General features: G+C 45.0%; 1 protein-coding gene across 12 annotated transcripts; it reads left to right on the top strand.

Annotated features, from left to right (window-relative positions):
* Positions 1 to 14621: 14621 nt before the first annotated feature.
* Positions 14622 to 65986, top strand: LOC105499587 (dehydrogenase/reductase SDR family member 2, mitochondrial). Of its 12 annotated transcripts, XR_011625997.1 has the most exons (11): positions 28847 to 31506; positions 31681 to 31870; positions 32320 to 32421; positions 35703 to 35770; positions 36651 to 36702; positions 36949 to 37083; positions 53835 to 53942; positions 55470 to 55661; positions 56195 to 56470; positions 57361 to 58722; positions 59355 to 65986. XR_011625997.1 is itself a non-coding variant. In XM_011772228.2 (8 exons), the coding sequence occupies exons 2-8, from the start codon at positions 31367 to 31369 to the stop codon at positions 54042 to 54044; spliced, it is 897 nt and encodes a 298-aa protein (XP_011770530.2). In that variant the 5' UTR covers positions 14622 to 14757; positions 31329 to 31366; the 3' UTR covers positions 54045 to 54239. The 12 variants fall into 12 exon arrangements, 10 of the variants coding, with proteins under 10 accessions (XP_011770530.2, XP_070956522.1, XP_070956519.1 ...); XR_011625998.1 differs by lacking the exons at positions 53835 to 53942; positions 55470 to 55661 and having other exon boundaries at positions 28848 to 31506; XM_011772228.2 differs by lacking the exons at positions 55470 to 55661; positions 56195 to 56470; positions 57361 to 58722; positions 59355 to 65986 and adding an exon at positions 14622 to 14757 and having other exon boundaries at positions 31329 to 31506; positions 53835 to 54239.
* The last annotated feature ends 3194 nt before the right edge of the window (positions 65987 to 69180 follow it).

Below are 69180 nucleotides of genomic sequence, written 5' to 3'. Positions count from 1 at the left end.
CTTTGTGTGGGTGTCTCCAGCTAATGTAATACAATAACTTATCCTGGACTTCTCCCAGTTCTGGCATGGGGTGGCCAGAAGTATTTGGGGCTAGGCATGTAATACATGGGAAAGGGAAAGGGAAAGGGCCAGCTACGGTGGCTCATGACCGTAATCCCAGAACTTTGAGAGGCTGAGGTGGGTGGATCACATGAGGTCAGGAGTTCGAGACCAGCCTGGCCAACATGGTGAAACCCCATCTCCACTAAAAATAAAAAATTAGCTGGGTGTGGTGGCAGATGCCTGTAATCCCAGCTACTCAGGAGGCTGAGACAGGAGAATCGCTTAAACCTGGGAAGCGGAGGTCGCAGTGAGCCGAGATTGTGCCACTGCACTCCAGCCTGGGCAACAGAGCAAAACTCCGTCTGAGGAAAAAAAAAAAAAAAAGAGAGAGAGAGAGTTACCATCCTATCACTGCTTGCTATGTTCCAGGTATGCTGCTAGGTGCTTCACAGGTATAAACCACTGCAACTCATTGGAAGAATCAGGCAGTTGTCAAGTTCATAATGGCAGATACAAATTTTTTACAATTCTAATTTTTGCTGGAAAGTTCAAATTTTATCAATGGCAGCAAATATTGTCAGCTAATTTTCTTGAAGTGAGAGTCTCTTTGCATTTCTACGAAAGTGCCTGCAAAATACTCAGACCTGAATAATCATAGTTTGTCATTCTTTCCAGTAAAAATTGTGTTTCATAAAAAATGTAGACAGTTCAGCTATCTCACATGATTGCACAAGTACTGTTTCTTGAGATATCATTGTTCTTTAGTATGCAACAGAAACTTTTAATGTATACTCCCCATTTCTTCACAAAGATTGTTGAAAAGACATGTTCTCATGAATCAAGATTTAAGAAAATAACCTGAAGTGAAGCTAGCTTTTCCCCCTCATTGCAAGTGTGTGGCATTAAGGAACAGAATGACTACTGGGACAGTTTGGTGCCACTGCTTTGATTTGTGCTAAATGCCAGCAGTTTTACCCACCATTGCTTTTGTGTCATCAAAAAAAATATCAAAACTGTTCTTCTAGAAAAAAACATGAAATTAAAAAAAGCACTGAAAATTTTACCACCCTTTGTGTTTTTTCACGGCCAGTTTGAAAAGCTAACAAGTTTTGGATTTTAAAGAGCTCACCATATCTACATTTAAAATGCTTAATTCGTTTTTCTCTAAACTCTGAATGATTGGTCTCAAAATGATGCTGCAACTAACTATTTATAGTAAACAATTAAGTTTAGTAATAGTATTGCTAAAATACTCTTCAAAATATTCTGTTGAATAAGACATAATAAGTTGAACTATTACTATACACATAGGTGAGGAAAATATAGATTTCATTATATTTTTGGTTTTTATTTAGTTTTTCACAATTTCTTTGGCATATATCCCTCCCTTCAGGTAGTCAGAGAACCCTCTGATATGCCGATTTCATCTTTAAAAAAATTTATTATTTATTTATTTTATTTTTAAATTAAATTGATACAAAAAATAAATAGAGGTGGGGTCTTGCTGTGTTGCCCAGGCTGGTCTTGAACACATGGCCTCAAGCAATCCTCCCACCTTGGCCTCCCAAAGTGCTGGGATTACAGGTATAAGCAACTCCACCTGACCTAATTTCATTTTTTTTTCAGTATTTTTACACTGGGATGGTGCACCTGGGGGTTGAGAAAGCAAATCTAATCAATCCATCTTATGCCAATGATAAATCCTTTACTATAAGAATAAATATATTGTAAAGGAATGGTCTAATAACAATTTTGGTTAAAATTACACAATTCATTAGGGTTTAAAAACATTTTAAAATGTTATTACAAAACAAGACAAAGTGTATTACTTCTTGTGTTTTCAGATAGATGTAAGAAAAATTTCAGAATTTTAAAATAAAAATTTAGTAGACAATAGTATTGCAATTATAACAGGTGTAACTGAAGATAGCTAGGAAGAACACAGTGAGAACACGAGAAGAAACTGAGTTATCTCCAAACAAGCGTATATTTATACCCTAAATCTACTTCTTTAGAAAAATTTGGAAAACAATGTATACATACACATTTCATTAGCTGTCAGAGCAGTGGTGTTACCACTTGCCAAGTAGCCTCTGGAAAACTCCACTGTACGTTTGTGAGAGAGTGAGGGTATAAAAGGCAAATAATGTCCTACTTCTATTATGAAAATAATTTGACCTCTTGGAACCCTACAAAGGGTTCCCCAAGGGGTTCCCTAACTATGTTTTGATAACTGTTAAACAAGGGTAATATTTTTTCTGTGGAATGTTATGCAGTTTTACAAAGCAATGAGATAGATATATGTTGCCATGCAAAAAGTTGTACAACAATGCAAGTGTTTACAATATGATACACACGCACACACAGAACAAGCCTACATATTCTATACTTATATATATATATTCAAATGCATAGAAAAGCTCTAGAAGAACACACTATTAACTGTGTTTCCTTTTCAGAAGAGTACAGGGATCTGGTGGCTTACTGTTGGAGAACTTTTGCTTTATCTGTATTTTTTAAATGGTTACAAGGAGAATGTACTCATTATTACTGGTGTCATTTAAATCTATTTATAAAGGATATTTTGTCTTCACTTTTCTTCTGGATGATGTACAAAATTTATACAATTTAGATTTTTTTTCAGATCAATTAATTGTTACTGTTCTCTGGAGAATCTTTACTAGGGCAAAGGAGTATAATTGCTAGATAAAATACAGAATACCTAGTTAAGTTGGAATTGCAAATAAAACACAAATCAGGGTTTTTTTTTTAAATGTATGTATGTCCTATGCAATATTTGAGACATACTTATACTAAAAGATTATTTGTTGTATACACGAAATTCAAATTTAACCTGGCATCCTGTATTTTGATTTGCAAGTCTGGCAACCTCATAAAGGAGGCATGGGGGGTGGCCTTTAGTGCCAAGATGTGGAGTAGAACCCAGATCCATTGGCAACTTACTGATGTTAACCGAAGTGTATGGCATGCCACCTTTGACAGTCAGAGCTCACTAGAGGATAAGGAAGCTCTGACAGGAGGATAAGGAAGAATAAGGAAGGAGGATAAAGAGGATAAGGAAGCTCTGATAGGCAGATAAGAAAGCTCTGACACGAGGATACTGGGGGCAAAGTCATGCAGGCAAGCCAACTTTTCTCCTGATAAATGCCTCTGTGGCTGGTCAAGTTAGTGAGCTATTATGATAATGGGAGTGAGGATTAAGTTGGAGGGAAGTTGTAAAATGTTACAACTGGCATTTGGGCTTTGTGTTTAAACACATACAACTCTTGCACAAAATGTAGCCCTTGGAGTTGCGCTTGCATAACTCTCCTGTAGCCACCATAAGGTTGGTAATATTTCCTGTGTTTCTGGACTCTAGTAAGGCCCCTATCTTTCTACATTACCCAGTGGCTATCAAAGGCTGTGGCTACTACGGGGGATTTCCTTGAGATGGTAAAAGGTTATTGCAAGAACTTTCTTTTCCACTTTATTTTCTTCCCCTCAGGGAGATGTACATATACCATTTCCCCCAAAAGTGTTTTTCCACATTTTTTTGTCTTCTGAAATTTCACCATAGTAAATACTTCCTCAAATGTATAAACCCTTAGTATTTTTCCTTAGGGTTTTTTCTTCTTTTCTCAGTTTTTTACCTCTTTTCTCTCTTCCAGATTTTGCCATAGAGAAATCTCTTGCTTTTTAATCTTTCCAATATGTGAACCAACCAACCAGTCTACCAACCAGCCAACCAACCAACTACTCCACCAGTCAACTAACTCCTCCCACAGACAAAGATTGGAGAATGCTTCAATCTGGTACAGAGACCAAAGCAAAGTAATACTGTATCATGTACAGATCTCAACTCTGTGAAGACAGTCCCTCATGCTGTAGGAAGTCAGCCTTGAATATCTAGGCTTAGGGGAGGCTGAGGAAGGTCACCACAGGAGAAGTAAGTGGTTGGGGGCAGATCAGGATGCAGGGCTCTCATTTCTCATGGAGAGATTTTGCTTTTTTAAAACGTCAGACCTACTGGTGTTTGCTCTCAGTTTTCTTTCTTACAAAAATCAACTCTATTGAAGTGTACTGCCCAATCAAGATATAGAACATTTTCATCACCCTAGAAAACTTCCTTGTGCCCCAAATCCCATCACTGATGTGATTTCTATCACTATAGCTGAGTTTTGTCTATCCTAGAACTTTACATAAATTGTCCTTTTCTTTTGACTTTGTTTATGTAGTTTTTTTCTCATGTGGAAGAAAAATAATTATTGCAGTTTTATGGTTTTTAAAAAATATTCAAATCGGATTCATCTGACATTTATTTTGGTGTAGTGTGTGAAAGGCACAGATCTAATCTCATTTGTTTTCTCCCAGAGAGCTACCTGGTTGTTTCAACGTCATTTATTGATAAATGTATCTTTTATCTCACTAGTTTAAATGCCACCTTTATCATATATTAAATTCCCAAGTGTGCTCGGGTATATTTCTGGACCCTCCTTTCTTTTCCTTTGATGTGTTTATTCATGTCTCAATACAATACTCTTTTAGTTATGGTTGGTTTATTTTTAAAATGTCTCATGGTTTAGAATTTTCTGCTCTATCTCTTCAATGGGTTACCTCTCACCAAGGTTCCCATATTAGTTATCTATTGCTGCGTAACAAATTATCCTAAAACTTAGCAGCTCGAAAATGTGTTATCTCACACTTTCAGAGAGTCAGGAATCTGAGAGCACTGTAGCTGGGTAGTTCTGGCTTAGGATCTCTCATGAGGTTGTGGCTATGCTGTCAGCACGGCTGCAGTTGTCTCAAGACTTGATTGGGGCTGAGAGATTCGCTTCCAGGCTCACTCACATGATTGAGCGAACAAGCCTTAGTTCCTCACTGGTCTCAGTTCCTCGCTGGCTGTTGGCTGGAGGACTCAGGTCTTTGCCACATGGGTTTGCAATAGGGATGCTCCCAATATGGCAGTCAGAGTGCTGAGAGAGAGAGAGAGAGAGAGAGAGCGAGCAAGCCTAAGACAGAACACTTGGTTTTTTACATCCTAACCTCGGAAGTGATGGACCATTACCTCTGGCAACTCTGGTGTGGTGTGAGGAGCTTACATGCATGTGAGTACCAGTGGGCAGGGATCATAGTGGCCATCTGGAGGCTGGCTCCCACAGTTCCAGTCCTGGCTCTCTTCTCTTTTCACTTTATTCATGCTCCTGGGAGCTCTCTTCCACTTAATGAGGCTGCTTCTACCTATGACCAATAATCCCCAAATAATTCTCCTTATCGCTAACTCAGTCTTGAACTCCGCAACTATTTATCCAATTGTAGGGATACCGCCTCTGAAATATCCCATAGTGATCTCCATGCCTTTTATTATGCTTTCCTTGGGTATCCTCTGAACCTTAGACCTTCTTCTATTTTGACATGTATCCCTGCGTTGCATTTATTTGATCCTCCATTAGACTATAAGCTGATATTTATTTATTTATTTATTTCTGTAAGCTTATTGAGGGCAGGGACTATGTTTTCATTATTTTTTGTGTTTGCAGTACTTGGTGCCTAGCACGAAGTGGGGTCTGGAGCCTGCTTGAGTTTGGGGCTGTGGACTCGTGGGTTCATCTGTTTCCATCATGCGACAGCATCTTTGGGGACAGCCAGACTGCCAAGAATGGGCCCTCAAACTGTGCTTTGTACTTTTTTTCTTCTTTTCCTTTCCCTCTTCCTCCTCCCAGTCTCAAGATATAACTTTGAGACAAACTGCATATGTGTTACCTTTCATCTCGAAATACAATCTCAGAATGTGCTGTGAACCTCCACTCCCTTTCTCATGCTATGCCCCCATGCCTTATGCACATTTATTTACCTAAATACTTGTTAAGCACAAACCATGCTCTCTTATCTGCAATATATTTCCTTAGAAGCTTTGCTGCAGTAGGTAGTCAGGCAGACATGAGCAGGGCAGGAGAGGGCTCCCCACCCCACACCAGGAATACAGGTGGTTACGCTGTTTCTCTAAAATAGTAATTGGCCACAGATGGTGCCAGGGAAAGGCCATCTCCCAATATATAGAAACACCTGAAGCTGGTGATCAGCCGCTTCCAGCTAAGATCTCAGGAGGTGGGTGAGTGGGCTCAAGCATGCACATCAAGAGGTAAAATGGCTGAGTTTAACTGGTATATGACCTTCTTCTAGGAACACTCAACTGGTAAGGGAAGAATGCTTCAAGTGGGCGTGCGTACAACTCCAGTATACACACTGCACATGAAGCCCCTCCCAGGTGCTGGCAGGCCATTGCACATGCAGAATGCCAATATATAAGAACCCAAGTCCAAGGTCAAACCTGGCACTCGATCTCTCAAGTTGCTTGCTTGGCCCTCTTTCTAGCATACTTTACTTCCTTTCATTCCTGCTCTAAAGCTTTTTAATAATCTTTCACACCTGCTCTAACACTTGCCTTGGTCTCTCACTCTGCCTTATGTCCCTCAGTTGAATTTTTTCTCCTGAGGAGGCAAGAATTGAGGTTGCTGCAGACCTGTATGGATTCACTGCTGCTAACATGCTTTGGTGCCATGTGGCTCAGATACGTTCCCTAGTGGTAAGAGATCTCTACATCTCACCTTCTTCAGCTGGAGGTGTTCAACTCCCATACGCAGTTTCCTTCTCTCTTTTCACTCTCCTGCCTACTAACTAGCCCTCAGAATGATTCCTCTCAGCCACAGAGGCTCCGCTACCCATGGCTGATCTCTCAGTTCACCCTAACAGGTGGCTTGAGGGGGTGGGAAGGACCTTGGAGTCTGCATCGAGTAGCTCTGAGGCAGTAATGGCTCTCCTGGAGAGGAAGCTCACAAGAGTAGCAGGGCTAAAGCCTAAAACCATGCAATACCAGGGGTTTCCCTGCTTTTTCAACTAAAATCCACTCTTTTCCAAAATCTGCAGTATCTATTCTCCAGTTTTCCTTGTGTGTATTCTGAAATGGCCTTGCACACCCACTGACTGTCCGCCTCAGGGGCAAGTCTGCTGCTTCTCTGGTTTCACTTTGCATGCTGTGTGACTGTTTTCCTGCCTTAAAAGTCGCACTCCCTGTTATTTGTGTGCCCACAGCTCTTGATGCACCTGCTCAGCAGCAAAGACATTGTGCTCCCTTTGTGATTATCTCCTGAGATTTATACTTGTTTTTACTCTACCAGCGCAGATGACCTCCAGCCTTTCCGCTGTCTACTGGCTCATTGCTGGGACAGACATTAATTGGAACTCTGGCTCTGCCAGCTTCTTATGACTCACAATATGCTCTTCACTCCTTTTATACTCCCAGGGCCAAGTTTTCTGGTGGCATTTGAAGCCGTTTGTCTGCCTGCATAGGACCTCACTCTGCTTTTTTTTTTTGAGTTAGCACTCCTTTGGGGAGAGGGAAATTCTTCCTTTGTCGTTTGTGAGTTCTTAAACCCAAGCTCCATGTCCTATGGAGGTTACTCGTTTATGTCAAGAGGGCAAATAAATGTTGCCCTCTCAAATCCAAGGGCTGATATTTTTGTGAGCATAAGAAGGCTTTCCTTGAGTTTTCCTCTTGCTTCCTTCCACTTTCTCCAGTAGCCTCCATTTCTCTAATTACTTCCACACCCTTGTCAATGTGCATCAAGACCTTCAAGGTCATATTCGAAGGGAGGGAAGTCCAGCCCCTTGAAGCAGTTAGCAAAAAAACAGGCTTCTCGTCCGCTTAAAGAACATGGGAAATGGGAATCTGAGAAAAGATATAATCATTTTGTTGCTCTGAGCGAGCGTCACTATAAGGTCATGGAGACAAGGATACAGGCCAACTCAAGGCTGCAGGAGCAAGAGACCCATAGGACAGAACCAAAGGCTGGTCCCAAGCTAACAGATAACCATTAGAACAGAGACCAAAGCAAGGTTAGAGGTACATGGTAAGATCAGTTTCATTCTGGAACCCCAAGGATGAACAGGGGGCCCCCTGCTCACTCCAGTATCTCCTTTGTTATCAAGTGGGTAATTGTGATGAGATGGTACCAAGGTTAAAGGTATACAGTAAGACCAATTCATTCCAGAACGCTAAGGACAAATGGGGGACACCCTATTCAGGATAATAGAAAAGTAAGAAGGGGCACCATCTTTTTCCTTTTTCCTCCTCTGTTCTCTCTTCACAGATGGGTAATTGTGTCTCCAGACCACAAGACATGTCCCTTGGATTCATCCCCCAAAACTGGAAAAAGTTTGATTCCCCTAAACCTTAAAACAAAACAAAACAAAAACCTAGTTTTTCTTTTTTTTTTTTTTTTGAGACGGAGTCTCGCTCTGTCACCCAGGCTGGAGTACAGTGGCCAGATCTCAGCTCACTGCAAGCTCCGCCTCCTGGGTTTACACCATTCTCCTGCCTCAGCCTCCCGAGTAGCTGGGACTACAGGTGCCTGCTACCTTGCCCAGCTAGTTTTTTGTATTTTTTAGTAGAGACGGGGTTTCACCGTGTTAGCCAGGATGGTCTCGATCTCCTGACCTCGTGATCCACCCGTCTCGCCCAAAGTGCTGGGATTACAGGCTTGAGCCACCGCGCCCAGCCTAGTTTTTCTTTATAATATTGTTTGACCTAAAAATAAACTGGGAGAAAATACAAAAGTCAGTCTTAGAACTTAGTGCCTTTATGCAGGAAATCCTCAAATTAGCCTCCTTGGTCTTTTATAATTGAGAGCAGAATAAGGAGGGCAGGGCCAGGGAGAAAGAGAAATGCAGGCACTAGAGGCAGGCTGAACTGGTAACTGCTTTGCAAGCCCACCAGTCCCCTCCAGGTTGCCCTGAGGACATTCCTCCAGGTAAGTGCCATTGGTGCTGAAAGCCAGGTCTCTGGAAGGCAAACTGCCCCAATGAGATAAATGGGAAAAAGGCCCACATGGCTTGCCTGTCTGCCATAAACTTGACCACTGGAGATGGGACTGTCCTGAAGGCTGAAGGGCCCCTAGGACAGAATCCCAGCCTCTGATGGCCCTGAGCTGAAGGGACTCTCCACTCCAGCTGGCTTCCAAATCAGTCATTGTCACCAATAGGACAAAGCCAAGGGCAACTCGGGAAGCGGCAAGCAAAATTTGAAATTTCTCTTTTGGGTTTAAGAGCTGCCTCCTCTGTGCTAATCTCCTTCTCTAAGCAACTCTCCTCCAAATCCTGTTGGGATCCACGCCCCTTTATATTACTTAAGGTACTAATTACCATTCTCTCACCAGTCCCTGGTAATGTCTAGATACCCCACACCTCCTTGGGGCAAAAATATACTTTCCAAGATGGATGTCTACTTAATATTTACCCTATCTTTGAATTCATCTTTCCCTCTGGTAGCCCTATTTCTCCCAGAAAGCTACCTAAATCTTTAACCTAAACATTCCTACCTCAGGGGCTTAGAAATAGCCCACTATTAATCGAACAAGCCCTAGCAAAAAAAAATCTAACTGAGCAATCTCTTGAGAGGGATAACTTCTATAGTATGTAGACAATCTCTTTATCTGCTCCCCCTTCATGGGACTCGTGCAGCAACGTGCAGTACAATGTTTAACTTTCTCACAGAAGGAAAATTACTTTTGTTTAATTCAAAGGTTATAAAGATAAAGAGGTATTTTTGGTGAGGAAGGTTATAAAAAAAAGAGATTTTATATGAGAAAGGTTCTTGTATGATAAATTCTTGTCCTAAAGTAAAATGACTGGTTGTTTAGAAAGAGAGATGTTTAGGACAAATCAGAAAGTCCAAGAATGTTGTAGAATGTGTAAGTCATAAAAAGATTTGTGAAAGGGAATTTATGAAATAAACGTACAATTTTAAAGGTTAGTGGTCTACTAAATGCTTTAAGGTCATAAGCAACTACTATGACTCTAAACTGCACAACTTGCCTGCTTTAAAGCTATTAAATTCTAGGTAAGGTCTTGGGACATACAGAGTTAGTCATGCCCCCTAGCTATGCTGTAAAGTCAAACCTTATCTGCACTTCTGTCTGGTATTCTAGGCTCCAAACCTAGTACATAATTAGAATATCTTACTTACTAGGATTTTCATCAAAAGTAAAAATTGCAAAGAGTTAACAATGTAACTTGTCTGGAAGCAGTTTTACATGCAAGTTGTATAAGGAAAATAGAATGTGTTTTTGGTAAAACATTATAAGAAGGCATGGCAAGGTAGATATTTTTGCCTAGTTTAGAGAGTTAAATAATGGTTTTAAGTTAGAATAAAGCTGAAGATTTGAGCAAGTTGTAGGAAGTCTGTGAAAGACTAATCTTGTAAAAGAAATTCTGTGTGTTTAGCTAAAATTAAAGGGGCATTATTCAGTTTATCCATAAATTGAACACTGGAATAAAAGTACAATATGGTTTTCTTAGAGCTTTGTTCTGTTCTTTAACAGAAAATTGTAAAGGGTTATAAAAGGTTTATAAAAATCTTACCTTATGGTCAAACTGATTAAGATTGGACAGATTTATCTACAAGGTTTTATTAAGAATTGTGTTTAACATCAACAGTATACTAATGCAAAGGTAATATTTGGCCAAAATTGTGTAAAACCCTTGTAATTCTGATATGAGTTAGTATATGTTACCAGTGATAATTGTAATTGTTATGTTAAATTATTGTGTGCTACAAAGATAGCAAATTTCCTTGTCAATTACATCTTTGACTGTGGCTGCTCCAAGACTTTTTGTCATCCACAGATCATTATTGTATTCTTTCAAACCTCTGTAAAAGGTGGTTTTATAATCGCTATAGGACTCTAACGGGTATTCTTAAATCCAGGTTTCTGATAACTTTGGAGATTGTGACATTAGAATAGAAGAAAAAACTTTCAGGACTCTCATGGAGAGCTGAAATGTTCATGAATATCAAGCAGAATAGGAGTTAACTGCATGGACTGAACTAATAGAAGACTGAAATAATCCTTTTGTGACTTTTTGCTGAAAACATTGCTGATTCTTTGTTTTTCAGAGCCAAGAAAACTTTTCTTCTGAGCAGTTTATAGCTTTTAACAATTAAGTAACATATACTCCTGTAAACAAAATTTGGAGCATGTTTGTTTCTTTCTACCTGAATTATTTAGAATTTGGAAACTATTTGTGAGTATTCTTAAGTTATGGCAATATAGTTATTTGCATAAGTGCAATAAGAATCTGTTTCCTTTTGCAACAGGACACAATTGGAGAAACTGATTATTTTACCAAGGTTTTTGACTAGAATGGTGTGCTTTCCTTTAAGGAATCAAATTTGACTTACAGAGCCAATAAAAGCCCCTTGGGAACACTGCCCTCGTAGCTTGTCTACACAGTTCTTGCACAGGGTTCTTGACTTGTGGTAAGTAGGGAATGTCACTTTCTGACAGGTCCAGGAGCCTCAAGTTATCCTGGAACCTCTAGAGGAGGGGAATTTACCCCACTCATACAGGTATTTGATGGCACAAACCAACAGCTTGTCTTAAGGCTTTAAAAAGTCTTATCTGAGATTCCTCATGGAACAAAATTTCATCAAAGCCCATTTTAAAAAGAGACTATATAGCAAATAATTATTTTTACTGTATTTTATGTAAATAATCAGGCTAAGTATAATAAGACTAAAGCTCATTTTGTAAACAAGTCAGTCCTACCATGATTTGTTTTTAGTTTAAAAAAAGGGAGAATAGAGAGAAAAAGTATGTTTCAAGAACTGTGGCACACCTGTTATTAGATTCTAGTTTTATCAGTTGCTTTTGAGTTTTTTTTCCCTGCAATTTAGACTGACCCTGCTTATTCCTGTGAACCAACCAGTGATCTCTGGCTGCAGCTCAGAAGAAACAAGAGGGATGCGCCATCAAGCTCCAGATGATCCTCAATGAGGGATACCATCCTGTCAATATTCAGTAGTCACCCTTCTACAGAGGACCCCTAGACTGCTCATCAGTGGGACACAACAGAGGTGAAATTCTGCCCCTGCCTCCCTTGGACCTGGCTGAATACTGCTTTCACTAACCCATGGAGCCACCCTGCCCTGACAGCTAGCAGGAGGCCAAGACTCACAGAACAACCACCACTGCCCATCTGTCAGCAGGAGGTAGCTACAGAAGACTGATCTTTGTCCATTTTCCCCAAAGAATTGGAAGTCTTGGATGAACTCTTGATGGGGGAAGTGTTTACAGTAGGTAGTCAGGTAGACACGAACAGGATAGGAGAGGCCTCCCACCCATCCAGGAATGTCAGGAGACCATCAGGTGATAGTCAGATAGTTGTTATACTGTCTCTCTAAAATAATAATTGGTCACAGCTGGTGCCAGGGAACGGCTGTCTCCCAATAGATAGAAACACCTGAAGCTGGTGATCAGCAGCTTCTTGATAAGATCTCAGGAGTTGGGTGAGTGGGCTCAAGCATGCACATCAAGAGGCAAAATGTTGGAGTTTAGTATATGACCTTCTTCTAAGAACACTTGACTGGTAAGGGAAGAATGCCTCAAGTGAGCATGTGTACAACTCCAGTAAACACACTGTGCATGCAGCCCCTCCCAAGTGCTGACAGACCACTGTGCATGCAGACAGCCCACCCCAAGGGAAGAATCAGGGGAGAAGTAACACAACCCCGGAAGCATGGCAACATATAAGACACCAAGTCAAAGGTCAAACTGGGCACTTGATTTCTCAAGTCACCTGCTTGGCCCTCTTCTAAGTGCACTTGACTTTCTTTCATTCCTGCACTAGAGCTTTTGAATAAACTTCCACTCCTGTTCAAAAAGTTCCCCCAGTTCCTCACTCTGCCTTATGCCCCTCAGTCGAATTCTTTCTTCTGAGGAGGCAAAAACTGAGGTTGCTGCAGACCCATATTGATATGCTGTTGCTAACATACTTTGGTGCAATGTGACTCATATGTTCCCTAGTGGTAACATCTTCAGGTCTCAGATCCTGATAGGGACCAGAAAGCTCTGGAATTCTCTCCAACAAAAGATTACATCAGGGACAGAACTCACTCCCAGCTGAAGAGTGACTTGATTATTAGGTTGGTGCAAACATAATTGTGGTTTTTGCGTTGTTGAAATTTGCCGTTTGATATTGGAATACGTTCTTAAATAAATATGCTTATGCTATACATCATTTTAATGTGCATTTATTGCTTTGCATTTTTTTTGCTAATAACTTGTTACTTGCTATTTATTTTATACTTAGACTATGGAAATGATGTTAGACAAAAAGCAAATTTGAGCTATTTTCTTGAGTTCAAAATGGGTTGTAAAGCAGTGGAAACAACTCACATCGTTATAAACAACACATTTGGCCCAGGAACTGCTAACAAATATACAGTGTAGTGGTGGTTCAAGAAGTTTTGCAAAGGAGATGAGAGCCTTGAAGATGAGGAGTGTAGTGGCCGGTCATTGGAAGTTGATGACAAATTGAGAGCAATTATTGAAGCTGATCCTCTTACAACTACACTAGAAGTTGCTGACCATTCTACATTCAGCATTTGAAGCAAATTGGAAAGGTGAAAAAGCTCAATAAATGGGTGCCTCATGAGCTGACTGAAAGTCAAAAAATTATTGTTTTAAAGTGTCATCTTCCTCTTATTCTATGCAATAACAATGAACTACTTTCCAGTTGAATCGTGATGTGCAATGAAAAGTGAATTTTATACGTCAACCAGCAATGACTAGCTCAGTGATTGGACTGAGAAGAAACTCCAAAGCACTTCCTAAAGCCAATCTTGCTCCAAAAAAAGGTCATGGTCACTGTTTGGTTGTCTGCTGCTGGTTTGATCCACTACAGCTTTCTGAATCCTGGCAAAGCCATTACTTGTGAGAAGACCGCTCAGCAAATTGATGAGATGCACTGAAAACTGCAACACCTGCAGCAGGCATCGGTCAACAGAAAAGGCCCAGTTCTCCATGACAGCGTCCAACCACTCATTGCACAACCAACATTTCAAAAGTTGAATGAATTGGGCTTTGAAATTTTGCCTCATCTGTCATATTCGCCAGACATCTCACCAACTGACTACTACTTCTTCAAGTATCTCGACAACTTTTTGCAGGGAAAACACTTCCACAACAAGCAGGATGCAGAAAGTGCTTTCCAAGAGTTCACTGAATCCTGAAGGATGGATTTTTATGCTACAGGAATAAATAAACTTATTTCTTATTGGCAAAAATGTGTTGATTGTAATGGTTCCTATTTTATTACTAAAGATGTGTTTGAGCCTAGTTATAATGATTTAAATAATTTGATAATTATTATATTATTATATTATTAATAACATGTAATTAGTCATATTTTGCATTCCAAACCCTTTCTTTGAAAACTCCTATGTTCCCTTCACAAATTGAAGAGTGGAATTGTTTTCTACTCTTCCCCTGCTAGCACGGATAATAAAGACATCTTGCTCCCTCTTATCATAACTACTATTATTTTGACTTCTTTCCACAAGCGGCAAGCAGCTGTACTCTTTTGCTGGTTATGCTTGTTGAGTGGTATGTGCAGCATTCTGCAGAATATTACTCAGACAAGGAGTCCTGCACTTCCCCTAGCTTTCCTCCCAAGGCATGGGTGGGGCCTTTTCAGAAACCCTCCTCCCCCCTTTCTGAATTCTGGGGCTATAAATTCCAGGAATCTTTGAGTTGTTCAGATAGAATCTGCAGTGCCTGAAATCCAGCCTGCTGCTTACTCACATCCTCACACTCAGTTGCAGACTGGCTGACAGAAGGGCTGCCGACCTGCACTCCAGACAGACAGGTGTACAGCAAGGTAAGCCTGGGCCAGCATCACCACTGCCCAGGGCAGGCATGATATGGCTCTGGTTGGGGCTAGTGTGCCTCACTGCCTTGTGTTGGGTCTATAATGACTGGAACCGCACATCTTCACTCCTGTTTACTTTTTATGTTGATGCTTCTTTCTTCCTGGCTCTATGTCTGCAGCTCAGTGTATTTCTTCTTTGATTATCGTTACAAACCTCTTGGGGCTATCAGAGTCCTTTGGACCACCCAAGTCAACCCCTTATTTTACTGTGATATGGATGGAGCAAGAGGGGAACAGACTTGCCCAAGATCACAGAGCTTCTGCTGATATCTCCTTAGTGCTGATGAAAAAGAGTCAAACTGTAAAATATTTGAAGAGATTTATTCTGAGCCAAATGTGAGGACCATGACCCATGACACAGGTCCAGGAGGTCCTGAGAATATATGCCCAAGGTGGTTGGGTTACAGCTTGATTTTATACATCTTAGGAGAACAGAAGCTACAGGCAGAGACACAAGTCAATACATGTAAGGGTTACATTGTTTAGGCCCAGAAAGGCAGGACATCTTGGAGTGGGGGCTTCCAGGTCATAGGTGGATTTAAAGATTTTCTGATTGGCAACTGGTTGAAAGGGTTAAGCTCTGCCCAAAGAGTTGAGGTCAATAGAAAGAAATGTTTGCAGTTAAGATAAGGGGAGTTGTGGAAGCCAAGGTTCTTGTTATGTAGATGAAGCCTCCAGGTAGTAGGCCTGATAGATAATAGATTGTAAATATATTTTATCAGACCCTAAAAGGTGCCAGACTCTTAGTTAAATCTCTCTTGGATCAGGAAAAGTCCTGGAAAGGGAAGGGGATTTTCTATAGGATGTAAATTTTCCTCACGAAAGACAGCTTTGCAAGGCCATTTCAAAAAATGTCAAAGAAATGCATTTTGGTGTAAAATACTTCAGTTTTTTTCAGGACCTGCTATCTGTCATGTGATGCTATACTAGAGTCAGGTTAGAATTTGGTATCTTATTGCTACAAAGTCTGTTTTTTGAGCCATAAGATCTCCATTTTAATGTAATGCTGGTCAGTCATGCCTGAACTCAAAAGGGAGGAGGGTATAATGAGGCATGTCCAACCCCACATTCCCATCATGGCCTGCACTGGTTTTTAAGGTTGACTTTGGAATGCCCTTTGCCAAGTGGAGGAGTGCTTTCAGTTCGTTGGGGAGCTTAGAATTTTATTTTCTGTTTACATTATTCTTTCTTTTCTGATTTTCAATGTTTCTAACTCTTCCATGTTTCTCATTCTTTCTCCTCTAATCTTTGTTTTCTTCCTCCACCCACCCGCCACCCCTTTCCGTTTCCCTTCTCTTCTCTTTGGACCAGTGCTGAAGACCATTCACCTCCAAGATGGGACTGGGTTAAGGGTGTGTCCATTCAGCTTCCCTACCCCCAATTTGGGCATCTGAATTGATCAGCATGGAAAGGGGTATCAGAGTGGGCAGTGCCAAGCTCAGGGACCATTCTAAGCTCCCAGGACCTGTGGTCAATTCTGCTCCAGCTGACCCAGCTGACTGTTTTGGGGAAAGCATGAGTGAGTGGGGAAGGGCGAACTAGAGGCCTTGGAAGCTGCTCACTCTTCCCATCCTCCCAGCCAAAAGAGGGGCTTTACATGGGAAGGGGAAGCAGGGGAGACAGAGGAGGCCTGACTTCATTTCTGCAGGTTGTTTACCTGCAACAGGCCAGACAGAGTTGCCTTTCCTTACAATAGGTCAGCTTTCCTGCAAACCACATTGAGGCAAGTTCAGACAAGCAGGGCTTGGTGAGAACGGTTAGAAGCCAGAAAAGGGACAGCCAGACTTGCTGAGACAGGAACATTTCTCAGAGGTGCTGTTACTCTAGCCTTCCAGCAGGGGGCGTCCTGTCCCGACAAAAGGCGAGTCCTCTTTTTCCTCCTGTCCTCGCAGTCAAGGAGACTGGATTCCCCTCAACCTCAAAAGGGGGTTAATCTATGCTCGCAGCAGAGGGAGAGGAGTTCCCCAGGGGGGCATAACAATGTTCAGAATCTGGTGTCCTGTTTAGAAAGGTAGACCAATCAGGAGCTGAAACCTATTGTCTCCACGAAATGCAAGGCTGTAAATATGACCTTGCAGGAAGGAGAGAGGGCGTGTGAAAGAGAAAGCGAGAGCAACAGCAGGCAGAGTGGAAGCAGTTGGGAGGAAAGAGCGGGGAGGTCTAGGACCTGCAAAGATTGTTTTTGGAAATACAATATCAGAAGAGACATAAATCGGAAACCAAAGCTTCCTTCCCAAAGCAGAGCATTTGGTCGCCTGCATTTTGACACTGAGTACAGACTGATATTTAATAGAAAATTTCTTCACAATTCCTGAGCAGCACCCATTCATTTATAATTTATAGATACAGACCCCTAACTCGAGGGAACTGAGTTATGCAAGGGTTGCTAAGGAACAAGGGGAGATGCAGCAGGTAAGGCAGGGGTTGCTTAGTAACCAGGAGTCCTTTGGTGATGGAGTGGCCAGAGCAGGTCTGGAACTGATGAGGGTCTGTAGGCAGAGTCATCCCATACCAGAGCCTCCTGAAATTTCACATCTGTCGGCCCCTTGGCCCAGAGCTGCCAGAGCCTGCCTCTCTTCACCTTCCTGGCACTGTCCCGTCCCACATGAAAAGCACACTCCCAAGTCCCTGAGTGCCCTGCTAACCCCTTGCTCGAACCACTGCCTCCCTCCCTCTCTCAGCAGGAAGCTGATCAGATTCTTCCATTAGAATAGGGGATGGCAAGCCAATGGGAATCCCACATGGGGGAAGGCAGGAGCCTCTGGGCTAACATGAATGAGGAGCTGGGAAATTAGGGTTTGGGTGAAAGAGGGTCACCTAGAGAAGCAACCCTAGCATTTTCCAGTTCATGGTGAAATATCTTCATACGTGAGTCTCCCATGCCAGATCCTCTCCCTGCCTTCACATCTGCACATAACTAGAGAGGCACACCCTTCCCTTCTGAAGGGCCTCCTGAGGGCACAGGTCTCCACACAGCAGCCTGGCTGGCTGTGGTTGCTTTAATTGGCCCAGCTCCACAGACCTCCCTTCAGAGAGCTTCAATCAGCACCGGCCTGCTGGAGTCATTCAAAACTGCAGTCTGCTTTCTCAGACATGAGCCCTCCATTCTCTGTATTCCAGACACATAGGCATCCCTGCTCTCTCCCAAACACCCTGGACATCCACACCCTCCATTCCTCCTCTCAGCCTGTTCCCCTTAACAGGAGGATCTATTCTGTTGTGTCAAAATCCTCAGTCTTCCAGGTCCTATACCTGCAACTTTCCCAGCCTGATTATCTCACCAACCTTATTGAGCACTCGTGTGTTCCAAGCCCTGGGCCCCATGAGGGAGGAGTGGAGCATTCAAGGAACTCATGTGACACTCATTACTGATCCTCTGCTTCCTGGCTAGGATACTCCATGGAAACCCTCTGTGAACTGAATGTTTAAAATCAGAAAGTTTTGCTTATTTAAAGCAAAGCCCTTTGCATAGAACATCTTTGAGAAAGTATCTGAGATGCTGGCAGATTTTCTTCTGAGAAGGGAATTGGAGGATTTAGTTTTTGAATTAGTTTTAACCTGCTTGAATTTTAAAATTTACCATGAGCAGGTAATCTTTACTTTTAAACTTTTAAATTGTGAATTATAACACATACATAAAAAGCATACACATACATAGGCGATATTATATATCTTCCTGGATGTCACGTAGGCATCATTTGCTTATCAAATACAACATTGTCAGCACCCTAGAAGCTCTTTAATTTGCCCCTTCTTCTTTTTTTTTTTTTTTTTTTTAGACGGAGTCTCCCTCTGTCTCCCAGCATGGAGTGCAGTGGCTTAATCTTGCCTCACTGCAACCTCCAACTCCTGGGTTCAAGCAATTCTCCTGCCTCTGCCTCAGTCTCCCAAGTAGCTGGGACTATAGGCACATGCCACCACACCTGGCTCATTTTTGTATTTTTCATAGAGATGAGGTTTCACCATGTTGGCTAGACTGGTCTCCATCTCCTGACCTCAAGTAATCCACCTGCCTCGGCCTCCAAAGTGCTGGGAATATAGGCATGAACCACCGTGCCTAGCCTATTTGCCCCTTCTTAGTCATAACTGCCTCCCCACAGCTTTACCCAAGAAATACCCACTCTCCTGACTTTTGTGGTGATCACTGCCCTGCATTTCTCTATTTTTGTCACCTGTTTGCCTTCTTAAGCAACATAGATTTGTTTTACCTGTTGCTGCAACTTGTAGATTCACATAACATGTATCCTTTTGTGTCTGACTTCTTTACTCAAAAATATGTATATATATTTTATTTTATTTTTATTTTTTACTTTTTTATTTTTATTATACTTTAAGTTCTAGGGTACATGTGCACGACGTGCAGGTTTGTTACATATGTATACATGTGCCATGTTGGTGTACTGCACCCATCAACTCGTCAGCACCCATCAACTCGTCATTTACATCAGTTATAACTCTCAATGCCATCCCTCCCCCCTCCCCATAATAGGCTCCAGTATGTGATGTTCCCCTTCCCAAGTCCAAGTGATCTCATTGTTCAATTCCCACCTATGAGTGAGAACATGCAGTGTTTGGTTTTCTGTTCTTTTGAAAGTTTGCTGAGAATGATGGTTTCTAACTACACCCACGTCCCTACAAAGGACACGAACTCATCCTTTTTCATAGCTGCATAGTATTCCATGGTGTATATGTGCCACGATTTGCATTTCTCTGATGGCCAGTGAGGGCAAGCATTTTTTCATGTGTCCGTTGGCTGTATGAATGTCTTCTTTTGAGAAATGTCTGTTCATATCCTTTGCCTACTTTTTCATGGGGTTTTTTGTTTTTTTCTTGTAAATTTGTTTGAGTTCTTTGTAGGGTCTAGATATTAGCCCTTTGTCAGATGAGTAGATTGCAAAAATTTTCTCCCATTCTGTAGGTTGCCTGTTCACTCTGATGGTAGTTTCTCTTGCTGTGCAGAAGCTCTGCAGTGTAATTAGATCCCATTTGTCAATTTTAGCTTTTGTTGCCGTTGCTTTTGGTGTTTTAGACATGAAATCCTTACCCATGCCTATGTCCTGAATGGTATTACCTAGGTTTTCTTCTAGGGTTTTTATGGTATTAGGTCTAACATTCAAGTCTCTAATCCATCTTGAATTAATTTTTGTATAAGGAGTAAGGAAAGGATCCAGTTTCAGCTTTCTACTTATGGCTAGCCAATTTTCCCAGCACCATTTATTAAATAGGGAATCCTTTCCCTATTTCTTGGTTTTCTCAGGTTTGTCAAAGATCAGATGGCTGTAGATGCATGGTATTATTTCTGAGGGTTCTATTCTGTTCCATTGGTCTATCTCTCTGTTTTGGTATCATTACCATGCTGTTTTGGTTACTGTAGCCTTGTAGTATAGTTTGAAGTCAGGTAGCGTGATGCCTCCAGCTTTGTTCTTTTGACTTAGGATTGTCTTGGCAGTGCAGGCTCTTTTTTGGTTCCATATGAACTTTAAAGCAGTTTTTTCCAATTCTGTGAAGAAAGTAATTGGTAACTTGATGGGGATGGCATTGAATCTGTAATTTACCTTGGGCAGTATGACCATTTTCACGATATTGATTCTTCTTAGCCATGAGCGTGGTATGTTCTTCCATTTGTTTGTGTCCTCTTTTATTTCACTGAGCAGTGGTTTGTAGTTCTCCCTGAAGAGGTCCTTTACATCCCTTGTGAGTTGTATTTCTAGGTATTTTGTTCTCTTTGAAGCAATCGTGAATGGAAGTTCATTCATGATTTGGCTCTCTGTTTGTCTGTTACTGGTGTATAAGAATGCTTGTGATTTTTGCACATTAATTTTGTATCCTGAGACTTTGCTGAAGTTGCTTATCAGCTTAAGGAGATTTTGGGCCGAGATAATGGGGTTTTCTAAGTATACAATCATGTCATCTGCAAACAGGGACAATTTGATTTCTTCTTTTCCTAATTGAATACCGTTTATTTCTTTCTCTTGCCTGATTGCCCTAGCCAGAACTTCCAACAATATGTTGAATAGGAGTGGTGAGAGAGGTCACCCCTGTCTTGTGCCAGTTTTCAAAGGGAATGCTTCCAGTTTTTGCCCATTCAGTATGATATTGGCTGTGGGTTTGTCATAAATAGCTCTTATGATTTTGAGATACATTCCATCAATACCGAATTTATTGAGAGATTTTAGCATGAAGGGCTGTTGAATTTTGTCAAAGGCCTTTTCTGCATCTATTGAAATAATCATGTGGTGTTTGTCTTTGGTTCTGTTTACATGCTGCATTATGTTTATTGATTTGTGTAAGTTGAACCAGCCTTGCATCCCAGGGATGAAGCCCACTTGATCATGGTGGATAAGTTTTTTGATGTGCTGTTAGATTCGGTTTGCTAGTATTTTATTGAGTATTTTTGCATCGATGTTCATCAGGGATATTGGTCTAAAATTCTCTTTTTTTGTTGTATCTCTGCCAGGCTTTGGTATCAGGATGATGTTGGCCTGATAAAGTGAGTTAGGGAGGATTCTCTCTTTTTCTATTGATTGGAATAGTTTCAGAAGGAATGGTACCAGCTCCTCCTTGTACCTCTGGTAGAATTCGGCTGTGAATCCATCTGGTCCTGGACTTTTTTTGGTTGGTAGGCTATTCATTATTGCCTCAATTTCAGAGCCTGCTATTGGTCTATTCAGGGATTCAACTTCTTCCTGGTTTAGTCTTGGGAGAGTGTAAGTGTCCAGGAAATTATCCATTTCTTCTAGATTTTCTAGTTTATTTGTGTAGAGGTGTTTATAGTATTCTCTGATGGTAGTTTGTATTTTTGTGGGGTCAGTGGTGATATCGCCTTTATCATTTTTTATTGTGTCTATTTGATTCTTCTCTCTTTTCTTCTTTATTAGTCTTGCTAGTGGTCAATCAATTTTGTTGATCTTTTCAAAAAACCAGCTCCTGGATTCATTGATTTTTTGGAGGGTTTTTTGTGTCTCTATCTCCTTCAGTTCTGCTCTGATCTTAGTTATTTCTTGCCTTCTGCTAGCTTTTGAATGTGTTTGCTCTTGCTTCTCTAGTTCTTTTAGTTGTGATGTTCATTTTAGATCTTTCCAGCTTTCTCTTGTGGGCATTTAGTGCTATAAATTTCCCTCTACATGCTGCTTTAAATGTGTCCCAGAGATTCTGGTATATTGTATATTTGTTCTCATTGGTTTCAAAGAACATCTTTATTTCTGCCTTCATTTCGTTATGTGCCCAGTAGTCATTCAGGAACAGGTTGTTCAGTTTCCTTGTAGTTGAGCGGTTTTGATTGAGTTTCTTAGTCCTGAGTTCTAGTTTGATTGCACTGTGGTCTGAGAGACAGTTGGTTATAATTTCTGTTCTTTTACATTTGCTGAGGAGTGTTTTACTTCCAACTATGTGATCAATTTTGGAATAAGTGCAATGTGGTGCTGGGAAGAATGTATATTCTCTTGATTTGGGGTTGAGATTTCTGTAGATGTCTATTAGGTCCGCTTGGTGCAGAGTTGAGTTCAATTCCTGGATATCCTTGTTAACTTTCTGTCTCATTGATCTGTCTAATGTTGACAGTGGAGTGTTGAAGTCTCCCATTATTATTGTATGGGAGTCTAAGTCTCTTTGTAAGTCTCTAAGGGCTTGCTTTACGAATATGGGTGCTCCTGTATTGGGTGCATATGTATTTACGATAGTTAGCTCTTCCTGTTGAATTGATCCCTTTACCATTATGTGATGGCCTTCTTTGTCTCTTTTGATCTTTGATGGTTTAAAGTCTGTTTTTTTTTTTTTTTGAGATGGAGTCTTGCTCTGTTGCCTGGGCTGGAGTGCACTGGTGTGATCTCAGCTCACTGCAAGCTCCGCCTCCCGGGTTCATGCCATTCTCCTGCCTCAGCCTCCCGAGTAGCTGGGACCACAGGCGCCGCCACCTCACCCGGCTAGTTTTTTTTTTTTTTTTGTATTTTTTAGTAGAGATGGGGTTTCACCGTATTAGCCAGGATGGTCTCGATCTCCTGACCTCATGATCCGCCCGTCTCGGCCTCCCAAAGTGCTGGGATTACAGGCTTGAGCCACTGCGCCTGGCCTAAAGTCTGTTTTATCAGAGACTAGGATTGCAACCCCTGCTTTTTTTGCTCTCCATTTGCTTGGTAGATCTTCTTCCATCCCTTTATTTTGAGCCTATGTGTGTCTCTGCATGTGAGATGGGTCTCCTGAATACAGCAAACTGATGGGTCTTGACTCTGTATCCAGTTTGCCAGTCTGTATCTTTTAATTGGACCATTTAGTCCATTTACATTTAAGGTTAATATTGTTATGTGTGAACTTGATCCTGTCATTGTGATATTAGCTGGTTATTTTGCTCATTAGTTGATGCAGTTTCTTCCTAGCATCAGTGGTCTTTACCTTTTGGCATGTTTTTGCAATGGCTCATACTGGTTGTTCCTTTCCATGTTTAGTGCTTCCTTCAGGGTCTCTTGTAGGGCAGGCCTGGTGGTGACAAAATCTCTAAGCATTTGCTTGTCTGTAAAGGATTTTATTTCTCCTTCACTTATGAAACTTAGTTTGGTTGGATATGAAATTCTGGGTTGAAAATTCTTTTCTTTAAGAATGTTGAATATTGGCCCCCACTCTCTTCTGACTTGGAGAATTTCTGTGGAGAGATTTGCTGTTAGTCTGATAGGCTTCCCTTTGTGTGTAACCCAACCTTTCTCTTTGGCTGCCCTTAACATTTTTTCCTTCATTTCAACTTTGGTGAATCTGACAATTATGTGTCTTGGAGTTGCTCTTCTCGAGGAGTATCTTTGTGGTGTTCTCTGTATTTCCTGGATTTGAATGTTGGCCTGCCTTACTAGGTTGGGGAAGTTCTCCTGGATGATATCCTGCCGAGTGTTTTCCAGCTTGGTTCCATTTCCCCCCTCACTTTCAGGCAATCTGACGCAGATTTAGTCTTTTCACATAATCCATATTTCTTGGAGGCTTTGTTTGTTTCTTTTTCCTCTTTTTTCTCTAGACTTCTCTTCTCGCTCTTTTCATTTGTTTGATCTTCAATCATTGATACTCTTTCTTCCAGTTGATCGTGTTGATTACTGAAGTTTGTGCATTTGTCACGTATTTCTCGTGTCATGGTTTTTATCTCTATCAGTTCGTTTATGGCCTTCTCTGCATTGATTATTCTAGTTATCCATTCTTCCATTCTTTTTTCAAGATTTTTTACTTTCTTTGCTCTGGTTACATTGTTCCTCCTTAGCTCTGAGAAGTTTGATCAACTGAAACCTTCTTTCTCGGCTCATCAAAGTCATTCTCTGTCCAGCTTTGATCCGTTGCTGGCGATGAGGTGTGTTCCTTTGGAGGGGGAGATGTGCTCTGATTTTTTGAATTTCCAGCTTTTCTGCCCTGCTTTTTTCCCATCTTTGTGGTTTTATCTGCCGTTGGTCTTTGATGACGGTGACGAACTGATGGGGTTTTGGTGTGGGTGTCCTTTCTGTTTGTCAGTTTTCCTTCTAACAGTCAGGACCCTCAGCTGTAGGTCTGTTGCAGATTGCTTGAGGTCCACTCCAGACCTTGTTTGTCTGGGTATCAGCAACAGGGACTGCAGAAGACAGAATATTGCTGAACAGCGAGTGTTGCTGTCTGATTCTTGCTCTGGAAGCTTTGTCTCAGGGGTGTACCCCACTGAGCGAGGTATGAGGTGTTGGTCTGCACCTACTGGGGGATGTCTCCCACTTAGGCTACTCAGGGGTCAGGGACCCACTTGAGCAGGCAGTCTGTCCATTCTCAGATCTCAAACTCCATGCTGGGAGATCCACTGCTTTCTTCAAAGCTGCCAGACAGGATCCTTTACCTCTGCTGAGGTTTCTGCTGCTTTTTGTTTAGCTATGCCCTGTCCCCAGAGGTGGAGTCTACAGAGACAGGCAGGCCCCCTTGAGCTGCGGTGGGCTCCACCCAGTTCGAGCTTCCTGGCAGCTTTGTTTACCTACTTAAGCCTCAGCAATGGCGGGCACCCCTCCCCCAGCCTCACTGCCACCTTGCAGTTAGATCTCAGACTGCTGTGCTAGCAAGGAGGGAGGCTCTGTGGGCATGGAACCCTCCCATCCAGGTGTGGCATATAATCTCCTGGTGTGCCGTTTGCTAAGACCCTTGGTAAAGTGCAGTATTAGGGAGGGAGTTACCCGATTTTCCAGGTGTTGTGTGTCTCAGTTTCCCTTGGCTAGGAAAAGGGATTCCCTTTCCCCTTGTACTTCCCAGGTGAGGCGATGGCTCGCCCTGCTTCAGCTCTCGCTGGTCAGGCTGTACCAGCTGACCAGCACTGATTGTCCGGCACTCCCCAGTGAGATGAACCCGGTACCTCAGTTGAAAATGCAGAAATCACCCGTCCTCTGTGTTGCTCATGCTGGGAGCTGGAGGCTGGAGCTGCTCTATTCAGCCATCTTGCTCCGGGACCAACAATATATTTTTTTAGATTCCTTTATGTTGTTCAGTGTGACTTCAGTTCATTCATTTTCATTATTGTACAGTATTCCATTATAGAAATGCAACATGATTTGTTTATGCGTTCCACCATTAATAGGCATATAGACTTTGATATGGTTTAGGTATGTGTCCCTGCCCAAATCTCGTGTCGAATTGTAATCTCCATTGTTGGAGGAGGGGGCCTAGTGGAAGGTGATTGGATCATGGGGGTTAGATTTCCCCCTTGCTGTTCTTGTGATAGTCAGTGAGTTCACATGAGATCTGGTTGTTAAAAGCGTGCAGCACCTCCTGCTTTGCTCTGCTCCAGCTGTGTAAGACCTGCCTGCTTCACTTCACCTTCTACCCTAATTGTAAGTTTCCTGAGGCCTTCCAAGCCTTGCTTCCTGTGCAGCCTGTGGAATTGTGAGTCAATTAAACCTTGTTTCTTTATAAATTACCCAGTCTCAGGTAGGGTGTTTTTTTTTTTTTTTTTTTTTTTTTAGCGAGGGTCTTGCCCTGTCTCCCAGGCTGGAGCATGGTGTGCAATCTCAGCTCACTGCAGCCTTGACCTCCTGGGCTCAATCATCCCATCTTAGGCTCCTGAGTAGTTGACTACAGGTGCACACCACCACACTTAGCTAATTTTTGTAGAGACAGGATTTCACCATGTTGCCCAGGCTGGTCTCAAACTCCTGAGCTCAAGGGATATGCCCACCTTGGCCTCTCAGAGTACTGGGATTACAGGTGTGAGCTACCGTGCCTGGCCTCAGGTAGTTCTTTATCGCAGTGTGAAAACAAACTAATACAGACTTGTTTCCAGTTTGGAACATTCTAAGCAGGCTTCTGTGAACGTGTGTGTACAGTGTCTTGGTGCACACATGACCTCCCTTCTGTAGGATGCTAGTTCCCTCTACAGAGTCAGAGATCTATATTTTCAACTTCTCCATATAACGCCAAATCATTTCCTGAAGTGATTATGTGTCCAGAATTGGTGGGTTCTTGGTCTCACTGACTTCAAGAATGAAGCCACGGACCCTTGCGGTGAGTGTTACAGTTCTTAAAGATGGTAGTCCAGAGTCTGTTCCTTTAGATGTCCAGGTGTGTCTGGAGCTTCTTCCTTCTGGTAGGTTCGTGGTCTCTGACAGGAGTGAAGCTGCAGACCTTCATGGTGAGTGTTACAGCTTTTAAAGGTGGTGCGTCTGGAGTTGTTCGTTCCTCCCGGTGGGTGGGTTTGTGGTCTCGCTGGCTTCAGGAGTGAAGCTGCAGACCTTCGTGGTGAGTGTTACAGCTCATAAAGGCAGCATGGATCCAAAGAGTGATCAGCAGCAAGATTTATTGCAAAGAGCAAAAGAACAAAGCTTCCACCAGTGTGGAAGGGGACCCGAGACAGTTGCTGCTGGCTGGCTGGGCAGCCTGCTTTTATTCCCTTATCTGACCCCACCCACATCCTGCTGATTGGTCCATTTTACAGAGAGCTGATTGGTCCGTTTTACAGAGAGCTGATTGGTCCATTTTACAGAAAGCTGACTGGTCCATTTTGTCAGAGTGCTGATTAGTGCATTTACAATCCCTGAGATAGACACAGAGTGCTGACTGGTGCATTTACAATCCTCTAGCTAGACATAAAAGTTCTCCAAGTCTCCACTAGGTTAACTAGATACAGAGTAGTGACTGGTGTATTTACAAACCCTGAACTAGACACAGAGTGCTGGTTGGTGTATTTACAAACCCTGAGCTAGACACAGAGTGCTAGACACAAAAGTTCTCCAAGTCCCCACTAGGTCAACCAGACACAGAGCACTGATTGGTGTATTCACAAACCTTGAGCCAGACGCAGAGTGCTGACTGGTGTATCCACAAACTCTGAGCTAGACACAGAGTGCTGATTGGCACATTCACAACCCCCTAGTTAGACACAAGAGTCCTCCAAGTCCCTACTAGACTCAGGAGCCCAGCTGGCTTCACCTAGTGGATCCTGTGCCAGGGCCACAGGTGGAGCTGCCCACCAGTCCCACACCATGCACCCATACTCCTCAGCCTCTGGGCAGTTGATGAGACCGAGTGCCGTGGAGCAAGGGGCAGGCTGGCACTGCTAGGGGACCCAGTGCACCCACGGCAGCTGCTGGCCCAGCTGCTAAGCCCCTCACTGCCCTGGACCAGCAGTGCCAGCTGGCTGCTCTGAGTGTGGGGCCTGCTGAGCCCGCACCTGCAGGAACTCGCACTGGTCTGTGAGCACTGCATGCAGCCCCAGTTCCTGCCCATGCCTCTCCCTCCACACCTCCCCACAAGCAGAGGGAGCTGGCTCTAGCCTTGGCCAGCCCAGAGAGGGGCTCCCACAGTGCAGTGGTGGGCTAAAGGGTTCCTCAAGTGCTGCCAGAGTGGACACCAAGGCTGAGGAAGCACTGAGAGTGAGGGCTCCTAGTACATTGTTACCTTTCAATTGTACTTACCCTGTATCCAGCAGTGAATGAGAGTTTCTGTTGGTTTTGCTTTTTCAGCTAGAAGTGAAAGGTAACAACGTGCCAGCAGCCGTCACTCACTCTCCACCTCGGTGTTCACTCTGGCCATGTTCAAGGAGCCCTTCAGCCCACTGCTGTGCTGTGGGGTCCCCTCTGGGGCTGGCCAAGGCTGGAGCTGGCTCCTTCTGCTCATGGGGAGGTGTGGAGGGAGAGGTGTGGGCAGGAGCTGGGGCTGCACGTGGCACTCACGGGCCAGTGTGGGTTCCGGGTGGGCATGGGCTCAGCCCTGCACTCACCCAGAACCAGCACAGGCTGGCACCTGCTGGGCTTGATCGGGGGATGAGCTCCCTCTGGGCTGCCGGAATGCCCTGGCTAGGTGCTGCAAAGTCCCATGGAGAGTGCCATTGAGAGGTGAAATTGGCTGGGCTTCTGGGTCAGGTGGGGACCTAGAGAACTTTTCTGTCTAGCTAAAGGTTTGTAAACGCACCAATCAGCACTCTGTGTCTAGCTAAAGGTTTGTAAATGCACCAATCAGCACTCTGTGTCTAGCTAATCTGGTGGGGACTTGGAGAACTTATGTGTCTAGCTAAAGGATTGTAAATGCACCAATCAGCACTCTGTCAAAATGGACCAATCAGCTCTCTGTAAAACAGACCAATCAGCTCTCTGTAAAATGGACCAATCAGGTCTCTATAAAATGGACCCATCAGCAGGATGTGGGTGGGGCCAGATAAGGGAATAAAAGCAGGCCACCTGAGCCAGCAGTGGCAACCCACTCGAGTCCCCTTCCATGCTGTGGAAGCTTTGTTCTTTCGCTCCTCACAATAAATCTTGCTGCTGCTCAGTCTTTGGGTCCGTGCCGCTTTTAAGAGCTGAAACTCTCGGCCGGGCGCGGTGGCTCAAGCCTGTAATCCCAGCACTTTGGGAGGCCGAGACGGGCGGATCACGAGGTCAGGAGATCGAGACCATCCTGACTAACACGGTGAAACCCCGTCTCTACTAAAAAATACAAAAAACTAGCCGGGCGAGGGGGCAGGCGCCTGTAGTCACAGCTACTCGGGAGGCTGAGGCAGGAGAATGGTGTAAACCCAGGAGGTGGAGCTTGCAGTGAGCTGAGATCTGGCCACTGCACTCCAGCCTGGGCGACAGAGTGAGTCCGTCTCAAAAAAAAAAAAAAAAAAAAAAAAAAAGAGCTGAAACTCTCACTGCGAAGGTCTGCAACTTCACTCCTGAGCCCAGCAAGACCACAAACCCACTGGAAGGAATGAACAACTCCAGATGTGCCGCCTTTAAGAGCTGTAACAGTTACTGTGAAGGTCTGCAGCTTCACTCCTGAAGTCAGCAAGACCACAAACCCACTGGGAGGAACAAACAACTCTGGACAGGAGGAACGAACAAGTCCGGACACACCATCTTTGAGAACTGTAACACTCACCTGAGAGTCCACGGCTTCATTCTTGAAGTCAGCAAGACCAAGAACCCACCAATTCCAAACACATTTTGGTGACCACAAAGGGGCTATCACCTATCGCCAAGCGGTGAGATTATCACCAAGTGGTGAGACCATCGCCTATCACCAAGCTGGGAGACTATCACCAAGTGGTGAGTACCATCAGACCCCTTTCACTTCCTGTTCTGTCCTATTTTTCCTTAGAGTTTGGGGGCTAAATACCGGGCACCTGTCGGCCAGTTAAAAGTGACTAGTGCGGCCGCTGGACTAAAGACATGGGTGTCAGGCCTTCTGGGAAAGGGCTCTCTAACAACCCCCAACTCTTCGGAGTTGGGAACGTTGGTTTGCCTGGAAGCAGCTTCTGCTTTTCCTGTACTTCTGGGCTGAGCTGAAGGTCGACAGAGAGGAAAGCCATTCAGCTCTAGGGTCCCAACAAGTTGGTTGACCCTGTGGCCACGAGTGGAATTCTTAAAGGCATGTCGCTCAAGTGAGACTCGCCCATCTGTCCTATCTATCCTGACCCTTGTCCCCTGGGTCCTAATGCCTGCCAGACATACTTCCTCTTGCCTCTCTTCTCCAAGGCTAGTCCCGCTTCTAAAAAACCACTCCCTGGCTCTGGTGCTTTTCTAGTTTCTCCTATAAGAATGATTTCTAGTATAAATTTCAGGACTCTGTTACCTTCTTTAGGCATCTGGGCTCACCAATCAGAAAGATATAATTTTTGCCCAAAGCCCCATGGTAGGGGGGACTATCTGGGATTTTAGGATCCCTCCTCAGACAAGCAGGCCTAACAAAAGCTATTCCTGAAACTAGGATATGGGGAATCTCAGAAATTGTATCCTTCCTTTTCATATAAGTGAGGACAAAAGGTGTCACTCTTCCAACCCTGGAGATCTCTTTCCTCCCTCAGGGTATGGCCCTACAATTCATTTTTGGGGCATAACATGGTTATAGGACATGGGTAAGGTCCCAATACTAACAGGAGAATGCTTAGGACTCTAACAGGTTTTTGAGAATGCATCAATAAGGGCCACTAAATCCAATTTTTCTTGGTCCTCCTTGTGGTCTAGGAGGAGAGGCAAGGGTGCAGCACTCTGTGTCTAGCTAATAGGGTGGGGACTTGGACAACTTTTGTATCTAGCTAGAGGATTGTAAACACACCAATCAGCACTCTGTGTCTAGCTAAAGGTTTGTAAATGCACCAATCAGCATTCTGTCAAAACGGACCAATCAGCTCTCTGTAAAACAGACCAATCAGCTCTCTGTAAAATGGACCAATCAGGTCTCTGTAAAATGGACCGATCAGCAGGATGTGGGTGGGGCCAGATAAGGGAATAAAAGCAGGCCACCTGAGCCAGCAGTGGCAACCCACTGGAGTCCCTTTCCACTCTGTGGAAGTTTTGTTCTTTCCCTCTTTGCAATACATTTTGCTGCTGCTCACTCTTTGGGTCCGCGCTGCCTTTAAGAGCTGTAACACTCAACGCAAAGGTCTGCAACTTCCCTCCTGAGGCCAGCGAGACCATGAACGCACCGGAAGTAATGAACAACTCCAGATGCACCGCCTTTAAGAGCTGTTAACAGTTACTGCGAAGATCTGCAACTTCACTCCTGAAGCCAGCAAGACCACGAACCCACCAGGAGGAATGAACAACTCTGAACACACCATCTTTAAGAACTGTAACATTCACCGCAAGGGTCCGCGGCTTCATTCTTGAAGTCAGCGAGAGCAAGAACCCACCAATTCCAGACACAGAAGCAGTTAATTACTGGCATAATTATTTGTTGGTGCCTGGCATCCTCATTTAACTGGGAAGCTGCATGGGTGGGGTTCAGGGCTGAGTCTGTGGTTTACTAGGGTGTCCCCACCTCTACTGCCCAGTGCCTGACACATTGCCAGTGCTCAATGTTTGCTATGCAATGAATGGAAAAATCACCCTTGTCTACCGAATGTTGAGTCTCACATTTTAATTTGTGAATAATTTCCCCAGTTTTATAGCTTAGGAGTGTTCATGGATTGCTTTCCTGACCTGAGGTTCATGTTTGAAATTTACCCTAACCAGCCTGACTCTCTGCCACTCTCTGTTGCTGGCCTTGTCTGTCTAGAGGAAGGAGGAGGGTAGATTACCTTCATGCTCACTGAGGCATCAGTGATAAGTGAAACCGATTATTTGCCCTAGGCCTGATTCAGCAGGAAGCATCGCAGACACCAACCACCATGCTGCCAGCAGTGGCCCGGGGCCACCGGGGCTGGTTTCATCCCTGTGCTAGGCTTTCTGTGAGGATGAGCAGCACTGGGATAGACCGGAAGGGCATCCTAGCTGAACGGGTAGCTGTGGTCACAGGGTCTACCAGTGGGTGAGTGCTGGATTGCCCATGGGTCCTGACCCCTCACAAGGTCCTTGTGGCTTCCACAAGGACTCAGAGTTTCAAAGCAAGACCCACCTTTATTTGCTGATTTCCAGAACTGGGTAGAGGAAGGACAGTGGGGAGAGGCTGAGGCTGACTTGTGCCCTCCATTTCTGCATCCAGGATCGGCTTTGCCATCGCACGGCGTCTAGCCCAGGACGGGGCCCACGTGGTCATCAGCAGCCGGAAGCAGCAGAACGTGGACCGGGCTGCGGCCCAGCTGCAGAGGGAGGGACTGAGCGTGGCAGGCATTGTGTGCCACGTGGGGAAGGCTGAGGACCGGGAGCGGCTGGTGGCCACAGTGAGGGGGCAGGTGGTGGAAGGACACAGAGAGGGGAAAATGCAGAACCTTTCCTTCACTGCTCAGACCTGGGAGGGGGCCTAGAATATGTCCTGAGACCGTGACTGTGCCCAGGCTGACCTTGCTGCCCAGAAGTTCCCTCGGGAAAGTGGCCTGTTTGTGAGCGGACCCTCACCCCACCCCCAGGCCCTGGGAGAATCATTGTGGAGGAAGAGTCTGAAGGGGTGAGGGAGGTCCCCAGAGTGACCTTCCTCTCTCGGTGCCTGGCCCCAGGAGCCTGCCCTTGGGACACCTAGGTCACTTTCCTTCAGGAGAGTTTGGTTTTTGCAGGAGCCTTGTAACCATTTCTGGCTGAAGCATCTGCTCTGCAAGCTTTGCCTAAAGGCCCTATGATCTGGACTGCCCTGGGAGGGAGAGCCCTCCTTAGGCCATCTCCACACTCACCCAAGTCCTCTCCGCAGGCCCTGGAGCACTGTGGGGGCATCGACTTCCTGGTGTGCTGTGCAGGGGTCAACCCTCTGGTGGGGAGCACTCTGGGGACCAGTGAGCAGATCTGGGACAAGGTGAGAGGCCTGCCCCCGGGAGGCGGCTGAGGTCCCGGTGCCAGCTCTGCACTGGGCTCCAGCATGCCTGTGCCCACCAAGACTCTCTGTTTCCCTCCAGAGGTTATTGGAGAAGCAGGCCCTGGGTGGTAGTCCTGCCTGGCTAGCTGTCTCCCAAAATGTGCCCAGATGCTACTTTCTGGCTTGTTGATTCTTAAATCTGGCCCCTACACTTTCCACTTTCTTTTCTCTTCTCATCCCTTTTGCATTTAATCATTCAGCAGATATTTATTGCTGTGTGCCAGGCACCACCATTCCAGGCTCTAGGGATACAGCTGTGAATGGTTAGTCAGAGTCTCTCTGTAAAAGTCAAGCATTTCTGTGTGTTGCACCCTTTTGTAGAGGAAGATACAGGTCCTGTGTTTTTCTTTGGTGACCTGTGCCTCTTGCGGAGACGCACTCTCTCCTGGAAGGGGGCTCCTCATTGAGTCTACAAGAACTTGCTGTCAGGACCAGATCCAGCCATCAGCATTCCAGGGGATTAGACATCCCAGCCTGCTGCCAGTCCATTTAAGGATTCTGCCACCTGGTCCACAAGGGACTGGGAGAGACCTTGTAAAATGCCTTGAAGCCCATCTTGGGCCTAATTGTTCCCCAATGACTTATGTTCCTTTCACTCTCATGTTTTGTTCCCTGTTCTCTCTGTCAGAATGCATGGTGATGAATCTCATTCTTTCTGCCATTGTGAGCATTCCCCACTCTGCCCTAAGCACTGGGTCAAAGTGTTTCCTGCCTTCTGGCCTTAGTGTGTTCTGCCTTCCTTAGCTCCTGCACTCTCATTTGCCAACATCATCTTCAGGCTGGCCCCTCCCTTCTATCTGCCCTTGGCTGGGTGCCCTTGGCTACATCCTCAGAGATGATCTGAAATTTGAGCTCCCTGCAGCCCCTGCTGAGCTGCTTCCCCAGGCTCTTTAGCTATATTCTTAATGCCTCCAAAGGATCATTTGTGAGTTTATAGCTGGGATTTTATTGCTGACAGTCTCCTAACCCTCCTGAATCATTTTCCTGTTTAGTGTCTCAGTTCACAGGATCATGACTCTTTTTCTCGAAACTGTTTGCAGTCTTCCCTCCTGAAGCTGAGGGCAGATGCCAACGATCTGACCTTAGTTTCTCGGATTCTCCCCTGTTCTCCAATGACTTGGCCTTCAGTGAGCGATTCTGTACCACTGGACAGAAATCATTGATGACTCATCCCTGATCACATCTGCCATCACCTCGGAGGTGAAATTGTCACAAAATGAGTTTAGAATTTACCAGATGCTCTGCTTTCAACTAAATGCAGTTTTCAGTAGGTGTCCTGTAAGGAGAATTCCCTACCATTCATCTTATTTTTGAGCCAGTTTTGAGGCCATCTCCAGGTAGACCCCCCCTTCTCTCTAGCAGGTTTCACCATTAGGGAAACCTCTAATCTTTTAAACCACCAAAACCACATCACCTCCATCCTTCTCCTTACCCAGTGACTCCAGCGTGCACCCTCTTTCAGGCTCATGGGTAGTTCTCTGCTCAGGACTACTTGGCACACAGAGCTACTCTCTCCTACTTTCTAATGGGGCAGTTTTCTTCATCAAGGGAGGGAGTCTCACCTTTTCTTTGGCATGGGTTTTGTTCCTGAGTCTAGGAGGGGCCTTACCTCAGCCCATCACTCAGCCTGATGCACATGGAGTTTTGGACAGATATCCTGTGGGCTGGTTGGGGTCTATTTTGTCCAGAAAACCCTTACAGCTAGCCTAATCCTCAATTTCTTCTTATTAGGGACCTCAGGGAGGTACCCTCTTCTGACATCTGGGCCACTTCTTGCAGTCATGGGGGGTCATCCCCCACACTGGTAACGTGTCGTCAAATGGGTCACAGCAACATTCAGCTTAAGTATTTTCCCCGCCCACATCCAAGGGATTGAGTGGGCATGAGATCAGGGAGTGGAAAAAACATTGAACAGTCCTGGTCAGTTGCAGGTGTGCAGTCTCATTCCCTAGAGACGCAGGATGCAGATGACCTGAATCAGGATAGATCCCTGCAGGAGGGGTTCCTGTTGCCATGTCAGTCCCACCTGGCGCTCTGCCTTAGCTCCCAGGCTCTGCCTCTGCATCTTTCCTTGCCACTTCCTCTCTCACTTCTCCCCTGTTCCCAGACCCACCAGACAGATCCTCCAGAGTGTCAGGACCTGTGTGGCTTAGCCTGGATTCAGACTTTAGTCACAAGCAGGATCAGCATAGACATCTAGCTCCCAGAATGGCAATTCTGTTTTGTCTCCCTGTTTGTATTGGCTGCAGGAAAGCTCAGAGCCAAGTCTGCGACAATCTGGTGTGTGTAGGCCTTCACAGCCTGCGTTTTGGTAACCAAATAATAGAGTAAATGCTCAGTCCTTATCACATGCTGTGAACTGTAGGCACCAACCTCACTCTTGCTTTTTCTTATTTTTCTGCACTGATTTTTCCTTTTCTCCATTTCTTCACACATTGTACCTATTTGATTTGTTTTATGCTGTTGCATTGTGAGTATGCCTTAAATTCTATGGGGACAAGGTGAGAGCACAAGCAAATGAAAGCTCAGAGAGACAAAAAAGACTGTTCCAGAAATCTCCCTTGCTTCTAGCACCTGCTTCCGCTCCATCAGACTGTCTTCAGTCTTTCTCCAGAGGCCTCTGCTTACAGTTTGTTGCTGCTGTTTTTTTTAAGAGACAGGATCTCACTCTGCCACCCAGGCTGGAGTGCAATAGCATGATCATGGCGCACTGCAGCTTCAAACTCCTGGGCTTAAGGGATCCTCCCGCCTCAGCCTCCTGAGTAGCTAGGATTACAGGTGTGCACCACCACACCAGGCCAATTATTTTAAAAATTTCTTGTAGAGACAGGGTCTCACTATGTTGCTCAGGCTGGTCTTGAACTTTTGACCTTGAGTAATCCTCCCACCTTGGTCTCCTAAAGTGCTGAGATTACAGACATGACCCACTGCCCCCAGTCCCCATTTTCTTTGAAAGGCCTGAACATTTCCTTCCTCGTGTCGGTCCTGAACAATTCACATTTTCAGGGCTCTGCTCACAGGCCTGTGACTTAGCCTGCCTGCCTGTGAAACCATTAGCAAATTGGAAATACCTCTTGCACTAGTCAGAAGGGGGATTAGTTTCTCTTACCTGCACACAAATTGGGTCTGCTGCACAAATTACAGGGCTCCAAGCGTCTTATGAGATCAGGACCTGGGTTGACCATGTCTCTGCCCTCATCCATGCTTTGCTCTGATTTCAGATCCTAAATGTGAATGTGAAGTCCCCAGCCTTGCTGCTGAGCCAGTTGCTGCCCTACATGGAGAAGAGGTACTGCAGGGTGGAGGTGGGGACCAGTGGGAGTTGGGGACCTGAGTTGGGCACCAAAGTAGAGTCAGTAGCACAGCCGGTAGTGGGTGGAGGACAGAAGAGGTGTCTCTGGGATCTCCACATCCCTTATCTTGTCCTGCCTCACCTTCTGTGTGGCTGCCATTCCCAATTCCAGTGGCTGCAGGATGAGAGCAGTATTCCAGGGGCCCAGGCATAGTCTCCTTGGCCTTGACATCAGCAGGTTTGGTACAAGGCTATGCTTTAGTTCCTTGACCTTGTTGGCTGGTCATTGTTACCTTACCTGCTCTCTGTTCTTACCAACTTAAAACCAATGACAGGGTTAGCCCCATTCCTCTCCATAGGAAAAAGCCTTCCTCATGCCCGCGCTTGGTCTCCAGGGACCCTGCCTGTGTTCTAGGTCCTGCAGATCTGACTGTACTCCTCACAGACACACCCTTAGGAACTGGCTAGGGGCTGTCTTCAGTAGAAGGAAAGTTCCTGACCGTCACTTCAGGTCTCCCTTACCCCATCTGCTCCTTAGAGGTTGCCCATGGATAGGCACTCACCATCAGCCTTGGGTGCCTGTTCACCAAATCCACCCTGCGCTCTCCTTCAAGCACCCGGCAAAAGAGGAAGCAGAGTATAAGGGTTCTGAGCATGGACATTGTATTTATGAGAAATAGGGATGGAATCCTAGCTCTGCCATGTATTGGCTGGTACTAAACCTCTCTGAGTCTCAGTTTCTTGAACTCTGAGATGGGGATAGTAATAGGACCTGTGTTGCTTCTGTGAGGGTTACATCATTTAGTGACCGCCTGATGGTATCACCATCAGTGGTAAGCTCTTAGCTTCAGCTTCTCTTGTGTTTGTCTCATCTCAGGAAGGGTGCTGTCACCCTGGTCTCTTCCGTTGCAGCTTATTTTCCAAGAATGGTAAGTGCTTGGTCCTTGTGCTCCTCAGTGGTGTAGGGTGAAGGGCAACTTTGTCCTCTTCCTCAGAGCCTTACAGAGAAAATGCCTGAGACAGACCCCCACCATCCTCCTGCTGCCCTGGGCTGAGCTTGTCTCCATGTGGGTGGGATGGCTGCTGCGCCTGTGAGATCCCTGTAGGTGAGAAATCCAACCAATGCTTTCCCCCACTCTCCCATATCCTAATCACTCTCTCAATTCCCCTCCCAGGAGCTGGGTGTCTACAATGTCAGCAAGACAGCGCTGCTGGCTCTCACTAGAACACTGGCATTGGAGCTGGCCCCCAAGGACATCCGGGTAAACTGCCTGGTTCCAGGAGTAATCAAGACTGACTTCAGCAAAGTGGTGAGGATTGGGTGTGTCCTCCATCTCCCAGTCTGGCTAAGTGGGAACCCTGCCCAGTGACTAAGGGATAAAGGGGTGACTGAACCCTTAGGTCAGCATGCTTATGACTGAGGTCTTCATTGTTCTCTGAACTCAGCCATGGTGCAGTCCATCCATCCTGAGAAGATGCTCCTTCTTTTGAGAAGGGCAAACCTGCCCTAGGTGCTCTGCCTGGTGGCCTTCCCGGGGCCCTGCCCATCTCCTTGTTTTAGTAGCACTGACTCTTTCATTTCTTCCGTTTCCCCAGTTACATGGGAATGAATCTCTCCTCAAGTACCTCAGGGAGTATCTTCAGATGCAGAGGCAAGTGGGATTTGGAGATTTGGTGGTCTGTGTGTGGCTGGGCAGGAGCAGTTGAGTCTATTGCAAGAGCAGACCCCTCCCTGTCATCTGACAATTCTTTTTTGCTGAAATCTGGAGTCCACATGGCCCTGGACGGTGCAATTAGCCCTGTTGCGTCCACCTTGTTCCCCATAGAGCCCACTCCCACCTATCGTCCGTGAGCCCCAGAGCAGCAGAATCAGAGTACAAGATGCTTAACACTGTGTCCTCCTTGCATCCAGGATTGGGGAGCCGGAGGACTGTGCAGGAGTCGTGTCCTTCCTGTGCTCTCCAGATGCCAGCTACATCACCGGGGAGAACATCGCAGTGGCAGGCTTCTCCTCTCGGCTCTGAGGGGAGTGGGGGTGGCTGTGCAGCTGCGGTCCCAGGCCCAGGAGCCTGAGGGGGTGTCTAGGTGATTCTTTGGATCTGGAGACAGGGTCTGCCATTCTGCCAGACTAGAAAAAATTTGGGGACTTACTCATGCTAGGCTCGAGGGAGAAGAAAAACCCTTCAGTATTCTCCTTAGGACTTATCTGCATGACTGTTATAGATTTGGCTGATCCAATCAACATGTGGGGTTCTCGGTGTGGGGCTGGGGAGCTGAAGGACTTTATGGAGCTGTTGCTTTGGAGGAACCTTAAGGGAAAGGAGTAGAAGCTCAGGCCTCTGAAGGATCTCAGCTCCTCCTCTCTGTAATTTGTGCTTTAAGCATTTTTTTTCCCCCTAAAATAAACTCAAATTTATCCTCAAGTCTGGAAGCGTCTGTCAAGGGTAGAGCCCAGGGCAGCATGGTGGGAAGAGGCCTCTACTGCCAGCTGCCCTGAGCTTGTTGCAGACACACGGAGGTGGGAGTGAGTGTGCTGCCTTGCAGAAGGCTTTGTGTGTGCTCCATTATCTGATCTGGGCCTACTGGGGGCTCAGCAAGGTGGTGGTGGGTGACGGTGGAAAGATTCTGGGGTTCTCCCAGGGGTCCTCCAGGCTGGTACTTCTTAACATTTTCTGGGCCACACAGGCCTTTGAGAACCTAGAGAAAACAGTTATACCAAATCTTGTACATAGTTCCAGTTAGAAGAGAGAGTCAGAGCTGAAGTTCCTCTTGGGGTGAACACACGACTGTCTTGGAAAGGGCTCTGTGTATTGTCCTGAGTCATATTTGGGGGCACTACCCTCTGTGCATGCATACCCAAGCTCAGCCCAGTGGAGGGGGAACAGTGGTCCTCAGGTTTTCTGTGGCCCTGAACACCCCTCTTGTGACCCATAAGTGTTGTCCTGAACCAGTCCAGAGGGAGGAACTGAGACAAGACTTCCAAGCTGACCCCCAGCATTGGTCTCATGGAAGTCCTTCAACAACGCCTCCTCTCCACGCCACCCGGGGACGGGTCCTTATGGAGTGAATAGTTCAATTACAAAAGCATTTGTGCGTCTTACTACAAGCTATGCATTGTGCCAGGCACCCTGGAGAACACGGACATAAATAAGACCAAACCTCTCTCCAGGTCTTTCAGTGTGGTGGGAAGACAGAAGGCAGAACACTCATCAGAAAGTGAGGCAGAACATGTTTATTCATTTGATGCATTTATTGACTACCACTCTGTGCCAGTCACTGTTCTAGGAGCTTTGTGTGTCCTAGGAGCTTAGGGTATAGCAATGAAGGAAACAAAATTTGCTGCCCTATGAGCTCACATGCTAGTCAGGAGAGACTGTAATAAATAACAAACATATTATATGTAGTGTTAGTAAGTACAGAATAAAAAAGATAAGGAGTAGAACAGAGGAGTTGAGGGTGTGGGGGTGGTGGGCAAGCCAGGGTAGGCACATCATATGCAAAGCATCACAGGACCACAGAGGACCATGGCTTCCAAGGAGGCTGGTGGAGGTGCCATCAGAGCTGAGACCTACTCATTAAACATAAGAACAAATTGGGTTGCAGGAATGCTGTCTTTCAGTGGGAAGACCAGGATCTGAACAGGTGGCACGGTTAATGGTGAAGGGATAAATGCACCTCTGGGATCCTCAAGACATGGGAAGAAATATTATAGTAATGGACAAGACCAGAGTCTGGATGTGTTTTTGGCCCTCCAGATCCACTCCCCACCCTTCTCTGCCTGGCGTGGTGCCGGGCTGACCTCTATACTGCATCATGGAGGCTCCCTTGCTTTCAGGCTTTCACTCAGGGGTAGAACTGGGGAGGTCACATGTTTCCCTGGCCCCCTTCCTGAAGGCAGTGGCTGTGTCCACCAAGGACTATAGCTCCTGTGAGGCCACTGACACCCCCTCAACCACCAACTGGCTCCCCAATTGGGCCCTTCATGCTGGGAATCACTGTTGCTGGTTCCTGGTGCTTCACTACCCTTTGCTGGTCACTTTAATCTTGCCCACTTATTATTCCTTCATTTCATTCTCTTTAATTACTCCTTTGAATGTGGCCTGACAGGGGAGCCACAGCCAGGTCAGAGTGGGGCAACCCTGATAGGTTTAACTATTGAAATCTTTCTAACCACCCCCAGCCAGGCTGCTCTGGCCTCTTCCTTGGGTTCCTCCAGGCATTTCTATGACTCAGCAGCCAAAGGGTGAAGGGGTGACATGGCAGACTTGCCTCCTTTGTGGCCCAGGCCCTGCAGTAGATAAAAGACAAATACAAGAAGATCTCTGGAGGTGCCAGGGACCTGCCTGAGACCCCCCGGGCATCACCTCCCTCCTTCTGGCCTTCTGCAGCCAGGTTCCCACTCCTTTCCAGGAACTCCATGGAAAGGAAGAGGAATACAGTCACTTGGAGGTGAGCAGTCATTTCTCACTGGTTCAGAGACCACTTTTTACAGCTCCTCAATGTCCCTACTTCCAAAACTATTTTGGATGTTGAGCAGGGAGGGTCTTCTGGCTGAACAGTGCCTGGCCCTGCCTACTGCTCCTTCTCTTCCCACTGTCTAAGTTGTTTCCTCCCTCCTTCCTCATGGAATTGGGCCACCTGCAGCTCCTGTGCTGGGCCTCCCTAAAACCAGCTCTCCCTGCCTGGACATCTGTGCTATATCCAGGCTGCCCACCCTGGAAGGTGGGTACTACCATGCGTCAGCCTCAGGTCACCCACCTCCATGGGCTGCTGAAGGAATGCATTCTTATGGAAGCACACCCCTCAGCCTGGGTTCTCCAGAAAGCAGAGCCAGGTGTCAATGCTTCTGTGGCTTCTAGAGGAAGACAGGAAGAGCCAGAATTCAAATGAGGTCTCCATTCTCCAGCCCTCCATGATCCTTGCTGGTGGCATCATCACTGCTTGGAGTAAGTCCCCTGGTGGAGTCGTTGCCCGAAACCTACCCTGACTGGGAAGTAAGATTGGGAGCCTCAGTTTCTGAGAAATAGGGGTCCCCCAAAATCCTTCCTGACTTCAAGGTGTGTGATTCTCATCTAATATTTGGTTCACAGCCCTCTCTCATGCAGCAATTGGGTGTGAATCCCTCCTATGGAAGTGTGTGGTGGGCATCCCAGGGTCCCAGGGGAGATTTGAACCAGTTACTGGGCTAGGTGCAACTTAGAATCAGGGCCAAACAGAAGAGTGTCTGAGTTACCCAGAGCCCCATACAGGTTCTAGTGGGTGAATTTATAGTGGAATCAGGCAACATAGACACAGGGTTTTTCTAGCCAAACTCAGCAACTCTGGAGTGAGGATGAAGGAAAATGGATAACGAGGTCTTCCTGGGTTTGGGACATGTCCAGGCCACAGTTCAGTGCCAGGATGTCACCTGAAGTGGCCCAATGGAGGGATCCCAGTGTGGGGGATGGTGGGGATCCAACTTCTCCAGTGACCCAAAAGCATAAGGTCTCAGCACTGAGGCTTCAGTCAGTGTGGGGAAGGTTCTACGGCCTGGATGAGCTGGGGAGACACAGCAAGGTGTAGTAGGAGATGCAGCAAGGAATGGAAGGCTGAATTCTCCAGGCGAGAAGCCCAGGCCCAGAGAAGTGACTCACTCAAAGGTTCTGTAGCTCTGGAACAGCTAAGGCAGTGAACATGGCCCTGCCACTCTCCCTTCAGCACCGTGACCTTCTCCTTCACCTTCAGGGGCTGAGTGCAGACAAAGTAACCATGTAAGATGGGACAATGTCCTGTAGGCTTGCAGGAGAGACACCGAGAGTGGAGAGATTGGCTGCAGAGAGGCTGGTGGAACTGCAGTTCAAAAGCAGGACAGGGGACTGATCTCTGTCCTCCCTGCAATGAGAGTAGGGAAAGCTTTGACTTCCTAGGTGAGAGCAGAGAGACGTCACCAAGACAGAAAGCCCCATTTCTGTACACAGTGGGGAGAAGAGGACTTTGCACATAGCCGAGCAATGCTCAAAGGGGGTATTTGGAGTCCTGGTGACATGTGTGTTTGTGTGTATGCAAGTGTGTGTGTGTCATGTGTGTGTGATACAGTAGGACTGACCTTAGCAAGGGGAAGGGGTTGGAGAAAGTGTGGGTAAGGATGTGGGAGGTGTGGAGGGGATTTGCCTTTGACTTAGGGCTCTTGCCTCTTCCTCTGTTGAAATACCCATCCTGGGTCCAAGCTGAGCCAAGCCTTGTGGAGTGAGGAGTGGGGAACAGAGAGAAGGGAAGGCCTTTGTGCTCTGACTCAGCTCATCCACCCTGCCATGCTCCTTGGCTGCCTCACAGCCCCCTAAGTGGACAGAGTGCAGTGTCTTGTGGCCTAACTGGGTAGGGTGAGGACAAGGGCTGGGACTGATTGAGTCTCCCATCTCCTTCTCCCATAGTCTTTCTCAGTCCATATTTCCAGCACAGGGGCTACTGGTTGTGGATAACCATGCACATGTGCTTTCTTGAGATAAATCACCTCAGTATTTATTTGGTTTCCAGTAGCCTTGGGTGATACTGAGACTATTACCTGGGCTAATCAATGAGAAACAAAAAACAAAACAACAGCCAGAGGGTTTCTGTTGGCTTGGAAGTGTCTGGGAGCTGGGAAGGAGGAGGAAATGGAACCCTGGAAGTGAAGAAAGGCAGTGAGTGGGACTGAGTTTACAGCTCTTCAGGTGTGGGCAGAGCACCTCAGGATGGGTCAGACTCTGGGGGCTGGAGTTGGAATAGCAGACTCTCCACTTTGGGAGCACTTTGTTGCCTACTTGTACATTTCAGGTTAATTCCCTTATCTCTGATCCCTTAAGAGAAAAGAGAAAAAGTCCTATGGCTATGGGGGAATTCTAGAGTGTGCAGGGATGGCCACAGATAAGCATTCTGGTAAACTAGGGTAATAGCATTCCAGCCCGTGGGTTCTCTGTCTGGTGACTCCCCAGGCAACCCATGCTTGTCTGGATGTTATCCTCACACCCTGGAATAAAAAGTGGTGCAAGCTTCAGCCACTGTTTTTGCTTTTTCCGGACTACTGTGTGGTTGGGGGAGATCCTCTTGTCCACTGTAATGTAGCACTCACCTTGGCACTGCGTATCTCCAGCTGTCCCTGCCAATGTTCTGCTTGTGAGGCTGGGCTTATCCAGCAGGAGGGAGGTCAGGGCAGTGCCAGGGTGAGGAACCCAGTGCTAAATTATAACAGAAGGGGTGGTCCCAGGGTGGCTTGAGACAGTATGGCTGTGCTGAAGAGTAGAACGTGAGGTTTTTATGGAGGCTTGGTTCTGTGGAGTCAGGTGAGGACAGAAATGGGTGCATGCCTGAGGCAGTGTTTATTTACTGTTGACTTCAGCAGCAAACATCCTGGATTAGATTTTGCCAAGAAGAGGAGTTGTCCTTCCAAAGTAAATGGTCCCTTTGGTCAATTGTATAGTGAGGGTAAGCACTGGCTGATTGACAAAGTAAAGGAGTGACAGGAGTAGGATGGAAATGGAAGGACTGGTCACAGGTCAAGGTTCAGAATGAAGGCCACAAGCCACAATATGCCTCATGCCTCCTCATGTGTAGGGCTGGGAGAGTGTCGAGGCAGGTGGAGGAACCTGAAGGAGCAGTGCAGGCCATGACTGTTTTGTGTGCACTGGATGGCTGGACTCAAGTTTAAAGTTTCTGTCCCTTTAGCCCTTGAAGGCTAAAAGATGCTGTCCTCTATACAGGCAGCATTCTTATGAATCCTAGTGAGTGAAATGACTCCCCTTGCTGATCATTTTATCTGTAACTTTTGATGTTTTTTAATTGCTACTCACTCCAGAGAAGTTAATTTGTGGATATACACACACAGCTTGCAAGAGGCAAAGTTGGGATTTGAATCTGAGTCTTTTTCTTAACCGTCCTCCATGACAAAATGATGGCCAAGGCTCTATGAGCCCAGTTCTGGCCTCTGGCTATTCTGTCGTGTTCTGTGTCTCTTGAAAGCAAAGCCCGAGGCTTTCAATTTTTGGACAAGATATGGGAGGGAGCAGGAGTGATGGAGGGAGTGGTGAGAGAGTTAGGGAGGCAGGAAAGTCACTACAGGGGTGCATCATGGAGGGAGCCCCCACATGTCCTTCCCCCTAGGACCTCTTATAAGAGTGTGGAATGCCTCTGGAAGTGTAGGATGGCAGATGGAGCATTCATTCATGGGTTCTTATCTCCCACCTATCAAGGGTTGCCCCGGGGTTGTCAGCTCCTTCACAGTTCCCCCAATCAAAGAGGAAGATGCATCCACAGTGCAATGAGGTGAGACCCACAGGAAATGGTCCACCCCAGCCATATCTGAAATCAGAATAAGGGCAAGAGGGTGTGAGTCAGGGAACTCAATACATCTGCTACAAGGTGTCTAGAAAGTAATAGTCCATGGGTTCAAATATATTTAAAAACAAAACACTTAATCCATTGCTCCTGTGAGACTCCAGGGAGAAACAGAATCTTTCCTATGCACAAAATGACAATTAGTCCACTTCCCCCAAGGGGTAGAGTTTAGAAATTTTCACTGGAGGCTTTCAGGCTGCCCAGTCTCAAATCTCTCATTAATGGTTTGAGCAGTGCCTGTGGCTGTCTCTTGGGGTTACGGAAAGAAACCAGAGAATTAAAAGGAAGGGAAGACAGGAAAGGAGGATCAGAGAGAAAACCCTTAATTAACTAGACACATAAAAAGAGCTTGGGGGGTCTTTCAAAACCAGTGTTCTATTTGTTGCAAAATAGAATTATTTAAATTCAACAGTTAATACTATAAAGCTTACATGCAGATGTTAAAACTCCCTTTACTTTTCCCTAAGTAAATAACAGGACAGTTTTACAATGTGAGGACTTGAGAAGTGGAGGAATACAGGGCCTTCTCTTGTCCCATTTCAGGTAATTTGGTTTCTGGAGACAATTGACAAAGGATGTTCATGCTAATGGTGGGTCCATGGTGACCTGAAGCACCCCAAGTATGGATTTGATGTCTGGAAACCTCAGCAATAACCCCGGTCAGAGCACCAGGCAGTTTGGGTCTCGAATGTTCTGGGTCAGATTTTACCAGAAAAATGAACTGTCCTTCCATCTAAAGCAAATGGTTCCCTGGGCCATTTCAGTAAACTGAACAGCTTACTGAAAGCACAGTCAGCCCATATCTGAAGGGGTTCTTTTTTTTTTTTTAATTATACTTTAAGTTCTAGGGTACATGTGCATAACGTGCAAGTTTGTTACATATGTATACTTGTGCCATGTTGGTGTGCTGCACCCATCAACTCGTCAGCACCCATCAACTTGTCATTTACATCAGGTATAACTCCCAATGCAATCCCTCCCCCGCCTCCCCATGATAGGCCCTGGTGTGTGATGTTCCCCTTCCAGAGTCCAAGTGATCTCATTGTTCAGTTCCTACCTATGAGTGAGAACATGCGATCTTTGGTTTTCTGTTCTTGCGATAGTTTGCTGAGAATGATGGTTTCCAGCTGCATCCATGTCCCTACAAAGGACACAAAATCATCCTTTTTTATGGCTGCACAGTATTCCATGGTATATATGTGCCACATTTTCTTAATCCAGTCTGTCACTGATGAACATTTGCGTTGATTCCAAGTCTTTGCTATTGTGAATAGTGCCGCAATAAACTTAAGTGTGCATGTGTCTTTATAGCAGCATGATTTATAATCCTTTGGGTATATACCCAGTAATGGGATGGCTGGGTCATATGATACTTCTAGTTCTAGATCCTTGAGGAATTGCCATACTGTTTTCCATAATGGTTGAACTAGTTTACAATCCCACCAACAGTGTAAAAGTGTTCCTATTTCTCCACATCCTCTCCAGCACCTGTTGTTTCCTGACTTTTTAATGATTGCCATTCTAACTAGTGTGAGATGGTATCTCATTGTGGTTTTGATTTGCATTTCTCTGATGGCCAGTGATGATGAGCATTTTTTCATGTGTCTGTTGGCTGTATGAATGTCTTCTTTTGAGAAATGTCTGTTCATATCCTTTGCCCACTTTTTGATGGGGTTGTTTGTTTTTTTCTTGTAAATTCGTTTGAGTTCTTTGTAGGGTCTGGATATTAGCCCTTTGTCAGATGAGTAGATTGCAAAAATTTTCTCCCATTCTGTAGGTTGCCTGTTCACTCTGATGGTAGTTTCTTTTGCTGTGCAGAAGCTCTTTAGTTTAATTAGATCCCATTTGTCAATTTTGGCTTTTGTTGCCATTGCTTTTGGTGTTTTAGACATGAAGTCCTTGCCCATGTCTATGTCCTGAATGGTATTACCTAGGTTTTCTTCTAGGGTTTTTATGGTATTAGGTCTAACATTTAAGTCTCTAATCCATCTTGAATTAATTTTCGTATAAGGAGTAAGGAAAGGATCCAGTTTCAGCTTTCTACTTATGGCTAGCCAATTTTCCCAGCACCATTTATTAAATAGGGAATCCTTTCCCCATTTCTTGTTTTTCTCAGGTTTGTCAAAGATCAGATGGTTGTAGATGCATGGTATTATTTCTGAGGGTTCTGTTCTGTTCCATTGGTCTATATCTCTGTTTTGGTACCAGTACCATGCTGTTTTTGGTTACTGTAGCCTTGTAGTATAGTTTGAAGTCAGGTAGCATGATGCCTCCAGCTTTGTTCTTTTGACTTAGGATTGTCTTGGCAATGCAGGCTCTTTTTTGGTTCCATATGAACTTTAAAGCAGTTTTTTCCAATTCTGTGAAGAAACTCATTGGTAGCTTGATGGGATGGCATTGAATGTATAAATTACCTTGGGCAGTATGGCCATTTTCACAATATTGATTCTTCCTATCCATGAGCATGGTATGTTCTTCCATTTGTTTGTGTCCTCTTTTATTGGGTTCTTTTTAACAGGAAAGAGATGAAAGTATGGGAAGCCAAGGAAAAGAAACCATCACTTTCTATCTTAGCCTGTTCTTGTTGCTATCACAAAATACCGCAGACTTGGTAATTTTTTTTTTTTTTTTTTTGCTGCTGTTGTTGCCCAGGCTGGGGTGCAGTGGCATGATCTCAGCTCGCCGCAACCTCTGCCTCCCAGGTTCAAGTGATTCTCCTTCCTCAGCCTCCAGAGTAGCTGGGATTATAGGCATGCGCCACCATGCCCAGCTAATTTTGTATTTTAGTAGAGACGGGCTTTCTCCATGTTGGTCAGACTGGTCTTGACCTCCTGACTTCGGGTGATCTGCCTCCCTTGGCATCCCAAAGTGTTGGGATTACAGGCATGAGCCACCATGCCTGGCTGCAGACTGGGTAATTTATAAAGAGCAGACATTTATTTCTCACAGTTCTGGAGCATGAGAAGTCCAAGATCAACATGCCAGCATTCTGTGTCTGGTGAGGGCTGCTCTCTGCCTCTAAGATGGCACCCCATTGCTGTGCCCTCACATGCTGGAAGAGCAGAAGAGCATGAACCCACTCCCTTATGCCCTTTTATAAGGGCCCTAATCCCACCCATCAGGGCTCTGGACTCATGACTTTGTCATCTCCTAAACATCCCACCTCTTAATACTATCACACTAGCCATTAAGTTTTAGCTATCAATTTTAGGGGCTACATTCAGATCATAGGACCCTCCAACCCCCAACTACAAAACAGTCTACATCAGAGAGAGCCATTTCCAGAATCCTCCTCTAACTCCTTTCTTCTCTTCCCCATTGTCCTGAAGTTTATCAGCTAACTTCCTGCCAAACCTTTGAGGGAGGCTTGGTTCTATTCCTGCCTTGCTTCACTTGTTGGGGTTAAGCATTGACACAGCTGTGGGGAGGTGTAACTGCTTGAGGATTCACCTGATGTAAGCCTGCATGCCTGCCATAAAGGCTGTGTTTTTCCTGCCAAATCTGCTGGTTTTCCTCCAGTGCACCTGGTCTCTAACCTTTTCAAGAAGAGGTTGAAACCTGCCCATCATCTGCCTTGGGAGCAGCCACACCCCAGAGTTAAGGAAGAGAGAACTGGAAAAGATAATATAAAAGTCTAGTTTACCTGCACCTTTCCTCTCCCCTTGCCATTTTATAGACAAGGAAACTGATGGCCACAGAGGGGCCAGGGACTTGACAGTGTGGAGGGCTGGTGGGAGAAATTATCCAGAAATCAGATTCCTTAATTCCCAGTGTGGGCTTGTCCATGAGAAAGCCCCATGCCAGGTTCCCCTGCTTTCTTGGTCTCATGCATTGATGATACTTTAAGAAGTTCTTCCCCCTGCTGCTCCCCCCTCACCTCCCCAGAGCAGGAACTTCTGGATTTGAATAGGAATAGTTCTTGAAGATGGGATGGCCAAGCTGACATTAACCTCTGCCAGCCCACCGATAAGTCCAAATGATTTCACTGTCATACCTATGGGTGGTCGGAGAGCCTGACTGATCCCCACTGCGTCCCAGCCAACAGCAGGCCCATCCTCAAAGCTCCTGCCCACTGGAGTTTTAGAATATCTTCTATTAAAGGACTTTGGTGTCTCAAAAAGTTGCTGAAGTGATCCTTACTTGGTATTCAATCAATAATTTAAAAAAAATCAGGTCAATTTCTGTACCACTCAGGCAGTATAGTAAAAGTAAAGAATTGAATTAACATCTGTACTCCTTTGATTGAAAGGCACTGAAAAAGAGAAAAGCAACCCTGGCAGCCAGGCCTTAGTGTTAATAGGAGCTGGCCTGGCCCTACAGCTAGATGAAGGTGTTCTGTTGAACATAAACAATTTCTGGAAACACCACCTTCAGACCAGGTCACTTTGTTAACTTGATGCATAAAGACAAAAATAACATTACTCTGTAATCATGTCTGAACACAGGCAAAATAAATTATTATTTGATGTGGTTTGGCTCTGTGTCCCCACCCAAATCTCATGTTGACTTTAGTCCCCAGTGTTGGAGGTGGGGCCTGGTGGGAGGTGGTTGGATCATCAGGTGGGTTCTGATGATTTAGCACCATCCCCCTAGTGCTGTCTCAGGATAGAGTTCTCATGAGATCTGCCTGTTTCAAAGTGTATGGCGCCCTTCCCTCTGCTCTCTCCTGCTCTGCCATGTGAAGACATGCCTGCTTCCCCTTTGTCTTTTGTCATGATTGTAAGTTTCCTGGGGCCTCCCCAGCCATGCTACCTGTACAGCCTGCAGAACTGTGAGCCAATTAAACCTCTTTTCTTTATAAATTACCCAGTCTTGAATAGTTCTTTATAGCAATGTGAGAATGGACTAAATATATCATCTAAACTACAAAAATGACCAAACACCCATTCCCCCAGCCTGCTTACGAGTGACTGCTGCTGCTTCATCAAAAGCACCTTTAACTTTGCTCCTTTCCTTTCTCTTTCTAGACTCAAACTGTTAAGATACTTATGGTTAAGACTCTAATCAGAGGGTTACCCCTGCTTCCCGGCAGGATCCAATCCAGGGCAAAGAAAGCCTTGTTTCCTTGAATCCTCCTCAAAATCTCCTGACACAAGCTAAATCCTATAAGTCCTTTCTAACATTCTCTTACTGAGATGCCCCGCAGATCCCCATGGTGTGTGTTCTCCCTTACTGTGGCAAATAAATAAAACCAGTTTTATTTGATCATAGTTGTGATCCTGGTGGTCTTTGGCTGGAGGGTATTGACAGCACTTATATTTACTTAAAACTTTTTTTTATGATTAATTTTGTGACAAATTTAAGTACTTTGAAAGAGTGAAAAGTGAGAAGTAAGTCTCTCTTTCACCCTCAAACTCTAGAATTCAGCTGCCCTCCCTGGAGGCAATTACTGTTATTAAAGACAGTCTATGTCTGTGCAAGCAGGTATGCATCATTGCTCATTGCATTTATCATTATTACCGTTGTCCCCTGTTGCGAGAAGTCAGGAACCCCGAACAGAGGGACTGGCTGAAGCCGCAGCAGAAGAACACAAATTGTGAGGATTTCATGGACATTTATTAGTTCCCTAAAATTAATACTTTTATAATTTCTTACACCTGTCTTTACTGCACTCTCTGAACATAAATTGTGAAGATTTCATGGACACTTATCACTTCCCCAATCAATACCCTTGTGATTTCCTATGCCTGTCTTTACTTTAATCTCTTAATCCCGTCATCTTCTTTGCAAGCTGAGGAGGATGAATGTCGCCTCAGGACCCTATGATGATTGCGTTAACTGCACAAATTGTTTGTAGAACATGTATGTTTGAACAATATGAAATCTGGGCACCTTAAAAACGAAAAGAATAACAGCAATCTTCAGGGAACAAGGGAGATAAGACTTGGAGCCTGACTGTGCCAGTGAGCCAGGTGGAACAGAGCCATATTTCTCTTCTTTCAAAAGCAAATAGGAGAAATATCGCTAAATTCTTTTTCGCAGCAAGGAACATCCCTGAGAGAGAGAATGCGCCCTGAGGGTAGGTCTATAGATGGCCCCCTTAAGGTGACTGCCTTTTACGGTGGAAGCCGAAATAAGCTCCAGTCTCCTGTAGCACTCCCAGGCCTATTAGGACAAGGAAATTCCTGCCTAATAAATTTTGGTCAGACAGGTTGTCTGCTCTCAAACCCTGTCTCCTGATAAGATGTTATCAATGACAATGCGTGCCCAAAACTTCATTAGCAATTTTAATTTCGCCCCATCCTGTGGCCCTGTGATCTTGCCCGGTCTCCACTTGCTTCGTGATATTTTATTACCTTGTGAAGTATGTGATCTCTGTGACCCACACCCTATTCATGCACTCCCTCCCCTTTTGAAAATCACTAATAAAAACTTGCTGGTTTTACGGCTCAGGGAGCATCACAGAAACTGCCAACATGTGATGTCTCCCCTGGACACCCAGCTTTAAATTTCTCTCTTGCACTCTTTCCCTTTATTTCTCAAACCAGCCGAGATGCTTAGGGAAATAGAAAACAACCCATGATAAATATCGGGGGTGGGGTTATCCCCGATAGTCCCCCTTCCCATTCATCTGTCCATTCAGTATGTATTTGTATTAGTCAGATTCTCTTAGAGAGACAGAACTAATAGGATATATATATATTCATTCAATGTATATATATATATATATATATATGGGATTTTATTAAGTATTAACTTACAGGATCACAAGGTCCCACAATAGGCTGTCTGCAAGCTGAGGAGCAAGGAGAGCCAGTCAGTCCCAAAACTGAAGAACTTGGAGTGCAATATTTGAGGGCAGGAAGCATCCAGCATGAGAGAAAGATGTAGACTGGGGGAGGCTAGGCCCATTTCTCCTTTTCACATTTTTCTGCCTGCTTTATATTTGCTGGAAGCTGATTAGATTATGCCCACCAGATTAAGGGTGGATCTGCCTTCCCCAGCCCACTGACTCAAATGTTAATCTCTTTTGGCAACACCCTCACAGACACACCCAGGATCAATACTTTGTGTCCTTCAATCCAATCAAGTTGACACTCAGTATTAATCATCACAGTATTGTACCTAGGACTCCACAGCAATGCTATGAACTTTCTTAGTGAAAGGATAAAGGTTACTCAGGATAGTGTATGAACAATTTTCTTCTCATTTTTTTTTTGAGACAGAGTTTTGCTCTGTCTCCCAGGATGGAGTACAGTGCTACCATCTCAGCTCACTGCAACCTCTGCCTCCCAGTTTCAGGTGATTCTCATGCCTCAGCCTCCTGAGTAGCTGGGACTACAGATGCGCACCACTACGCCCAGCTAATTTTTGTATTTTTAGCAGAGATGGGGTTTCACCATGTTGGCCAGGCTGTTCTCGAACTCCTGGCCTCAAGTGATCTGCCTGCCTTGGCCTCTCAAAGTGCTGGGATTACAGGCGTGAACCACTGTGCTTGGCCAAAAATTTTTCAATTAGTAAAGGCAAGGGAAGAAAGGTCTTGGTTGTTTGTGGTGATTTTAAACAGCTACCAAAAGTTTATTTGCAAAGAGGCCTATTGTTTGATTTGATTCTGTCTTCATTTATAGATTAGAACATCACTGTTGATGTAGAAGTTGCAGCATTTATGACAATGAGGGGTGTCTTAGTCCATTAGTGCTGCTACAACAAAATACCTGAGATGGAGTAATCTGTAAAAGACAGCTTCTCACAGTTCTGGAGGCTGGGAAGTTCCAGATCAAGGTGCTGGCTACAGAGGACCTGGTCTCTCTGCTTCCAAGATGGCTCCTCGGTGCTACATCCCCTGGAGGGGAGGAACGCTGTGTCTTCACAGGGCAGGAGTGAAGGGCAAGAGAGCTGAATGCTTGTGAAGCCCCTTTTATAAGGGCCTTAATCCCATTCACAAGGGGAGGAGTCCTCCTGACCTAAATACCTCTTAAAGTCCCACATCAATACCATCACACTGGCCATTAAGTTTCAACACCTGGCTGGGCGCTGTGGCTCATGCCCATAATCCCAGCACTTTGGGAGGCTGAGGTGGGTGGATCACCTGAGGTTAGGAGTTCAAGACCAGCTTGACCAACATGGTGAAACCCTGGTCTCTACAAAAGATGCAAAATTAGCGGGGCGTGGTGCACATGCATGTAATCCCAGATACTTGGGAGGCTGAGGTAGGAGAATCACTTGAAACTGGGAGGCAGAGGTTGCAGTGAGCTGAGATCGTGCCATTGCACTCCAGCCTAGGCAACAAGAGCGAAACTCTGTCTCAAAAAAAAAAGTTTCAACACCTGAATTTTAGAGGAGACATTCAAACCACAGCAGAGGGGATGGACTGAGGGGTACTGAATACATTCTTTGGTGTGGCTTTCCATCAGCTTTAGGATGAGGCCAAATTCCCTTGTGTGGCAGACAACTCTTCTCAGATCCTGACCTCTGTTTCCCTGGTCAGTCTATAAATTTTTTTTTTTTTTTTTTTTTTAGTAAACATTACTTGTCCTTAGGAGCATCACTGATGCCCATTGAATGACTTATAGGGCCTCATGAGTGCCAAGTGCTGTGTCCTTTCTTGTCGAGAAACCTTTACAGGCTGCTCCCTTTGGTGGAATTCACCTTCCAGGGCAGCCTCTAATGTGGCACTTGTTATAGTGCATGGGCATCATTGCCGTACCTTTCTGTTCTTAGCTTGGGGATTATCTTTCATTTCTGAAGGCCCTGCTTCCAACAAGGAGCTTGGCACATAGGAAGTCCTTAGTGAAGGCTTGTTGAATAAATGAATGAATTCTGAATGAATGAATTCCTCTTCTGAAGGGTCAGCCTGGTGCATCGGCAGTGGCAAACCATATAAGAAAACTGTTCCTTCTTTGAAAGAAAAGTGGAGGATTCCACCCGCCTGGCCACTCCGGAGCTACAGACCTCTCTGCCTCATGCACTCCAGGCCCTAATGGGGTTGTCTTTCTTTTGAGAAATAAGCAAAAACTTGTCGGAGTTTCCTAGATCTGGAAATCAGGTTGCTTCCTCAGCAGCCATTTCCTGTGTCACTTCCAGTCCTACCCATCTGGATCCTGCCGGAGAGATGGGGGTGGGGTGGGGACTACAGACTCTCAGAGCCTTAGGGCTCAACAGAGGTGCTCCCACATCTCCAGTCGCAGCACTGGAATGTAGCTGCTATTTATTGAGCTTTTATTTTGGGTCAGGCACTGTGCTAACAGTGTCTCAGGAGTTCTCTCATTTATAGATTATAACAGCTCTGTGAGGCAGAGGTTGCCTGTGAAGAACCTAGATTCCGGAAATGGTCGGTAACCTGCCTAAGCGTGGTCATCCCTCCGGCGCCCCCAGCTCAGCCCAGGTGGATGGTTCCCAGGGAGCCAAGACTCACCTCAAACATGCACCAGTCAGAAGCACAGGGTTAACGATCACGGGACAGAGAATAGTTTTCCTCCCATGGGCAGGAAGACATTCTGTTAATTTCTCAGTGGATCCTGGTGGAATTGATTCCTGTTGCCCACAGCAGCGACCCCACACCACATCCTTATTTATATTAGCTCTGTTTGCTGACCTGAATCTCTCTCCCTGTCCCCTCCCTGCTGCCCCCAAAGCCACATCACAAAGGATTTACCTGTCTTATACTCTACTTTTGGAGAAATTCAAGCAGACAGTCACTCAGTGACATCAGTGGCGAAGCTCATACTCGAACTTAGGTGTATCTGAAAAATACTTTTTGATTTGCTTTTAGCGAGTGAGACATCCTAGGAGAAACTCAGGGTCACGAAGAGGAGGTGAAGATGAGGAGGCAGCTGGGGGAGTGGCTGCCTATGGTGGGCTGCCCCACTTGAATATGCTGGTGAGTACCACCATGCTTGTGCCCTCGGGCCAGGCAGCTGGGAAGGAAGCAGTGCCATTGGGCAGTGGAGGTAGAGTTCTCTTAGTGTGCTGCTATATCTAGCTTCAGTGTGGCAGAATTTTATGACAAATCACATCCTAGGTTTTAGAAATAGGAGCTGAAACAAAACCAACTCCCTTTGTCACCTAAGGGAGTCTGCAAGTGTAAAGAAATGCTTTGGAGAGGCTGGGCATGGTGGCTCACGCCTGTAATCCCAGCACTTTGGGAGGCCGAGGTGGGCGGATCATGAGGTCAGGAGATCGAGACCATCGTGACTAACACGGTGAAACCCCATCTCTACTAAAAATACAAAAAAATTAGCTGGGCATGGTGGCGGGTGCCTGTAGTCCCAGCTACTTGGGAGGCTGAGGCAGGAGAATGGCATGAACCCGGGAGGCAGAGTTTGCAGTGAGCCAAGATTGCGCCACTGCACTCCAGCCTGGGCGACAGAGCGAGACTCCATCTCAAAAAAAAAAAAAAAAAAAAAAAAGAAATGCTTTGGAGAAAAGAAGACCCATGTAATTTCTTTTTCTTTCTAAGAGTAAAGTTCAAACTGTACTCTTGTAGCACGGATCCTTGAGCTGGTGCCTAAATTCCACTTAAGAATTATTCCTTACAATTTATCCTCTGATTTCCCTGGGGAAGAATATACTTTAATCTGTTATTAGCCACATTCAGGTGTGAATGGGTTTCTGATGCTTCTTTGAAAGCAAGTATTGATAGGGAGAGACAAGAAGTTGTGGGCTGCCTGAGGTAGGTAGGGAAATGGTTCCTGCCTGAAAGGCAAAGGGAGGAAAGCCAATCTCTTTTGACCTAGCTCAGCCTGATTCCAGGAGTACAAGTGTCAGATTAGCAAGGGGCTAGGTGTTTCAAAGAGCCCTAGCCACCTCCCTGCTATACTGTGAGCTTTAATTGTGCAACAGCCAAGATTCAAGGTATGAAAGATAGAAAAGAAATATGCGTACATGGGGCAGAAAAATATCTACCAGAGACTGCTGGGCAACAGTAGAGATTTGTTTGTTTTGTTATCAAAGGTTCTCCTAAAATTCACACGTTTTGAGGCGGAGTGATGGAAGAGCATTGTTTTCAGCTGTATCAGTTCACACCCTATCAGGAAGAAGTGGGCCCAGCATCTTGTCAGAGTGGGAGTGAAGCCAGGCTCCACAGAGACTGGGGAGGAAGGTGTGCAGGGGGCGCTGCTGCAGACCACTGAAAGGGCAGGTGCTTTTCAGCATCTCAGCTATACTTTCCTGACTTGCAAGTTTTCCTTGGCACAGCCAGGAATCTGGAGTTGGCATCCTCTATGGCTAGAATGTTAACACAGATGATGGCATCAACCGTTAGAAAGCTAAGCTTTCTGGGCCAGTGGAATGGCTGAAGAACTGTGTCACAAGGAAGAGAATCTCTTCTGATGCCCCCGGAAGAGGCTTATTTCCCAGGAGTGTTAACATGAGTTTGTTTCCAAGGCCAAACATCCTTTCTTCACAGATCCTTTTGATCACCATGGAGACAATCTGCTGCTCTGTCCAATGGAGAGTTTGAGTGGCAGTCACCATGACAACCTGCGGGGGTAGAAGGACAGCTCAAAGCACCCCTCAGATGAGAGCCAGGACAGGGACCCGAAGACACTGTGGTTCTCACAAGTGCAGCTGATGAAGGGGGACTCCCTCTGTCTGAGCAGTGAGCTAGAGATGGGAGTGGGGGTGGGGGGCTGGGGCTGGTGAAGTCAAGATCTTGGACTGCTAAATGAAATTGGCTTTGTTCTTTTCTGACTTCATGTTTTGCTTGTCCCTGGCCAGGCCAGCTGGTAGGTGTCTGGAGACATGGTAAAATCAGAGCACAGCAAATCCATCTAGCCCCGGGTAGGGGGTGGGGCAGGGAGGAGGAAGGAGCATTCCCCTGAAAGATGACCCAAGTGCCTTTCACAGGAGTCAGCCCACCTCTCTCAGGATGGTGGAGGCAAGAGCTTGCTGACAAGTTGAAGCAGAAGCAAGCTGTGATCCCTGTGATGGCACGTCCTGGCTCATCTAATCAGTAGACTTTGGTGTGAGGCCAGAGGCCTGCTACACCCTCCCTTTCTGACCCCTGCATTTGCTGACTCCTACTGGAGCCTGCTTGACACGGATGGATCTGGGGACCTCTGTGTTCAGCCCATAGCTGGTTTCCTGCAGAGCTGGGTCAGAAGGCTTGACCATCTCCTTCCTTCCTCCTAGGCTCTCTCATCCATCTGCTGACCTGGGCTTCCTGACTCTCTGTCCAGTGCTCTTACTCCCACTATTCCATGGTTGCATTATTCAGAGAAGCAGCTTGTGCCTTCACTGTAATCTTCATCCAGGAGGACCAGGAAGGAGCAGAGCAGCACTGACATCTGCCCGTCCCTGGAGTGGGGCCAAGTGACTTATAAAAGGCACAGACATGACCAAAAGCCTGATCACCCTGCTGGGGGCCCTCCTTGTGAAGACCACATCTTAGGGGACAGCCAGCCATTTGTAAGTGCATCCCTCAGAGCCAAACTGATATCCAAATTTTGATAATAGACACAAGTTATATGACTCCAATTCTAGAGGGTCAACTTCTTTGTGACTCAGTTTTCTCATGTGTAAAATGGGAGTACGCTTATAGGGGTGTTGAGAGAAGGAAATGAATTAACATCTGGGCCTGGTTTATGATTGATATTAGCTGTTATTACGATGTCTTAATACCAAGTCTTCCTACCAAGTATGGGGACACACACACCCTACTGATCAGTTATTCTCTGTGACACCCCAACCTCCACCCAGCAGGGGATTTGTTTGTTCCCATCAACTCCGAAGCTGAAGAGCAGCATCTGCTTTGCATTGTGTGCACCAACTGTCTAGGGAGTGAAGGTGTCTCATCACCCAGTCCCCAAAAGGAGCCTCTTACTGCTTGCCATAAGCCCTGTGTGTTGTCATGCAACCAAAGGGTCCGTTCTGTGTTCAGATGTCTGGTGTGGCCCCTGCCGGCTTTGTCTCCTTGCCCATCACCTCTCCTAACACAAGTACCTGCCTCCATTTCCTCTGGTGCTTGGCCATCCCTGTTAGTCTGCATCCACTGAATATTGTGCAGACAGCGGTTCTTCTGAACTGTTCACTAGGAGTTCCTTAAACAAATCACCAAGAGTGTGCCTTCAGAAGCTCCTCCATCCTGGGTCAGCACCCTTCGGCTGCATCCCATCACTATATTCTTGTGATGTCTTTCTTCCCTCCCCATGTCAAAAATTACTCTCAGGAAAGATCTGCAAACTCATTCATTCTGATGGGTAAGTGACTATTAGGTCCTCGTCTTACTGAGGGTTAGAAGACTTCCAGGTAGCCCTCCTTAATGGTGTGGACTAATGGCCTCTTCATATATCCAACAGCGTTCCCTGAGGCTGTGCTGCCTTGGATGCTGCTGTGAGTATCACTATTGCCATTGTTACTGGTAACCATTTACAAGCATCTGCTATGCACCAGGTAAGATATTTGGCATCGTAGAGTGTAAGTGGTCAAAAGCACATGCTTTACTGATTCTGAACCTCATTTATTATGCCAAAAGTTCCAGAGGGAGCAAAGATTTAAATGCAATGGAGCTTGTGCCAAGACTTATGGACAAGGATACACTTTAGAGCCCCAATATAATGGCAAAAGATGGGAAACCACTGAATGCCCATTGACAGGGGTTGATTAAACAAGTTATAGCATATCCATTTATAGAATACTCTGCATTTGTTAAAAAGAATGAGGCTACATCTGTAGCCATTGATAATGAAACAATCTCCAAGATATAAGTAAAGTGAAAACAAAGCAAGGTGTAGAAGAATATCTAGCATATGCTACTGTGTGAAAGCAAACAGAAGAGTATATGCATAGACTAAATTTAGACTAATTTTAGAAAGAAAAAGGGAGTTGACAACAGTGATTGCTTTTGGGAGAAGTGTTGATGATCTGGGTAGTAGGGACACTTACTTTTTATCTTTCAAGGGAGTTAGGTTCTTTTTATTCTTTACCATATGCAGGTATTATTTTTGAATTTAAAAAGTTTAAAAAATAAATGCTGTGGAGTCAGACTTGGATGTAAGTCCAACTGCTTATCATTTCTAGCCATGTGGCCTTGACTAAGTTACTTACCCTCTTCTAGCCCTGGTCTTCTAGCTGCTGGATGAGGAGACTGTAGCTTGTGGTGAGGATTAAGTGAGATAGCACCTGTGAAGTTCTCAGCACAGTGCCTGGCCCAAAAGCAAACCATAAATTGTTAGATGCTTGCTCTGAGCTGTTTATGTCCCTCCAAAATTCATATATTGATGTCCTAATCCCCAGTGTGATGGTAGTTGGAAGTGGGGGGTCTTTGGAAGGTAAATAGGTTTAGATGAGTTTGTGAGGGTGGAGCGTGCATGATGGGTAACCCTTATAAGGGGATGAAGGGACCACAGCTCTCTTTACCTTGTGAAGACACAACAAGGAGGCAACTGTCTGTTCACCAGGAAGAGGGATCTCACCAAGAACCCAAGACTGCCAGCCTCTAAAAGTGTGAGAAATAAATGTTTGTTGTTTAAACCACCCAATTGTTATAATAGCCCAAACTGACTAAGACAGTGCTTTATGTAAGTATCTCTAATTAGCATTCTGGATGCAGTACTATTCAGTTAAGCTATGTTCTGTGCATTAGGTACCCAGCAAAATCTGGTGATGCACAAGCGATGGGAGAGTCAGACAGTGGACAACCAACTGCAACAATTCCAGGGGTAAAGTGCTATGGGACCACAGAGGAAAGTGGGTTTTGATTTGCTGGAGGGGTATGGATGGGTATAGGGTAGGGATCCAGGAAGTGTTCACCAAAGAGGCAACAGTGGAGATCTGGGTTTCACAGGATAAGAAGAAGCAGTTCTAGCAGATATACCATATAAGAAAAGGCACAGGGTGGGAGAGCTTGGGACTTAGAGCCCTATATCTCCGCTATGGGGCTGGAGAGCAGAATGTGAGGAGAGAGGGGCAGGGCCCTCAGGTGGAGACAATGGATATCAATTCCCCTGACAGCAGTGCCTGGTCCACTCCTTTCCTGTGGTCACCTCCTTGAGATCCTAACCAGTTTTGCGATGCTGCAGAACTGGGGCAAAATTATGGTAGCCTTTTTGCAAAAATGTCCTGGGGACTTCTATCCACAGCCCTCGTGTCATGTTAGCTGGGGAAGTAGCAGCAACATGTGTTCTTTAGGGCAGGAGTGATTCTATCCTATATGCTTCCAATACTGCAGTCAGTTACTTCGAGACACTACTCCCCCAAAAGAGTCATACAAAGGATTTGCATGCATGTTCTGTTTTCTCTATCAATTATATATCTCTCTATAAAATATAGATATGTTTTTCTGTCTAAGCAGGGAAGGATCGATGCAGGGAGCTGATTAAACTAGACATCTCTGGCAGGAAGAAGAACTGGAAGGACTCACAGGCTCCGGTGGCCACCCTACAACCAGAAGACAGACATCTAACAATGTATTGTCAGATGATGGATTAGCCAGGCCTGGGGAAGAGAGCTGAGTGTGCAGCCTCCTTCCCTGTCTCCTGGGTGACAAAGCCGCTGGATGACCCCGCCAACAATAACGAGATGAAAATGAAGAACACTGCAGTATAATGAGCATGATAAAAATAGAGATGTTGCTAAATAATGGGTCGGCCATGGCTGAGGAGCAGGAGAAAGAGCCAAGCCCAAAGGAATTAGATAAGGCCTTCCTGTGTGGTCTCCAAGCTTGACCCCCTGATGTGTTACTGTTGCTCAACCAGGCCATCGATGGTTTTGAGTCCCTCATGTGGCAAAGATGTCAGAGCGGGATTGGAGGGTGGGCCTAAGTGAAAATCCCCAGCAGGCTCTATCCTGGTCACTGTGGCTCTGACCTCCACCAGGGGAGGGACAAAGGTGTGGTCAGCACACATGCTGATGGTGGTTATGAATTACTGCCTTTAGTAGGAACCTCTTGCCTGCCAATGAGTATCAGCAAATAGTCTGAGTTAATGCACCAAAGTTTTTCAGAACATTGCACCTCTCATCTACATAGTGCAGAGTGGAAGAAGCTTGTTAATTATGCTTTTGTTTGTATTTTTGTTTAGTTGGTAGCTTGAAGTATCTGCCAGGAAAGGCAGGCGCCCCTCGGGAGGGAGGTACCCTGGTGCTACAGGGACGGCTGCCTGTGAAGCCTTCTGGCACCAACTCCCTCTGAGGTTTGATTTTTAATTTTTAAATAATTAAATCAAGCCTATTTTTGAATAAGCAATACATACACAGAGTACAAAATTTAAAAGGAACAAAAAGGGTGCGGCAAACATAAATATCCCTTCCTCTTCTCCCCCTATTCCCAGCCACCCAGTTTCCTTCCCTCGAGGCAACCACTGTTACTAGTTTCTTCTGCATTTTTCCAGAGATATTCTAAGCATAAATAAGTGCATGTACCCCACCCTCCAAACATATGTACCAGTTGTTTTTTTTAAAAAACACAAATGCTAACGTACTGATTCAACCAGAGTCCTGACAGAAAACAGATGGCACACATAAAGTGAGTCATCTGAGTAGAGTTTAATAAATGGGCTTTTACCAACGTGTAGGAAAAGCCCAAAGCCAGCAACAGTTGAGTGAGAGGGCACGGTGACATAGTGTGAGCAACACAGCCAGCGGAGGAGCATTCCAGGGAGGTTCAGGGGCATAATCACCTGTCGTTCCTCTCCTCCCTCTGATCTTTTGCTGCAGCACCTCATGGGCTGAACTCAACCTGAGGCAGAGTACAAGAGTCTATTGATGCAGTTTAAAGAGGTCACTCTGGGGCAGGGAACAGGTGGGGAAGGGCCAAGAGTGGATAAGGAGGGCAAATGTGGGCACTCAGCTCATGCACTCAGCACCTCATCCTGTTCTTTGCTGTTTTCCACTTCACAGTCTATCTGTACATACAGCCTCATTCTTTCTGCTAGCTTATTCTATTGCATTTCTGTTGTGGAATACCATGCCACAAGCAAGGGACTGAATTGTGACTCCCACCCCAATTATATGTTGAAGTCCTAACACCCAAAGTAACTGTATGTAGAGGAGGAAGTCATTAAAGTTGAATGAGGTCATAAGGGTGATGCCTAGAATAAGGCTTATTAAGAGGAGACACAAGAGCTCTCTATCTGTCATGTGAGGACACAGCCAGAAGATGGCAGTCTGCAAGCCAGGAACTCATCAGAAACCCCAGCAGCAGGAACCTTGATCTTGAACTTTCCAGTCTCCAGAACTGGGAGAAAGAAATGTCTTCTGTTTAACACACCCAGGTCATGGTATTTTGTTATGCCAGCCTGAGCTAAGACACCATACACACACACACACACACACACACGTAATATATCACAAAAATAATAATATATACAACCATATATTCAACTAGTCCCTCACTGTTGGTCTTTTAAGATAGTTTCCAATTTTCTGCTATTACAAACAATGCTGCAAGGCAAATCCTTTTACTGTTATTTCACTGGTAAGGATACGTACAGAACAAATCCTGTAGGAATTTATTTATAGGAAGGGATTGTTGTATCAAAGAATGTATGCTTTAAAAATTTTGATAGATTCAGCTGCAGCACGCTGCATAGAATTTGCACCAATTTGCATGCACATCAGCAATGTATAAGGTTCCTGTGCAGTTTTTAAAAATCTGGGTTTCAAAGATGTGAATAAACTTATTACAGCATCTTTCCAGCAGTGCCTGTCACCTTACAAGACATAAACTTTTCTTGTTTTTGAAATTGTGAGAATACACATTCTCGTCTTGTTTTCTGTTGTGTCTTTCAGCTTTTTTCAGCAGGGATAAAATTCCTCCACTCCTGAATAAAATTATTATGGTTTTTCTTTGGGCACAGTTCTGAGTCATTTTAAGTCATAAATTAACAGCCTCAGTTTAGATGTTAAGTATCCAGTTTTTCTTTCTGGGCATGAACAAGCCAATTATATATGAAAACATACCTTAGAGACAGTTAGGAAACCCACATATGTACAAGTGCCAGGAGATGCCAAGAAATCATCATTAATCCCACAGCATTGCTGTGGCATGCACGAAAACATCCTTAGTCTCTGAAGAGGCAGTCTGAAGTATCCAGAAATGTGAAACACCACATCTTCAATCTACCCCAACATTTCAGCAAAAACAAGATGAAGCAAATATGCAAAACAGTAACAATCATTACATCTAGGTGATGGACACCTTTCTTTATGTTCAACAATTCTCATAATAAAAAACTTAGAAGAGATGTCTAGCCAAGATAATAATCAATGCCTCACACTTCATCCATAGGTAAGACTCCTCCCTCTCCTCTCCCTGCTGCTCCCCAGCCGGGGCCAGCAGTGAGAGAGTCTGTGATCTAGGAACGAGGTTGCAGTGACTTCTGCTCCTTCATTCAACTCCTCTCCTACCAGGGTTGAAGAGAGATAGTCAGAGGACAGGACGGTTCTCACTTGGCTTGCTTTTTGACCTGGCCGATGTCTAAAATAGACTCTTGTAACCCTTGGGTTCAGCAGAGCCCAACACGATCTGTGATGTGGGCAATGGATTCTGTTTGTCCAGCTGCCACCCCCTGACTCTGCCACCAGCCCTGATCTGGTGGTCCACAATACACCAACAAATTTTACTCTTCATGTGATCTTATTGGGAAGAACTTAAAAGAGCTCCAGCCTGGCTTTCCCTATGCTGAGTGGCAAATATTTGTTCTATGGAAAACCTTCAACCCTCCAACAAATCCTGGAAATGCAGGTCATCTGTCTTTTGGCCACAAGCAACTTCAGCTTTCTCAGGCCTGAGTTAGGCAGGACTCTAAGATCTCCCCTTCCCAGCTGCAGAGAACACACACCAAGCTCTCTCAGTGTGCCCCGGAAGTTCCCTCTCAATAGGTTTATGTTGGAAAGTAGCTTCTTATTCTCTTCCTGCAGGTGAGGGAGTGAGAAATTATCAGTGTTCCCCAAATAAATCTCATAAATTCTCCCAATATATCTCCTGCATAATACATTTTCCCCACCATGCTATTGAATATATCTTAGTATTATTAAACATTTACTTTCATTTCACACATTTAGAGTTTTATCAATATTTATACAGGATTTATTACATTTAATTCCATTTGTTTAAAATTGTTCTAGAAGAGTGTTTTTTTATCAGTTATCTATTGCTACAATGCCTTAAGATAACGTTTATTATCTCATACAATTTCTGAAGGTCAGGAATCCAGGACTGGCTCAGCTGGGTGGGTCTAGCTCAGGGTCTCCTGTGAAGTTGCAGTCAAGAAGATGGCCAGGGCTGCGGTCACCTGAAGACTTGATGGGTTGGAGGAGCTACTTCCAAGAGAGTCACTCACATGGCTGTGCCTCAGTTTCTCTCTGTCTGTTATCAAGAGCCCTCAGTTTCTCACCAAGTAGGCTTCTCCACAGGCTGCTCAAGACACAGCAACTTACTCTCTTCAAAAGAGCAAGAAAGAAGCCATGATGTCTTTTATGCCTTAGCCTTGGAAGTGACATGCCATCACACCTGCCATATGCTATTGGTTGCACAGATTAACCATGGTACAATGTGGGGAGAACAAGGGTGTGAATACCAAGAGACAGGTACCACTAACCGTCTTGGAGCTAGCCACCACACCTATTGATGTCATCCTGCATGTCCTCTCAGTTGTCAATATAAACTATGTTTAATGGACTCGTGCTCCACAGAGTTGTATTCCATGGGAGAGAATCCCTCTGTGGTCTTAAGTGTGGCACTTTGTACAGAGCTCCTGTGACATAAGTAACTCCATCTCCGAAAAAGACTCCACCTTACATTTCAAAAGGCACCTTGCCAAAAGAGAACAGATATTTTGCCTGATCAATAAGGACTACATCTAACCAGATAAGGACATAACTAAGCACACTCTTCCACTATCAGTTCTCACCAGAGGACTCTGGGGTGGCCATTAAAAGAGCAGGACCTCACCTGCTCAAAAAGGCCACCTTAGAGACACCGTCTTGCTGTCACTCGTGATATGCATCTGGCATCTGGCATCTGCCACCCAAAGCTCTGCCGCATCAAAGACTTTTCCTTGCAAGACCAACAGCTACTGCAGGCCAGACCAGAAGATTATTTTGTCTACTTTGGACTGATTCATTAATGTTTTTTTCTATCCCTTCTCTCTTGATGATAAACGTTACTTTGTTTGTTGTGGAATGTTTAATTTATAACATTTACATATTGATCAAATAGTATTATGTATGGTTTGCAATAATGACTGATTTGTGGAGTGACTTGGACCTATGTGCCCATGGCTCTGACAACTGAGTGAATGAGAAGTACTAAGGAGGATTGCCTTCTCGCTGAACTCCATGTAGCTCATGTGTTTTATGTTTGAGACAGCATCAGTAAAAGTCTGACATTGTGGAAAGACACAAATGTGCATAGACCTGGTTATCTCTAACCTTGGGCAGCTCATGGGACACTTGGTCACATGGCACAAGTACAGAGTGAAGTCTACCCCTGTGTCTCCCAGAGGTCATGGTGATAATAGTCCTATCACTCTTTTTGCCATGAGTCTGGACCAGAAGATGAATCTTATTGTTCTGTGTTCTTAATCCAGCCCCCACAGCTCCCGCCTGCCATAGTGCCCAGTGCTCTTTTGTGCCCTTACCATGGAATCACTCACAAAAGCAAGCCCTGTGGCCAGGCATGCCCGGACATGCACTGAATCCTAGCAGAGTTCAGGCTCAGGCAGGGGCGCTCCGAACTGTTCCCTCCCAACCTGTAGCACATGCATAAGGAGCCCTATTGTCTGCAGTGATCAGTGTGAAGAAATGCGGGCAAGTTGGGGATGGAGTGTACTCTGATTGGGGCAAAGGGTTTCCATCTTCTTGTCACAGGAGAAGTGGATCCTAACACAGGCAGCGTCCATGGAGGAGAAGAAAAGACACCAAAAGCAAAGGTACTGAGGAAAGAGAGAGACCCTCTCATATTGTTTTATACTCAGTACCTGTTTTAAGAAAAAACAAGGAAATAAAACCAAAGACAGGCAGCCTGGCGCCAGGCCCGAAACCAGGCCTGGGCCTGTCTGGCCTAAACCCAGTAGTTAAAAATCAGCTCATAACTTAGAAACCGTGGTTATTCGTAGATTCCAGACATTGTATAGAAGAACATTGTGAAACTCCCTGCACTGTTCTGTTTCTCTCTGACCACCAGTGCATGCAGCCCCTGTCACGTACCCCCTACTTGCTCAAATCAATCACGACCCTTCCATATGAAATCTTTAGCGTTGCGAGCCCTTAAAAGGGGCAGAAATTATGCACTCGGGGAGCTCAGATTTTAAGGCAGTAGCTTGCTGATCCTCCCAGCTGAATAAAGCCCTTCCTTCTACAACTTGGCGTCAGAGGTTTTGTCTGCAGCTCGTCCTGCTACAGTACAGAGCGTACACCTTACCCATGCAGAGGACCTTCCAGAATCCATGAGCATAACGGTCCTGCCTGAACTTAATTTCCCTCTACATTCTCTTTCCCCCTAGCTTCCATATCATGGAATTATATGGAATTCATATAACTTTATTGTGGAATATCATCTAGAACTTTAGTTCCTCCTCCACTCTTTGTTTGTTTAGTTTGTTTTGTTTTGTTTTGTTTTTAAGAGACAGGGTCCCTCTCTGTCGCCCAGGCTCAAACGCAGAGCACGATCCCCGCCCGCTGGAGCTGTGAGCTCCTGGGTACAAGCCATCTCCCCACGGCAGCCTCCTGAGTAGCTGGGACTACAGGTGCACACCACTCCCCAAGCTGACCTCCATGCTTTTAACTTCTCAATAGTTATGATTTATCATCCATCGATATTAGATTTGCCAACATGTTTTATTGCCCTCTTGGCCCACTGCTCATTCCCCTTTATGATTCATCTCATTCCCCTTTATGATTCATATTCTTTCTTGCTGAAGTAATACTTTTGAAGTTCTTTCAAGTCATTCTTTCTCTTTGATGTTCTGTAATTGCACTATGATGTCTCCAGTAGAAGTATGGATTTGTCTTTAATTAAATTCATTGCTTGAGATTTGGTGTTTGTCTTTAATTACATTGCTTGAGATTTGGTATTTTCCTTCAATTCTGAACACTCTCAGCCATTATTCCTCAACAGAGCAGTGTCTGGGAGGTGGAGACAATACACCAATCGCTGCAGACAGGGCTCCATATGCATGTGCTGCAGGGTTGGGAGGGACTCTTAGGAGTACTCCTGTTTGAGCCTAAACTCTGCTAGGATTCAGTGCATGTCTGGGCATGCCTGACCACCCGGGCCTGCTTTTATGAGGGATTCTATGGGAAGGTGTCTGGGAGGTGGGGACAGCATTGCATAGGATGGTCAAGAAAAGGTCTCTGAGGAGAAGATATGGGAGCCGAGACCTAAATGATCTGTAAGAGGAATGGTCCAGGTAGAAGGAAAAGCAAACACAAGGAGTTGTCAGGATTCAGGAATTGAAAGAAGGCCAGTGAGACTGAGCGTAGTGAATGAGAAGGAATGCGGCAGGAAAGTAGATTAGAGCAGAGACAGGGGAAGGGACCAGCCATGGTAGGCTTCCTGGGCCCTTCATAGGAGTTTGAGTTGAGAAATGAAGGCAGTTAGTGTGAGCTTTTGTGGTAGATACACCGCTACTGTCAGCAGGTTCCAGGATGGACACAGACCACAGTGAACAGGTAAACCAAGGAAGGATTTATTTTATTGTACTGGTTGGGTAATCAGTTCTGATTAGCATGAAGAACTAGAATTCATTCTGTATAAAGGATCAGTAAAAAGAATTTCCAAAATTCAGGTAATGTATTTGGATGTCTCTCAGTACTTCTATGTCCTACAATTACAGTCAATGGGAATTATAGCAACCCACCAAGCACAGGGAGAACCAGGGGCCCGAAGGGCTGGGTTACTCTACCAGGCAATCAGCCTGCATGAGACTAAATGCTGGTAGGAGATAAGGGAATTTTAGCATGGGTGGTGCAGGAGAGAGATGATGGATGATGAATGTCTTTTAAGGACTCTTGTTTCACTGAACCTCATTCTTGAATTATCCCAGGGGATTTCAACTGTGACTGATTGGACCTATATCTCCCTCTTAGGGAAGGAGTGAGGGTGTCTTGTCTGCACACAAAAACAAAACAAACCCAGAATTGCTCTAATATAGTATAAGAGTCAATATAATGGGAGAGAATGAGTGGATCTGAGTGGCATAAGGGGTTACACTGGATTCAAGTGTGTGTGTCTCATAATTCCCACCATATGCAAGGTCCATTTTCCTGACCATTTCACTAGTGCTGACTATTTAGACTGATTTTCATTTTTACTATTGTAAATCATTTTATGTGTGAATATATTTATGCAAAAAGCTTTTTAGGTAGTTAGTATTATGCTCCTACTATATTTTCCAGAAAGTAGAAACACTGCATCAAAGAATATAAACATTTTAAAATCCCAATTGCTCTTAGCAATCATGCCTTCATGTGACTTCACCCCAGACGTCTTGATTGAAGTGTGGCATCAACTCATCTCTTCCTGCTTTGATCTGTTCCCTAAGGTGAATTTTTTAGATAGCTACTCTCATTCATTAAATATTTATTTTCACTAGTTTAAATCTCAGAGGGCAGGCTTCTGTAAGTTGCATCTTTCTTGGGATAAGGACAGCATCTTGTTAATGAGTAAGTATCCCACATACTCTAAACATAGCGATTGTGTTTGATTTAATCTCAACTTTCTGATATGTGTGTGGACATGTTACTTCAGCTTACCAGCAAACACACACATTGCAGTGGGGTGGTCAGGAATCTGAGCTCAGGGGTCGGATGTGCCTGGATTAAAATCATAGCTCTACCGCCTGCGAGTTTGTAACTTGGGAAATTATTTACCCTGACTGAGCGTTAGCTTTTTCATTTGTTGAATGGGAATCATAGCAGTACTTAATTCAAAAGGCTGCTGTAAGAATTAAATGAGATAATGAATCCAAAGCCCTGGATATACACATCATTAGGCACACAATATGCCCTCATAGCATAACTGTTATTAGCAAGCCAATCTCCAGTTCCAATGGCCCCTGCTTGTGGTTCCTGTTCCTGATAGCAGACAGGACTGTGGAGAGCCTGGCCCAGCCCCCCAGGGAACAGGGCATCATCCCTCCTTTCTGCTTCTAATGGAGCTTAGTTCACATACAGCTAAGTGTATCATAATTATTTGTTTTACTCTAACTTCATTTTAGCCTTCAAAAAATTGTTCAGGCTTTTACAAGTTTGAACATCGTAGATACCAGTGAAGTCCCATCGGACAAATGCTCCTGTTCAATCTTGCTCTCTGTAAATGTGTTAACTACCCTCATGGATTTAGTATTTTTCCTTCCAGACCTTAAAAAAAATTGTACTTACAGAAAATGCATAGTGTATGTGTGGTGTTTTACATAATTAATATCAGACTGCAAATAATATTTTGCATATTGTACTTTTTCACCGAATGTTTTTGAATTTATCCATGTCAGTGCATGTAGATCTAGTTACTCCATTTTAATACTGTATAATTTTTCATTTTATGTGTATATTTCACACTGTATTTACTCATTCTTCTGTTGATCTCCAGGATTCAAGCCTAATAACTTTTGGTAGCTTTCTGATGCTTTCAAATACATTAAAATATTTTGTCATTTTTCTAGTTATTAGGGGGACAGTTGGTCCTGACTTTGTTTCCAGGTCTTCAACCTGCGAAACACATACACAGAAATATTCCCACAAAAATGTTTCCAATATAAAGCCACAGATGAAATGTGAATAAAAATTTCAGCCCTCAAGGGAGGGAGGGAAAGAAAAACAGAAGAGGAGGGGATCAACTACCTTCTTTGGCTGTATTTCTGAAAAATTAGAAATTAAAATAGCTAACTTTATTAAGTGCTTAATAAGTGCCAGGCACCAGTCTAGATGCTTTAAATATATTGTTATTAAATTTCATTTAATCAGGACAATAGTCCTATGAAATAGATACTGTTATTATCATCATATACAAATGAGGGATCTGAGGTGAAATAACTTGCCCAAGTTGTCACAGGAATCATTGGTAGAACAGGGATTCAAAGCAGAATAGTGGTTGATTCCACAGGCTTAATCATTTCAGTCTACGGCTAAGTTAAAAGTAGAATTAGAAAAAAGAACAAATACTTGCAAATTAAAAGTCA

This window comes from Macaca nemestrina, chromosome 7, assembly GCF_043159975.1.
Source record: "Macaca nemestrina isolate mMacNem1 chromosome 7, mMacNem.hap1, whole genome shotgun sequence".
Taxonomy (NCBI): Eukaryota; Metazoa; Chordata; class Mammalia; order Primates; family Cercopithecidae; genus Macaca; species Macaca nemestrina.
Note: the sequence above shows the minus strand (reverse complement) of the source record. Positions and strands in the feature narration are given on the sequence as shown.

Excerpts from the sequence above, each read along its gene's own strand:
- LOC105499587 (XM_011772232.2), top strand. The coding sequence starts at position 31,367 with ATGCTGCCAGCAGTGGCCCGGGGCCACCGGGGCTGGTTTCATCCCTGT. Across the intron at positions 32,422-35,702 it reads GTGAGCAGATCTGGGACAAG|ATCCTAAATGTGAATGTGAA; the intron begins GTGAGAGGCCTG and ends CTCTGATTTCAG. Across the intron at positions 37,095-37,369 it reads AGCAAAGTGGTGAGGATTGG|TTACATGGGAATGAATCTCT; the intron begins GTGTGTCCTCCA and ends CCGTTTCCCCAG.